The sequence below is a fragment of the Leiobunum rupestre genome, chromosome 10, assembly GCF_980474605.1.
Source record: "Leiobunum rupestre chromosome 10, qqLeiRupe1.1.hap1, whole genome shotgun sequence".
Lineage (NCBI taxonomy): Eukaryota > Metazoa > Arthropoda > Arachnida > Opiliones > Sclerosomatidae > Leiobunum > Leiobunum rupestre.
In genome coordinates, this window is record NC_143393.1 from 19,640,378 (window position 1) to 19,712,466 (window position 72,089).

General features: G+C 38.4%; 2 protein-coding genes across 6 annotated transcripts; both read left to right on the forward strand.

Moving 5' to 3' along the window:
* The first annotated feature begins 1,698 nt into the window (after positions 1-1,698).
* Positions 1,699-41,555, forward strand: LOC149924969 (Na(+)/H(+) exchanger beta-like). Of its 5 annotated transcripts, none has more exons than XM_090161433.1 (25): positions 1,699-2,068; positions 24,352-24,640; positions 24,995-25,276; positions 28,419-28,464; positions 28,540-28,581; positions 28,688-28,756; positions 30,741-30,822; positions 31,405-31,432; positions 31,512-31,621; positions 31,702-31,777; positions 31,933-32,003; positions 33,587-33,698; positions 33,813-33,894; positions 33,972-34,067; positions 37,222-37,420; positions 38,619-38,747; positions 38,807-38,896; positions 38,967-39,032; positions 39,114-39,214; positions 39,290-39,358; positions 39,659-39,744; positions 39,932-39,958; positions 40,030-40,199; positions 40,265-40,675; positions 40,746-41,555. In XM_090161433.1, exons 2-25 carry the CDS (start codon positions 24,391-24,393, stop codon positions 40,968-40,970), a joined length of 2,919 nt encoding a protein of 972 aa, XP_090017559.1. In that variant the 5' UTR covers positions 1,699-2,068; positions 24,352-24,390; the 3' UTR covers positions 40,971-41,555. The 5 variants fall into 5 exon arrangements, with proteins under 5 accessions (XP_090017559.1, XP_090017557.1, XP_090017558.1 ...); XM_090161431.1 differs by lacking the exon at positions 1,699-2,068 and adding an exon at positions 5,121-5,136; XM_090161434.1 differs by lacking the exon at positions 1,699-2,068 and adding an exon at positions 5,539-5,555.
* A 2,768-nt stretch (positions 41,556-44,323) lies between these two features.
* Nmt (N-myristoyl transferase) lies at positions 44,324-48,080 on the forward strand. The gene is made up of 13 exons (XM_090161436.1): positions 44,324-44,535; positions 44,738-44,822; positions 44,892-45,006; positions 45,075-45,199; positions 45,260-45,351; positions 45,415-45,531; positions 45,598-45,768; positions 45,828-45,936; positions 46,011-46,082; positions 46,147-46,245; positions 46,312-46,476; positions 46,956-47,093; positions 47,161-48,080. The coding sequence occupies exons 1-13, from the start codon at positions 44,435-44,437 to the stop codon at positions 47,179-47,181; spliced, it is 1,410 nt and encodes a 469-aa protein (XP_090017562.1). The 5' UTR covers positions 44,324-44,434; the 3' UTR covers positions 47,182-48,080.
* Positions 48,081-72,089: the final 24,009 nt, after the last annotated feature.

Sequence of the window (72,089 nt, forward strand, 5' to 3'; positions counted from 1 at the left end):
TAGTTAAACACCTTACGCTAATGGATTAAAATAGAATCTGTTCCATTCGACCGAACCCAATCCCATTCAACCGAAAAGCCGCACTTTGGCGGATTTAGGATTCGGTCTCATGGGATTGTCCCATTCTACCGAAAAACCCGCACTTCTACGGGTTTAGGATTCGGTTTTATCCGTTTCAGCATCTGTCAGAACAGCATGCAGTGTTACCTAACCTAACCTCACCTCACCTCACCTAACCTAACCTAACCTAACCTAACAGACTTAAAAATATATTAAAACGATTCCATAAAAAATCAAAAGAAGTAGAAAGAAAAACTATTTTTTTGCGGTCGCTCAATAGTTGATTTTATAAAATGTCTTTACGCTTGCCCAACTTGTTGAAATGTTGCCCTGGAATAGTTCAGCCAATGCCTAAGAATGAGTTCATAAACTCTTTAGTGGGAGAGAAAACGGATCCACAGCCGAAGCGGGGAGGCAACATTTCAACAAGATAGCCAAGGTTATTTTATAAAAAGAACTATTGTGAATATTGCGTTGGTCGATTAGAAAAATACAAAACCCGCCTTTGGGCTAATTTCATCAAAAACATTAGCGGAATTCGGTCTAATGGGAATTCGGTCGAATGGGATTCGGTCTAATGGGAATTCGGTCGAATGGGATTCGGCGCAATGGGAAGATACTTTAAAATATAGGTAAAAATCCAGACATTATAAAACTAACTAAAATAAAAGTTTTCTAAAACAAATATAGGGCGAAAATACAGTTTTTACATAAGTAAACATCCCTATGGATTGTAAATTTTACATTTGACACCATCGGGCTGTACCATATTTAGCGCACGAAGATCGTCGAAGCTGCGAAGTTAGGTTTCAACTAGAGCTAAGGGAAACGAATAAATTAACCGCCAAAATTTCAATTAATCATAAAAAATTTGATTAACTGTTTATTTATGAATATTATTCGCGACTATTATACGATTTTATACGCAACCAATACGCTTTCAGCCGGATAATTTTCGGATACGGATATAAAAGAAATTAACGGAAAATTTTCTATCCGAACGCCGAGCCCTAGTTTCAACACCCTTGAAGAATACTTATTCAGAAGCTTCTGGTTACACTCGGAGTTTTAACCGTAAACAATAGCCTGGCAGTTTAATCCGTATCTATAAGCGGGTGATATCTATCAAAACACGTCAAGAAAAAATCCGTCGCGATTATCCAAACAAGCCCAACTATCTCCATTATAATGTCAAATGTCACAGTCTCCCTTACAATAATAAAAGAAAAACGCATTAATGCTAGGAAAGCATCTCTTCTTAGCTCCGTTCAGTTATAATTAGAAGACAAAACGGCGCAATTCTTAAAAGCGACGAGGCCGGTAAAACACTTTAGTTGCCAGAACGCGGTGTAAAAACGAACCATCGTCTAAGCCGGATTTCCATATCTTCTTTCATCCGCGCTATTTATAATGCCAATTGGAATCGGCGGGATCTCGCGACCTTAGATACACCGAAACTCGCCAATATCGTTTAACAACCTTTAAAGTTTCCAGGTACATTCGTCTTCGAGAGTGTGGCCCGTGGTACGGAAACCAACCTGGCCAATTTATTACGGCGGGCAGCTCACGTAGAAGCGACACTATGTCGTTCCCGCCTCCTTCGAGGCACTCAAAACGGGCGGACAAGGTACAGAGAGCAGTCAGTGTGTTCCTCGCGTCGCGCCCGCCGCCGACAAATACATTATCGAGCTCGCTCCGAGTCGCGCGCACGAGCGAGGTAGAGCCAAAAACAGTTTGATTTTAGCTCCGGAGAAATCGTGATCTCCGCGCGCCTCGGGACTCGATCTCTAGCTGCCTTCGGGACTCCTATATTCGAAATCGCGGTCGCCGGCGTGCCGTTTTTTATTCAGCCGTTCTTTGACGGTGTTTCCACCGGATCTAGCGCGAGAAATGTTTTGGATAACTTGTCAAAAGCAACTCTTTTCGACGTTATTTATCGAGCTACTGAGAGACCGCCAAATCTGAGAGTTGTTAAAAAAGAAACACCGAAGAATTTGTTCAAGAAAGCGTAAGTTTGAAGAAAAAAAAACGTTTTCCTTTCGCTTCTTCTAGTCGAGTGACGAGTTTGGTAAGTCGTTTACGGCGACTTACGGTTCCCAATAAGACTGCTAGCAGTACTGGGAACGTTTGTAAGTCGCGTCGTTCTCAAACGGGACGGCTCCCAAAAATAATGTATAAACTCGCTGGTTTTTTTCGGGTCTTCTTTTGTTATTTTATTTATTCCATTCGTTGATTTCTGGTTCTATTTCAGTCTTTTCTCCCGCGCTATTTAGTTAGCGACTCTCGCGGTAGAACCTAGTCAAACGGAACGGAATACGGTGTAGTCTGTTCTACGGAAGAGTCACTATATTTTGGCAAAGTAAACTCTCGGGAAGAAGAAATTTTATTTTCGTTCTCACTCTTAACTTTCTTAGTGAAAAATTTTATAACATATTCGTCAAAATCTTAAACGATCTTAAATTTAGATTAATTGGGTTAAAAATAGCTTATCCGGGATTGAAACAAAATGGAACGATAACGCGTTGAAAACTGTGGAATGCTTTTTTCGCGTCGATTTTGTTGGTCGGAGATAGTTTAAGCTTTGGGGATCTAGTCAGCGTGAAATGTCACTTTTACCGTCGATATTTACGGTATTTTTAATCATCTTTTGTCGTGCATCGAAAGCTATTTTACCGTAAGCTCTTGGTTAAAACGTTTTGAGTTTCCGGCTCGCACCTGTGCGTAGTTGTCAATATTATTAGGTAGCGGCCGGTCGTTGGCCTAACATAGTTATTTTAACCCTTTCCATGGGGAGGGGCAACAGGAGTTGGTCAGGCGAGATTGTTTTCTACATGACTGTTTATTTCCGCAAAAATATGGGTCGATTGTAAGGAGCTGCATTTTCAGAAGAAACGTTACCATTTCCGCCCATTCCCATTGAAAACAAAATCCATTTTCATCGAAATTCCGTTCAAATTATTGTTTTTCATTTCCTTTCCGTTTGACATACTTTTCTCATTACCACCTATTACCGAAAAAATAATTCCCGCCCGTTACCGATATTACCATTCCCGCCCGTTACCGAAATTATCATTCCCGCCCGTTACCGAAATTATCATTCCCGCCCGTTACCGATATTGCCATTTCCGTCCGTTACCGAAATTACCATTTCCGTCCGTTACCGATATTAAAATTTATACCCGTTACCGATATTAAAATTTCCGCTCATTACCGATATTACCAATTCCGCCCATTACCGAAGTTATCATTCCCGTCGATTACTGATATTAACAATTACACCCGTTAGCGATATTGCCATTTCCGCCCGTTACCGATATTAACATTTCCGTCCTTTACCGATATTAACATTTCCGCCCATTACCGATATTAACACATCCGTCCGTTACCGATATTAACATTTCCGTCCGTTACCGATATTACCATTTCCGCCCATTACCGAAATTATCATTCCCGTCGAATACCGATACTAACAATTCCACCCGTTACCGATATTAACATTTCTGTCTTTTACCGATATTAATATTTCCGCCCATTACCGATATTAACATTTCCGCCCATTACCGATATTAACATTTCCGCCCATTACCGATATTAAAATTTCCACCCATTACCGATATTAACATTTCCGCCCATTACCGATATTAACATTTCCGCCCATTACCGATATTAAAATTTCCACCCATTACCGATATTAACATTTCCGCCCATTACCGATATTAACATTTCCGCCCATTACCGATATTAACATTTCCACCCATTACCGATATTAACATTTCCGCCCATTACCGATATTAACATTTCCGTCCGTTACCGATATTAACATTTCCACCCATTACCGATATTAACATTTCCGCCCATTACCGATATTAACATTTCCGCCCATTACCGATATTAACATTTCCGCCCATTACCGATATTAACATTTCCACCCATTACCGATATTAACATTTCCGCCCATTACCGATATTAACATTTCCGCCCATTACCGATATTAACATTTCCGTCCGTTACCGATATTAACATTTCCGCCCATTACCGATATTAACATTTCCGCCCATTACCGATATTAACATTTCCGTCCGTTACCGATATTAACATTTCCGCCCATTACCGATATTAACATTTCCGCCCATTACCGATATTAACATTTCCGCCCATTACCGATATTAACATTTCCACCCGTTACCGATATTAACATTTCTACCCCTTACCGATATTAAAATATCCGCTCATTACCGATATTACCATTTCCGCCCATTATCGAAATTATCATTCCCATCGATTACCGATATTGCCATTTCCACCCGTTACCGAAATTACCATTTCCGCCCGTTGCCATTTCCGTCCATTACCGAAATTACCATTTCGGCCCATTACCGATATTGCCATTTTCGCCCATTACCGATATTAACATTTCCGTCCGTTACCGATATTGCCATTCCCGATTTAAAGCACTGCAACCAGATTTAATTTCCATTTCCTAATTAAAAATTACCTTTTCCATCCATTCCCTCAACCGAAAATAAGGTGAAAATCATATTCCAGCTCATTCCCGCGGTATTTCCACGGTTACCATGGTAAATGTTTCAAATTGGTCCCAATTCAAACGGAGTCGTAATTTTTGGAAATAATTATCTTTTTAGTATGTATTGAAATGGCTTCCACGGAATTGGTATCTGTTAGTTCGACAACCTTTTATTGCCTAATTCAATTTAACCGCAATTAACAGTTTTTTTTAAACTTCCTCTGTTGTAATCTACCTGTTAAAAATAGTGATGCACTAGGTCGTGATTAAGAGATATTTGGCTCGATTTTCCGTTGATTTTAAATGCGTTTCTTTATCTGATATTACATCACCGCGTTACTCAAGCTGCCAACATCAGCCGACAGTTCTGGCTAAGGCCAAACAATGCCTATTCGCGCGGTATGCAAAATTCCAAGGTAACCAGCCTTCTCTAACGCGGAAAGGCGACCCTAGAGATCATACATCAAACCAGATAGGCGATTTAAATTTCCTTTTTATTTTTTCGACGTTTATTTACAATGGAATACGGGTTTGCCAACTATTTATAAATGGTATGTAGTATTTTCTTAGCGTTTATACGTATTCTTTATATATATGTAAGGGTGGTTTTTAAACTGCTTTTAAACGTCAGTGATGGCAAGTTTGCCAACCTTCGACTTTTTAAGACGTCGCATCCAAGTTTCCCATTCAATTAAAAATCCTTGGATTTTTCCACCCCGATCTTTTGGTATCGTAAAAATTGGCTTTCAAGGCTCGAAATTATAGGTTTTTGGTCGTGTTATATTTTTACTTTAGTCGCCTTTTTTCCATCAACCAATCTTTATTTTTGTCATTTTTGTATCTTCGAAGATTTATCAATATTTTCCGCGGTGACAATAGGACTCATCCGTTACAACTTGACATATTTCGAAGACGCGTTGAAAGTGTTATATTGGCTACTGTCGCTTGACTAATCCGATGAAGGGATAAGGTAGGGTAAAGTCTGTTTCCGTTCCACCGCCTGATGATGACGAATTATACTGGCTTATTTACGGCCGATAGTAACCAAATGTTATAGGTTTTCTTTTATTGCTGTTAACAGCTAGCAATTTCTGTAAAAACCATTTTACATACTTTCTTTTTATGATAATGGGAATGATTTCGTGTACGGGGTGGTTTGTTCGGGAGGTCGAGTGGTCAAGGTTATCAGTCAGGGTGGTCTCGAAGGTGATAAAAGAAACTGGTCTCCGCGGGTAGCTTAAGCATTTCGTAATTATATATTACGGAATTTTGCAATTCACGGTTTGTATTTTTGTAGCTCCTTTATTTATATTAGAGAGATTAAGCTAGCGTAAAATAAACGAATAAGGATAACTTGTAGTTAGTTTAGTCTGCGCGCAATGAAGTTACGTCTACACGCCTATGGATTATCCCGACTCGTCTGACATAAGCTTATTCTCTCTTTTAAATTCTTAATCGTAATCAAAGGTTTTTATAAAATAAAAATATTTTTCAATTTAACGGACCACACCGGCGTTTCTCAAATTTGGCCCGAATTTGGCACGTGATAGCAGATACGACCAATCATATTCTGGTAACTAGTGAGTGAAACAGGTCAAATTGAAACGCCAGTGTGGCCTTTTAAAGTTCATAAATCAATTTAATGTACTAAATATATTTGAAAACAGCGGTTAGAAATGGGTCTAAACGAGTAACAATCTAATTTTACTTTAATTAAATTTAATTTTAATGCAATTTTACTTAATTACTGGCGACACCGGGGGGGGGGGGGGGTAGGGAGGCCAGTCTAAAGGGGCCCCCAAATCCTATGAAAGAGAGCCTAAAATAAATTGAAAGTCAGCTAAAAATTCTACAAACACCGAAATTTAAATATCGTGGATTAAACAACATATTTTGCTAGCCTTTGTTGAAAATTGTAGCCCTAATTATCATTAATTTAAACTAAATACAGAAAATTATGAATTAACTTAATACTAACAAATACTAAATAATTACTACGTCAGTTACAAATTATGGTTTACAAATTAAGTTTAAATTAATGATTCAAATTCAAATTCAAAAAGAAGTTTATTAAAAAGGACTTTAAATTTATACATTAGAGGGCCAAGTCATCAGGCGACTTATAGCCCTCTGTGATACATCATATAGTTTAAAATATTTAATTGATTATATAATTAGGGCTACAATTTTCAACATCCTAATTATCATTAATTTAAACTTAATTTGTAAACCATAATTTGTAACTGACGTACTAATTATTTAGTATTTGTTAGTATTAAGTTAATTCATAATTTGGGCTACAATTTTCAACAGCCTTAGACAAATGTAAAGGGCCGTAAAATTCTTCTAAGGGCCCCACAAAAAGATAAAAAATAGCTACCCCACGTACTTGGCTTACCTTACCATAACCCTCTGGGTTTATTTAAGCAATGGATTACTTAAATTACTAAAATTGAAAGTTGACCATACGCAATTTTTTTAGCTAGGTAATTTGAACTCGCGTGAATTTTCGCGATATCGTATGGGTAGTTTCTGATCTCATTTGGCTTAGCTTAATTCTACAATATCTCTATCCTTTATAAATAGATGCACAGTGAATAGATTGAAAAGGGAGTGGACCTGTGGGATCGAACCGTGCGGCTCCTCGGCCTCCGAAGTTCGGAACGCAGAGAATCACTTCCTAGTTCTAGGAGTAGTATACACAACACCCCTGCTACTCCTAGCTCTTATACATCCTTCCAGGAAACTGCGTTAAATTTACTCTAAAATTCTACAACAGTGTCACCGGATGATCGGATGCAAATTTGAATTTTAAGTGAGAGCGCTTGCAACCGTACAATCTTAAAATTCAGCGTGTTTAATATTTAAGCCGAGGCTTACGTTCCCTTCTATCGTACGACGGCTATCTGGAATCGTTAAAAATCAAAGCGTAGCTTTATCTCTAAGCGGAGTTTACCGTCTTGGCAACGTTCGTACGCGGTATCAGATGGCCTCGACTCGCGGAGACAATTTCCGACGTTGAAAGACTCGGCGCCTCAAAGTCTGATGACGCGGCTTCCTCTCTTTTTAGCGATACCTGAAGAGGTTTTAGCGAAAACACGGTTTGGTGCTCATTCCCGACGGTGCCTACGCGTTTCCGGGTGCTCCTGACGTCAGAGGTTAATGAAAATAACCCGTCTAACAAAGAATTGTTGTTCCTATAGTCGACGGTACACGCGTTGAGTTGGCATAGTGCTGCTATTGAGGGTGAGCGTTGTTGATGTGCCACAAGATCTAATTGAGACTCGTTACAGTCTATCAGGAACGATGTCGAGAATGTGACGAAATGTCCTCAGTTGTCAATTCGATGGGGTATATATATTTATATTTATATATACATCCTCAGATCAGAAGTCAGGAAGAGGGCTAACATTTTTTACAGAGTTACTAAATTGATATCGAATTGAGGACATTTATGACCATTTTGTTGAGTATTTTATTTTATTTTAATAAATACGTTTCGAAATTTCGCTTAATTTTCAGTTTTGCAAACAGAGTTTGGTTTGCGAAGAGTAAATTTATCCCTTGTCTCCAAATATCATTACTTGCGTCAATGGCGTATTTAAGGGGGTTTTGAAGATTCAACCTCCTCTCCCCCCCCCCGAAAAAGATCGAGGTTAAGTCTCAAGGGGGGGGGGGAGCAAAACTGATTGGTTTACAGGTCTAAAAACGGGATTTTACGTTACCTTAAGGGGGGATGCAAAAACTTATTGGTTTAAAGGTCTAAAAAGGGGATGTTCCATTACCTCAAGGGGGGTGCAAAAACTAATTGGTTTAAAGGTCTAAAAAGGGGATGTTCCATTACCTCAAGGGGGGTGCAAAAACTAATTGGTTTAAAGGTCTAAAAAGGGGATGTTCCATTACCTCAAGGGGGTGCCAACACTAATTGGTTTAAAGGTCTAAAAAGGGGATGTTCCATTACCTCAAAGGGGGTGCCAACACTAATTGGTTTAAAGGTCTAAAAAGGGGATGTTCCATTACCTCAAGGGGCTGCCAACACTAATTGGTTTATAGCTCTAAAAAGGGGATGTTACATTACCTCAAGGGGGTGCCAAAACTAATTGGTTTATAGGTCTAAAAGGGGATGCACAAGGTTAACCGCACCCGAAATAAAATTATGGATACACATTTCTTTATCGAAGAATGACTTATTAAATTAACGTTAAACAAGTTAAATTATTTATCAAAATAACTTTTCGGCATAATTTAATTTTTATTCAAGAACAAACTTGAATACACTTATTAAATTAAACAACTTTCTTTGCCCTTTTTAAAGAAATAGACCTAACATAATTGGGTTGAAGAGCTTGAAGCTTTGTATCGTGAGCTTAATAAGAATACAGAAACCAGCCACCACGGCGGCTGTGTACTCCCAATTAGCTTTCACCAAAAGTCTCTCCTTATAAACTTAACTTTCGACAGTCCGTTGTCGCCTGTGTCCTTAATATTCGGCTATTGGGGCCAGCTCCATTCGCTACAATGGCTGCTAGTGGCCTCCTATTCTTTTTACTTATATCCTAAACTCTTTATCCAAAAGTAGTCCGTTCATATCCTTAGTTTTAGCTACGATAAACGATTTTTTCTGCCATTTCTTTTATAAGGAGAAGGAAGCGATAGGTTGAATCCGTTAAAAGCGGCTGTCAGGATCTGAAAGCGCTCGTTCTCGTCTTCCTGTTCGCTATAGTCGTGTTCAAGCTCGAATGAAAGTACTAGTAGTATCGAGTTATCCGGAGCTTAAATATAAGCTAACTTTCACTTCGACTATACGTTAGACTCTCTCTATTCACGCTGATTTGAACTTTCGCGATGCAGCGCGGCCTTCACGTGAGCTCCATCAACTTCCTAGAGCTATACGTCGCGCCAATTACTAGGAGGAATAGCGGGTAAGCACTCGAAACGAAGTTGCAACCACCCTGTAAATATAGTCCGTTCAGCATTAGCTCTTTTTCATAACGTATCGTTGAACCGGGAACACTAATTGCGAGTGACAACTTAGGAACTCATTATCAAAGTATAACGATAAACGCGATGTCTGCTAAATATTGAACATTCACACATACTTATAACATAAAATTGCATTGTGAACTCCGAACGTAAAATTGCATTGTGAACTTACGGAACCCGTAATAATAATGTACTAGGATTTAGTTAAATTAAGAATATATTTGTTTATATTTGGGATAATCCATCCGAGGGCATGATGGTCGTACATTAACTCGTCACGGGAAGGGGGGAAGGAAAAACGTCACCGCCGGAAGACTCAGTTTTAGGGAACCAATCAGATACCGGGTTGATTTGATTGGGAGCAACGCTATGAAATGCCTCAACGTTTAATCAATCTCCATAAGCATAAATAAATATATTAGTAATTAAAGGGGAACGGTCAAGCTTTAACCAGTTAGATAGCCCTATAGCCCGTTAAAAACTAAAATTTATGGCGAAAACCGCATGAAATAATATTTTAATAAAATAAAGAAATTTCAGGAAATTGAAAAGCGCGCGTCCGCTGCGATACCTGGGGGGCAATTCTGTAAAAAATTGAATGGGAATTCGATCTCAATACCCTATACCATGTCGAGATCGACTTCAACAATTTGCATTGATTTATGCTTATTCGAAATCTTTACCGAATACCATTCGTCGAGATCTCGAAGTTCGAAATCTAGTTTTCGATCGAAAATTGGATTTCGAATATTTACAGAATAGGCCCCCTGGAGAGATAGAAAAACAACATAAAAGCGCGCGCTGCTGAAGACGCGGAAAATTTGTTTTGCACGCGCGGCGATTTTAAAAGTTAGGATAGTTCGCAAATCGCTCACTAAGGTGCTGCTGGCGCTGGCGATACACCTTAAGATGGCGCCGAAAATTCAAACCAATACTTGGCGTTATTTTGCGTTTCAACTTTTTAGGCCAAAAACTATTTTTTCAAGACAAAATAAGGTACGTGTAAGTATATTGAACGTCTTGTTGATCTTTTGATATGCAAATAAGGCGATATTTGGAAAAGCTTGGCCGTTCCCCTTTAAATCTACGAAACTTCAATATCGAGCTAGTATTGTAAAGCCCGCATTTGCATCCGCAAATGTAGGCTTTGTCCCTAACAGCTTTTCCCTTTACTTCTGATAGTTCTCTCGTTGTTTTGGGCCAACGCTGCTATGGGAGGTAGAGATGACTCATTCTCGCTCGCGTCGTCCACCTTCGGAATTCTCCGAAAGTGGCGACCTCTGACCCGAAGGGTTAAGAGCGGGGTAAAGTTACCGGTGACGCTTACTATTGCACCACAGTGAGTCCGCAAATATTTCTTGGCGGGCGTTCTTCTCCAGCCAATTAGGTTGGAGACCGGTAGCGTCATCCGAGGGGCCCGCTATATAAGGGACGTCGGGACACTGGACTCACCCTCTTGGGTTACGGAGTGCGACCTAACCAGCCAAATCTTGTATATTCTCTCTTCTAGAGCAATTGACTTAACTGCCTTGCCTTGTAAACTTTGGTTAAATTGGTAATTATAAATATATTATAATTAATAAAGAGTATTTTACAATTTGATTATCGTACATGGTTTAAACATAAGCCGACAATTTCCAGGCTTCACAGTATGTATCGTATAGATTGATAAAGATTTAATGTGACATTTAAAAGCTGACGCGAAAATATACTACACTTTGATCTTAGCCAAATGATGTAGAAGGCTATTATCAATTTTCAATAAAATTGCTCTATACGAAGTCACATACTTTGTACAAAACAAAATATTTAGAAGCATCAAACTAAGCATAATGTATTATTTAATTTTTTCAAAAAGTACATAACATAATTCCACCACAGTGGAGCAAGGTATATGGTGGGGTGGCTGAGTGGTTAGCACTTTCGCCTCATCGCAAGAGGAGCTGGGTTCGTTCCCAGCTTGTGGCACTGGGTAAAAACTCGGAACTACTCCTTCCGAGTTGAGTTTTCAAGTTATCTCCCCACTGGTTTAAGGGGTTTCCCCTTCCATAAAAACTTGTAGTGGTTAACGGTAATAGTTAGTGTAGGGTGCTGCTGTTTAGCGTGGCACGAAGGGCTTGCCACCACCTTCCTACGCATTGTAACCCGGCCTCCTGTTTAAAGGCATTATAAGTCGCTAGTTGACTTCAATTGACTTGGGCCTAAGGTGGTGTCTTGGATATTAGCCTAGCCTAGCCTAAATCGAGGAGATAAATTGATGATTTCCAAAATTTATTGTGATTAGTTTTTCGTTTTTTCGTAATTGTGATATGATTTTTAATGATTTTTCACAATTATTATTGGATTTCTAATGATCTTCCACTGTTATTTGACTTGCAGCGATTTCCTATGTTAATTTCGTGAGATTCCGTGAGATTTGTACACTTGGAGTCTTTAGTGCAGAAATAGACCATTAGGTTTGATGGCCTGCCAAATCTAATTCCTGACTGTTTTATTAAATAATAATAATAATAATAATAATAATAATAATCAGCTAGGCTAATACCCAAGGCACCAAGTCATCAAGCGACTTTTAGGCTTTAAAAGTGCAACAATCTTTTGGTTGCCTTAGTGAGAATTATCTCGAGCGACCAACTTACTAGGCATTGTTGACATTTTAAAATAAATAAACGATTTTAACTAAGGTAATAAGAACTTAAATTTAAAGACAGGATTTCTAATTTAAGGATTAAACATTAATTTTAATATCAAAACAGAACTTCACTAATAAAATGGTAAATGACAAAATAAACAAATCCTAGAACCCTAACCAATTAATACTTTTAAACTAGCTAACTTATAATCTAACCCCCAGGAATATTCCTTTCGTTAATTTACTTTAAATGGCCAATATTGATTTAGTTAATTTTAATTTAATGGGTTAACCCTTGATCGCGTCGCTAATACAAACTAGATAATTACGTTTAATAATTCCTTATGGAATGCTTACTACTACAGAGCTCCTTATGGAGATGTATAAAATTTAAATTAACAATATGTTAATTAACGTAACCTCCTAACTGAGTGGTATCACTCGTTGAGGTACTAATTGTAGCGCGCTTAAATTGCTATGCGGGTTACCGCCACAATAAAGTTCTACTCATCGTTTTAGTTCGGTGGCTCCAGCCTCAGAGTTTGCGGAGTCCACTGTTGTTCAAGACCTCGTTGATGGCTTGGTTTCGATGCGGCGACGGCTTACGCTGAAGATGGTGCACATTTCTCGCTTTAACGTCGCGAACTCGACTTGACAAATTATTTGTAAAAAGTACCGCACACGGACATTGTTGATTAGATGGCTTTACGGGCCGAGGACTTCAGAGTCGAACTCTTTACTCGTTGAGCGGTGATCTCGTTCTCCTTCCTCATCAGTTCTTTTTTTAGTCGCCCTCCAAAGTTCGGAATAGTGGCCGACTGAATATTGACGCCAGTGACGTCAAACGATATTTCGTTGGAAACGGAAATATTTCCACTCTCAACAATATATTCACAAAGCGGGGTAAACCCCTTCTAAAAACCCTAACCGCGACAATACCGCGGTGCTAAGATGTTTAACCATGACAGGAAATCGCCTAGGTTGGAAGCTCGGAGGATATTGATGGGACCCCCCATGGTCCTTGCCCCAAACCTCTCTCTCTTCGAAAATAGGCTTAATATATATTTACAAATGTTAAATTTAAATGCATTTATTATTATTATTGTAATTAATTGGATAGACCATAAAAGGTCGTTACACTCCCCCGCGACAAGTTCCGAAAGACCCGAGAGGAAGCTAAAACTAAATACTTGAGATTAATGAGAGATAAAAAAAAAATTTACTATTTACAGATTTATTTACAATGTAGGCATATTAATTTTGATTAAAAGAAGATGCTGTACGCGAACGTAACACCATCGGATGTTCACTATGGTTAACCGGTTCTGGAGCCTTTGGCTTTGCCTTCTCCGTAACTTGGCTATGGACATCATGTTCTCGACTATGGAACAACTTAAGTTGGTCAATGGAAAACGTGCCCTTTAAGACTTGATCAGAATTGCATTCTTTGAGCCTATAGGTAACCTTAGAGAGTTTCTCAGCAATTATATAAGGACCATCCCACTTCTTAGCTAGTTTAGCCGAAATTCTATTGGCTGCGGACGACTGAATATGTGTTTTCTTTAAAACTAGTTGGCCTACTTCAAATTCAATATCCTGACGTTTTTGGTTATAGTAATGTGCCTGTTTGTCTTGCGCAGCTTTTAAATTTGCTTGGGCTATGCCAAGTCTTGATTGGAAGCGCTTGACTAAGTCCTGAGCGTCTTCCTTCGTAAGCTTAACGTCTATATTGTTAAGAGCATCTGGGCCTGGACATGGCTCTCCGGGTTCCCTAAGTTCCCTCCCTAGAGTTAGCAACGCGGGAGAACAACCTGTCGAATCGTGTAGACCCGAACGCATGGCCATCGCGAATTTTTGCAAATGGACATCCCACACATCGTGAAATTCCTCTACGAAACACGCTATCATGAATGATAGGTTCCAATTAATCCGTTCTGCCTGATTAGGCTGCGGATGGTAAAAAGACGTAAACTTTTGTTTAACCCCCATAGCCGCTAGGGTAGCATTCATGACATTGGAAACAAACTGAACCCCGTTATCGCTGGTTACAGATTTTGGGAGACCATATCTAGTAAAAACCTCTTCCACCAGTTTCTCAACAATTAGCTTAGTGGTAGGGTGCCTGAGGGGAAATACCTCGACCCACTTGGTCATGTAGTCGACTATGACTAAAATATAAGTGTGGCCTTTGCGGCTTCTAGGAAAGGGTCCCTTTAAATCGATGCCTATGACGTCCCAAGGGGAAACTATCTTACTGGATTGCATTAATCCTAATGGTTTGGTATTTGGATTTTTATGGGCTTGACACACCTTGCAGGAACTTACATAACGGAGGACGTCTCGAGTTACACCCTCCCAAGTATAAGCCTTACGCACTCGAGCGAGAGTTTTACCCCCACCCTGGTGACCGCTGCTTGGAATATCGTGAACCGCTGCTAAGACCGTATTAGTTAAAGACGGGGGAACTAAAATTCGAAAATCAGAACCGGAACTATGTCTGGCTTCTATGAGCTTATGCACTATGGCATCCTGAATTTCACACAAGGGAGCGACCCTCTTTACCCACCGACTAGAAACACGATCACTCGGTAACGAACCAGATTCTAAAAAACTTTTAATTAATTTAATTTTGGGGTCATTAGACTGATGGGCGATTATGACCTCCCTATCTAACTCAATAAGTCCATCGCTAGCTCTTGGCGTATCGAGGCTTTCAGCTAAAGTCACACACCCATCAGAATCTGCCAGCAGAGACTGATTAGCGCTTGGAATGCGGGACAACGCGTCAGCTACGACATTACTTTTGCCTTTGATGTACTTGATTGGGAAATTAAAAGCTTGAAGTTTTTCAATCCACCTCGCAAATTTACCAGTGGGATCTTTAGTTCTTAACAGCCATTGCAGGGACGAATGATCTGTCCAAACGTCGTATTCCGCTCCTTCTACATAAGGGCGAAATTTTTCTAAGGCCCAAACTATACCTAAACATTCGCGCTCTGTGGCGGAATAATTTTGCTCAGCTGGGTTAAGCGACCTACTAGCGTAGTGAATAACGTGCATCGGGCCTGACTCATTGTCTTTATTTTTCTGCATAAGAACGCAGCCAAGGCCAATTGCCGAGGCGTCGCACTGAATGACGTAAGGGAAGCTAGGGTCTGGCGCGCTCATTATCGGTGCCGAGACCAGAGCGCTCTTTAATTTGTCGAACGCCGCTTGCTGGTCGGGTCCCCATCTAAATTTGGCATCCTTCTTTAAAAGCGAATTTAAGGGATGAGCTATGTCGGAGAAAGATTTTACGAAACGGCGGTAGTAACCGGCCATACCTAGAAAACGACGCAATTGACGAACGGTTTTTGGCGCGGGATAACTAGAAATGCAGGTTATTTTCGACGGATCGACGGCGATACCGTCTCGCGTAATTAAATGACCTAGAATAATAACTTCTTCCTGACAAAATTTAGTTTTCGAAGCCTTAACCGTGAGGCCTGCTTCGGATAACGTCTGCAATACGTTTTCTAAAGTCGCCATATGTTCGTCAAATGTGTCGGATATAATTATCAGGTCATCTAGGTAAGCTAAAACCCCTGCATCTTTTAAATGGTTAAATAGCAAATTCATCATTCGCTGGAATGTACCGGGGGCGTTGGTTAAGCCAAACATTAGGACGGTAGGGTGAAATAAACCCCGATGCGTAACGAACGCGGCTTTGTCGCGACTACTTGGATCCAACGGCACCTGCCAGTAGCCGGCGCGAAGGTCCATAATAGTAATATATTTGGGCTTGTTAATTCTATCAAAAATGTCGTCAATTCGGGCCATGGGAAACTTATCCTTACGCGTATGCTTATTTACTTTCCTATAGTCGATACATAGGCGTTTACCACCGTCCTTTTTCGAAACTAATATAGTAGGTGAACTCCAAGGACTGTTACACGGTTCTATAAGCCCTAATTCTAACATTTCGTCGATAAGTTTATCCATGTCGGCCTGCTTCGCGGGTGAGTAGCGGTAAGGCGGTTGCGCGATAGGGGCGGTATCTCCCGTATCGATATGATGGGTTGCGGAATTGGTTTTACCCGGTACCAACGAAAACACGTGTTCGAATGGTTTAATTACTTCGCGAAGCCTAGACTTAAGTGTCGGATCGAGGTTGGCAGAGCCTAAAGCCGCATCCAACCCCTCCCTATCTACGTCATAAATTAAACAAGCTGTGGGACCATTATTTAGAATTTCGTCAAAAGTATATCGTACTCGCGGATTTTCTCCCCAAAACCAAGTATTATCCGCGAAATCTACGCAAATTTTAAATAAACAAACGAAATCTACGCCCAAAATACAGGGATGCGGTAAATCGGGCATAAAAAAGGAATCGTGAGTGACAGTTTTTCCCGGAAGCGTAAAAGGAACGGAGACTCCCCCCTGAGTGCCTTTTAAGGAGCTATCGGCTATTGTTAAGTTTTTATCAATATTTTTAAAGTTACAGCCCTCAGATAATAAGCGCTCTTTGAAATTGGGGTTAAAAAGTGTATAGGACGAACCTGGATCTAATAATGCTAAACATTCGAAATTACCAATTTTAATTTTAATGAATTTTAAATTTAAATTATTTCTATCCCCTGACTGCGCGACGGAAACTGTACCACTCTCCCCTATTGCGTCTACTATGGACGGCTTTACTTCTTTGCGGGAGGCCTCGGAACCCCCCCTATCCCGTTTCCCGAAGATTTTTGGGAATTTTGAGGATGCTTCGTAGGTGCTAAGCTACATCTATCTTGGAAATGGCCTGTTTTGTTGCACAACTTGCAAACAAGTTTAGGGCATTCTGGACGCTTATGTCCCGCTTCGTTACAATGGTGGCAAACGATAGGCGTACCATCACCATTGCTTTTCACCGGTAGAATTTGGGTTCTGTTGGAGTTATTCGAATTATTAACTCTAGAATTATTTAAATGGGAATTAGAAGTAGTAGGCCTATTATGGGACGAAAACCCATTACGCCCATTAGTGTAGGAATTAGTATTAGCGTGACTAGCGTTCCTACTACCTTTTAAAGCTATTTCAGTACGGGTAGCGTCTGACACTAAATCTCGAAGAGTCACATACGTGTTACGGGCCAAATAGGGTTTTAAATTAGGAAGCAAATTATTGTAAATTATGCTTAATTGAGTGTGAACCTCGAGAGGCCTAAGTAACCCAGAAAATAAGTCTTGCATTTTCTCTACGTACGAACTTACTGACTGCCCTGGATTTTGTCGATAATTCATAATCTGTTCTAGGGACATGTTATCATTGTTTTGAGAAGAAAACTCGTCCATTAAATAATGCTCAAATTGTAACCAGGTGGTAATATTTGTCTGTTTAAGCCACCACTCGAGAGCGGGACCAGTAAACATAGCGGGGGGCCAGTGGGCGAGAAACACGTCTTCGGGCATTCCCCGGCTAAGCAGTAACTGCTTGGCCTTGATTAAAAAATCTTTGGGTCCCCCCTCGGAAAATCGTCCCGAATAGGTAGGGAGTGCCATTGTAGGCAGCCAATTTTTATTGACAGGTGGCGCCACGTGCGTAGCTTGTCCCAACCCTAGAGCCCCGGTTTGGACATTAGTTCCTAAACCCAACATGTGATTAGCGGACGAGCCGGGAAAATTAAAAATTGGCGTAAAAGGCTGAGACTGCGCGGACAGTTGCGAACTTATAGAAGTTACAGGGGTGGTTTGCGGTAACGCGGAATTCATTATCGGGATACCAGATAATTGGGCTGTTGTAAACAATCCCGTTGGTTGAGAAACCGGCGGAGTGGCCGTAACGCTAGTGAAGGGGATTTGATTTGAGCTACCCCCCGCGGCTTGGGCTTCACGCAATATTTTTACTTCGGATCTCAATTGTCTAAGCTCCGAGAATAACGTAGCTATATCTTGTCTCGTAAGTAATGGGGCATCCTCGTCGCTATCCCCCTCTACGTTCTCGGAACCCCTTGCACTATCCTGATTCTTAGGCATTGTTCTATTCTGTAAACGAATTAATCTAGATTGATTCTGATAGTCTTTTAGGCACGTCTCGCAAGACTGAAATTTACCCAAATCGGGCGCGCAATTAGGGTGTACGCCGTTCATACGACATAAAACAAAATAAGTAAAAAGGAAACCAAACGCTCCAAAAACAGAAAGAAAAAAAAAAAATCTTTTAGAAGTTTAAAATTATAACCTATCGTGAAATATGAATGATTCTATAGGCAGGTGTGCGAAGAGAAAAAAAAAAATATCTTCAAAGCTAATACAATAGACCCCTTGACGGAATGCGAGAGAGAGAGAGGAACGAGCTTTTTGGACACGCACCCCCCCTGGACCGGACGGACCCCCAGTAATGCAACAATCTTTTGGTTGCCTTAGTGAGAATTATCTCGAGCGACCAACTTACTAGGCATTGTTGACATTTTAAAATAAATAAACGATTTTAACTAAGGTAATAAGAAATTAAATTTAAAGACAGGATTTCTAATTTAAGGATTAAACATTAATTTTAATATCAAAACAGAACTTCACTAATAAAATGGTAAATGACAAAATAAACAAATCCTAGAACCCTAACCAATTAATACTTTTAAACTAGCTAACTTATAATCTAACCCCCAGGAATATTCCTTTCGTTAATTTACTTTAAATGGCCAATATTGATTTAGTTAATTTTAATTTAATGGGTTAACCCTTGATCGCGTCGCTAATACAAACTAGATAATTACGTTTAATAATTCCTTATGGAATGCTTACTACTACAGAGCTCCTTATGGAGATGTATAAAATTTAAATTAACAATATGTTAATTAACGTAACCTCCTAACTGAGTGGTATCACTCGTTGAGGTACTAATTGTAGCGCGCTTAAATTGCTATGCGGGTTACCGCCACAATAAAGTTCTACTCATCGTTTTAGTTCGGTGGCTCCAGCCTCAGAGTTTGCGGAGTCCACTGTTGTTCAAGACCTCGTTGATGGCTTGGTTTCGATGCGGCGACGGCTTACGCTGAAGATGGTGCACATTTCTCGCTTTAACGTCGCGAACTCGACTTGACAAATTATTTGTAAAAAGTACCGCACACGGACATTGTTGATTAGATGGCTTTACGGGCCGAGGACTTCAGAGTCGAACTCTTTACTCGTTGAGCGGTGATCTCGTTCTCCTTCCTCATCAGTTCTTTTTTTAGTCGCCCTCCAAAGTTCGGAATAGTGGCCGACTGAATATTGACGCCAGTGACGTCAAACGATATTTCGTTGGAAACGGAAATATTTCCACTCTCAACAATATATTCACAAAGCGGGGTAAACCCCTTCTAAAAACCCTAACCGCGACAATACCGCGGTGCTAAGATGTTTAACCATGACAGGAAATCGCCTAGGTTGGAAGCTCGGAGGATATTGATGGGACCCCCCATGGTCCTTGCCCCAAACCTCTCTCTCTTCGAAAATAGGCTTAATATATATTTACAAATGTTAAATTTAAATGCATTTATTATTATTATTGTAATTAATTGGATAGACCATAAAAGGTCGTTACAAAAGTCGCTTATGCCTAAGGTAGTGTCTATCTGATTATCAATATTGATGTATTGCTAAAATTTCCACAATTTTTGGAGAAAACTAGGGTTAGTAACCGCGTCAGGAAACAACGCACAAAGTCACAAACACACAAAAAAGCACTTGCTCTTTCGCTAAATAAAGAAAAATTCTTTCTTTTGTAAAAAAAAAAAAACCTGAAAATTGTAATTTCGAACTAATATCGGCTTGAAATATTAACGAAATTGAAATTTTAATTCATTAATTCAGTCAGCTTATATTTCATAGTTACGTCCTCAACGTCAAAACTATGTCGCCTGGTTTTTTTCCAAGTTTTATCTCGAATTTGATCCATTAGGGAAAGTAGGTTAGCTCCAAAATGACAAGACAAATCGGATATTGGAAACCATGCAACTTCCATTCTTATAGCTCTCATATTTCTCTGCTATATTTTATTTAGAACGTTAAATCTAACGTAGGAGTGGTTGGGATGTTTCATTATTTATAGCTCTTCTCCGTATAGTATCCGTAAACAATGTCTTACAACATTATCCGGAATTCTTACTCGTATTTTTGAGGTAATACGTGGCTTCGACTTCAACGCGTTGTCTCGTACTTTATACATTTTACGATCACAGTTTTTTCTTCTTCCGAGTGCGTTTATACTTTGGTCTTTATGTTCTTACTTTTTTCTATCGGACACGCTATGGACTGTACGGTCATTTGTTTTAACGTTCCCCCGCCCCTTATTTAAGGGCACTCGAACGTAGAGGTGGTCATCGTCGAGCTGGTAATCGTCTTAAAGGGTCAAGGTTGAAATGTATAATTAAATAGTCCAATTATCTTTTATGGTTGGTTGATTTATATATTTATTTGGCGTCGCCTTCGTGGGAAGTTCATTGAATTAATCATTTTAAAAGTCGCTTGGTGGTGCCTTGGGTGTTAGCCTATCTGATTATTATTATTATTATTATTATTAAAATAGGACAACTTTAATATCAGACAGAAATAACATTTTCCAAGTATTTTTATGTCCTTAATAATTGACGGGACTTATTTTGCTGCAAGTAACTGTTCATTGTGTTGCAAACAAGATATCACAGACAGTGTGTCAGAATTTATAGCCCGGTGTACCTAGATATCACAGACAATAGAGTACGTACCATCCCCTTGATGTCTTAAGTATATCAGGTGTATTTTCAATTTTGAACACTTATAAAGTGCTCTTTTTCGAACACACTGTCCATGAAAATCCATTTTTCAATCAACTTGTCCTTTAACATAATTAGCATTAACAACCTTTACAACAAAGGAAAAATAATTACCACGCTTTCTCAATCACTCTTATCATTAAGAGTAATTTTTCTAGTGCCCTCTCCTTTAAAATACCTTCCATTCCGTGTTTCCGTGCACTATATAAGAAAAACTTCGAAGTTTTCAGAAACTCTGGCCAAACATAGGCTATGGTACAATTAATGCACTAAATATACTCGCTTCTTTAATAATAATAATAATAAATTTATTAGTTTCGTAACGGGTTTACAAATATGTATAACACCAGAGGGCCAAGTCGGTTAGTCGACTTTTAGCCGGTTTATATAAAAAAAGAACAATACAATGTATAGACAGCCAAAAATAACTTATATAGTAATTAAAACGCAAAATTAAATTAAATAGTTTAAGAACAAACAAATATTACATATTATTGAGAAGGATCGAAAACTGCCGTGCTAATTTTTTAAATTTGTGTAGACCAATATTATCAGGTGGGTTAAGTTGATTAAATATACGCGGACCATTACCAAATATTGATTTAAGTTTTAGAGTAGTACGTTCGTAGGCAACTTCAACAATATAAACACTTCGAGAAAAATATTTTGAGATTTTACTTATGATGGGCGTACAGAAAACCAAATGACAATAAACAAAAGTATAGTACAATTGCCTGAGAACTGTTTTTTTTTTAATGTGTCGGTTTCCATATACTATATTGAGGAACCTCTAAGCCCTAACACCAAAGGATTACATTAATTCAGAGATTAATTCACTATTTCAAATGATATGTTAATAATAAAACGTGAGGGTTCGTATTGAAAAGTGGTTTGGAGAAATATCGTACGTGCAATTGCATTTACTTTAAAATATGTCTAAACACGCCAACTCTCTTTCGTGATAAGTGTATTTCGTCCAAACTCGTGCTTTCTAATATCCGTTTTATATTTAAGCGTGAAGTGAACTAGCCCTACAGTTATTTTTATAATATAAATATGATAAACATTACCAAGAATGTATTCAAGGAAATGCGGAAAATGTTCGCTTCGTGATGCCCTCAAGAAAAACCACACCCCTTAGCCTTTCCGCGTGCATTCTTTCCCGCTTTATGCTGGTAAGGGGGAAGACAGTCCAGTACGATCGCGGGCTCTGTCTGACTCTCTCTCCTTGTAGGCGGAAAGTATTTCGCGGGAATCACGAAAACAGACTATAGCTAGGAGCAACAAACACAAGGAGAACGCAGCTAGCCTTTAAACACGCTAACGCAGTGTTGTGTACAAATTTCCTTGGACGAGCCTTTACGCTGCACGTTTTACGGAAAGGGGGAAGACAATTTCCGAATTTTCCCCTTCCAACGGCAGCAGGCGCTAAAGCGTCTAACCAATGAAAACTGTACGCGAGAAAATGCACGACTTTTGACGGGTTGCGTTCTCCTTGTGTAGGGTGCTGTGTTTGTTGCTCCTAGCTCTATAGTTGCTGTTTCATATTCCCTGTTTATACATTATTGACACTAGCAATTCATCTCGAATTGAGATTTCACCTCCCTCCAAGAAACGCGGAATATGGTCGGCAGTAGATTTATTGACATGGAAGTCTCTTTGCTACAGTTTATATATATTCAGTAGCTGATTCCCGTTTCTGGTGTATAAAAAAACTCCTAAATCACGGACTTATCAGCTGCCTTTTTTGCGTGCTGACACGGGGGTCAAATTATCTATTAGTTTTTTCAGAAGAAGTGAATTCTATTTCTGTCAACGAGTTGATTTGCGGGCTGGCTTGATAAATAGCTCGATAAAATGCAAAGGTACCCGTGATATTCGACATGTGGAACATAAATATGTTAATCCCATTTTAAACTCTTCGTCTATTAAAATTTGTGAAATAGCTTTGTGGCGTTTTGTAACATAGCAACACTAGACCGCGATCAACAATGGAAATTTTGTTGATGTTACCAACAGTTAATCTAGGTCGACACATATTTCATTAGTCTGGAAGAGTTAGTCTAATACTGGAGTGCAACGAGGAAATTATTTTCGCTTAGAGTAATGAAAAATAATAATAATATTAATTTATACTTGTGTACTGAACGTGGGCGCCTTTGGAGAAAAAAAAACTCGTTCAGTTTGATTGATTAGCTCGCTCGCGTGCTTGTAGTCTTTAGCACGGATCACTTCGTGTCAGTTCAGTTCGTGCAATGGTAAATTGAAGGGTGAAGTCTGTTTGGAGCTGAGTTGGACGTTGATCTGAAAGACCGCAATCCAATATACGTCTGTGAGAATCTATTTAGGTGAACATAGAATATGTGGCGGCAACTATAACTATTGTTTTCATGATTTCCTGATATTCGCCTACACGTAAGGAGAGCCTGTGATCTTAGTGGAGTAAATTCCAACCCTTACCGACAGAAAGAAGGAAACATTAAGCGGGGAAAGGCGGAAGGGCGTGGTTTGTTTTCCGGGAATCACGAGCCGAACAGGTTGCTGCCGACATATTCTCTGTTCACACGAATATATTCTTGACGCGTTGTATGTTTTCTCTGCCGTTTGCGTTTTAAATATAGCATAAATAAAGCTGGCTAACCCTGAATTTCACGTGTCCTTTATTCACGGTTTCCAAGTTTTTGATTGAGAATGACGTTTTTTTTTAGAATATTTCCGTGGAGACTTGCCCGATGGCGGTGTAATTTCTTAAAAGTCGCGAATTTGAAGAAAGGTCTGTTCTTTGACAAAGTATGTCTCCGCGAACTGGTCAAGAAACGATAGAATTGACGTTTTCGGGACAAGGTCAGACTTTAGTTGGCGCGAAGCCCATATTTTATTCCGCGTTGAGGTTGAGAGACTTCGGATGGATTGTATTTTGGCAGAGTTCAAGGCTATGAAAGCGTCTTGTTCGTAACTAATAGGCGCTATTTGTCGATCTGTCGGGAACAAAGTTGCCAGTCCATCCAAGATTAAAGACCCAATGTACAGATTTATCTCGAGGCTCGCTCTTTTTTGGGTCAAGGTCAAATTAGATGAAACATCGTACTTCTTTAGTGATAAAAGCTGATTTTTTATATCCAAACAAGTAGGGGGGGGGGGGTCGTTGTGGTTAGCGCTTTCAGCTCACAGCAAAAGGGGTCTGTGTTCGAGCCCAGCTTGTTTCCTCTTTCAACATAAACTTGCGGAGGTTTGAAAGCAATCGTCAGTGCAGGGTCACAGCCCAGTTTTAAAAAACCACCTGCCTGTTGCAATTACAAATTTACAAACATTATTATCACTGCTATAGCCATATGGTTACTTTCTAACGCGAGTGCTCCATTAATGGTTTATAGAAGATATTTTTCTTCCGATCAGCGCTCGAGCCCGCACGCAGCAGGGACTGTAAATGGGCCGATGCCGACCTCACCATCACGTCTCCTTGCGTGGTGCAGTCACTCTCTAACTTCGCGACTGGTCAGTCGAACTGTCCTACTAACGTTCCTTTTGTGCGGACACTTGAACACAGTCCACGGACTTCCCTCTCGAGGACTTCAACAGTTGCCATCACCATCTTCCTCCTCCCCAACCACCTCGCCGTCTTCATTCGAGTCAAATGAACAAACCACCCTCAACGTATTGTCTTCCAATCAACCATCGAACAAAGGTAACAAGTGACTTCATCCGTCATTCATTCCGAAGATAACGGGAACGCCACCCTGTCTTTCCCACGTATTTATTTCATAGGGTTCCCGCCCTGCCTACCGCCCAAACCCCGTTTTTATTGTTAAGCCTGTATTGTCTCAGTATACGAACTTAAGTAGACGGCGCGTTTTACATTCAAATATCTCGGATAGAGCCTTCGTAATGTAATAAAAGGGTGTGGTAGGCATTTTTCGAATTAGCTAATCTTTTGTAGACCCTATAAATAGCCTCCCTTTTTCAATATTATTCAACGAATTAGTTCTTGGCTAGGCAGGTGCGCGTAATCTAAAGTTTTTTTATTATACTTTTTGGATAGATGAGCCGGTCTACGAATACGAGGTTAAGGACACGACCAAACACCTGTCCAAGCGCGAAGTCACTGATTCGGAGCGAACGCTCACCCCGGCTGGCTCCGGAACCACCACGACGACGGTTGACCCCACTTACGGCATGTGGTCAACGGAGAACGTTACCAACCATACCGAGCCCAAGAAGCGCAAAGGTCACGGGGTGCACGTGGCCGAGTGGCGATGGGAGCACGTCAAAACACCCTTCATATACACAGCCTTCGTTATAACGGCTGGCCTCTGTAAAATAGGTAATTTTTGTTAACTATCGTCACGATATAGTTAACATACACCACGAATGTATTCATTTCAACCATGAATATCGAACTATATCATTACCTTTTCTACCATCTGGGGCTAAGAGGGACGGTGCCTTTCCGCGTTTTACGTCATCACATGAGCCAGTCAGGAGACAGAACGTTTCCGGGATTGCACGATTTAACCGGTGAAGAAAATGACTAGTGATTCTTAGAAAAATACCTCTACTACTATTAAATCAATTGATAATCATAAATAAAGGAATTTGTTATTCATATTCTTAGCTATTTTCGTTCAATCAAAAAGATGTGTATTAAAATTTTAGAAACAAAATTTAACGCTAAGCCTTGGCACTGAAATCTAGTCAAGTTTCAAAACGTTGCCCTTCAATACAATTTTTGAGCGGCGGCGCGTGACCGACGTCATGATAGCTAAGCCCCTCCCATCCTAGCGACTGAGGTCAGACTACCTAATGCAGTTCGATATTCTTGGTTGAAATGAATACATTCATACATACACGTATGACCAGAAGTTAAAAATGTCTTACGAGAAAAGTATTAAATTTGAAGTAGCAGTACTTTTATCAAATTTTCACCTTAAATGTAATTTACCATGGATTGGAATTTCATTATTTATAAGTATTAAATTTCCTATATTGCTATTAGAGAGATTAAGCAGGAACGTCGGGGGTATCATAGACGTTCGTGAAATTAAATTCTTTAAAATCGGTTAAGTGTGCTTTCACTTTGACTGCCAAAGAAAACATTTACAGTTACAATAAAATTTTATAAATATTTTCTAAACCCGGGTACATGACAAAAATAGTAAACTGCTTAGCCAATACTAAAACGCGCCTTGTGAAGCATTGACTAAAGACAGGAATCCATACCTCTACTTGGAATGCTTATCGCGTCAGATTTTCATCTCGATGTGGCTGACGGTTTTTTGACGTCACTAACAACAACTTGAGAGGGGATTTTGTCTCTCGTAGGCGGGGCCAAAGCCGTCAGAGTGAGGTTACCATACGCGATACGGCAGGATGGGATAGGTACATTTGTTCGAATTCCAATAGTCCGAACCGCCGAAATAACAAATGTTTCAATTGTTCGAATTGGACAACTTGTTTGTTTCATTCGTCCGAATCGGTAGCATAACTTGTCCGAATTCTGAATTAGTATTTCTTATTGCTGTTTTTTTTTTTGTTCGTATTTTTTTAGTGCAAGAATAAAAAATAAAAAACTTTAGGTTAGGTTAGGTTAGGTTAGGTTAGGTTAGGTTAGGTTCACGTTAATGTTACTATTTTCTTATTTTAACAATATTTAAAAAAAAAACAACCAATTCCTAATGTTCGAAGAAACGGACAAACGATTATTCGAACAAATGAAATTCACCAGTAAAGTTAACATAAATTGAAGGACTAAATCACCAACAAAAGTTGTGATAAATTTTTCGGGCAAATGAAATACGTTTTCGGACATACGATCCTGTTTTCCGGCATTCGGACAAATGATCATTCGGACATTTGTACCACCGTTCGGACGAATGAAATTCGAACAAATGTACCCAAATCGGCAGGATAAGCATTACTTTAAATGTGTCTCCGATTTCGCCTATAATATGCAAGGCTTAGGAGCATTTCAATTTAAACTATTATTTACGATTGCTAAAACGCACGTTGCTAGAAAATTAATAGTCTCGCATAATTATACCTCGAATTGTTGAGCAGGAAAATTGTAATATTCATTATACTTATTTAAACGCTATACGACTACGCGTCAGAAATATGGCGTCGTTATAAAAGGTCCTGACTACGAAGTATAAGCACGAAAAGAAAACCGTGGAGTATGATCACGTGACTCTCGACGTTGTCGTTCAAACGTCTAGAGCACTCTGCTTAACTTCTCTAGTATTATTTTATTCAAAAGTGTACCTTTTCAAGCTAGTGCTGATTTTAAACTGAGGTAAAAAATGTGTAAAATAGTGATTTTCTTAACTTAAACTATTACATCGATAAAATGTTTACATTGTACATCTCGTATGAGGTATATTACAAACTTCTGGTGTGACCAAGAATTCATTCTACCTGGTACTAGGAATATGGGAAAGTAGAGGTTCTAAACCCCACCCTCGGATGCGTACTGTGTAGCGGAAGTTCGTTGGCTCAGGGGCGATTTTACGCCTAGGCACCTAGATACCTGAATTTATTCTTGGTATGACATTAACATAAGTAACATAATGCACATAAGTATGACACTATTGTTTTAATGCTAATTTTCTTACCGAATCTTTTTCGACACTCAACCATCTCCGACTTGGACTCGCAACCGAACGGAGTAGTGTATTATCGTCCATTGTAGTTGCATATTTCGCCTCGTGCATACTTAGATAGGGGGCTCTGCGCTGAATTAAACCTTAAAATACCTGCGCTATAACTATAAAAATCAGTTCGGTGATAATTTTTGCACATTGTCATACTAATTGAAATTATGTTACTTACGCATTAAGGGTACTAAATATAGACTGTATTTTCACCTACAAAGGATTAAAAGCAACGCAGTTATTTTTATATTAAATTTATAACAAATCTTACGAGGAGACTACCCGAGGTGATAATCACCGATTTGGTTGAAACTAGGTGGGTATGTAGACCTTATGGTAACATGAAATTTCACCAAGGGAAAAGTTGCAATGGGCATTAGTTTTGCCATGGCAACCGAAAATGTGTTTGACAACACAGTCTGTATATTGTCCCATTGAAAATAACAATTGATAAATTTTTACATATTTTGATCAAATTGACCAAAATTCATCAAAATATCATAAAATTCATTTCATTTGTCAATTTTGATCTATTTTTTTTTGGTTTTGAAATATGAAATTTTTTTAAAATTTTTCACAGAAGTGCTCAGATTCCCATGTTATTTTCAATGAGAAAATATACATACTGTGTTGTCAAAAACATTTTCGGTTGCCATGGCAAAACGAATGCCCATTGCAATTTTTCCCTTGGTGAAATTTCATGTTACCATAAGGTCTACATACCCACCTAGTTTCAACCAAATCGGTGATTATCACCTCGGGTAGTCTCCTCGTTAGTTGTGACTTTGATAGTAATCCGTCTTTGTTGATTCGTAGGTTATCACCACGCCGATTTCCTCTCCTCCATCGTTCCAGAGTCATGGTACTTAACGTCTTAATTTCACGTCGCCTTTATTGAAACCTTAATTAATATTGATTAGGTTTGTTTGACGCGTAGCCTTCTAATTATCTTGGGGACCGCAGTTGGAAGCATTCTTTAGTGAGTAATATTGTAATTTTTAGACACCCCTGGATTATTTTGTCATTGTCGTACAACGTAGCCTTGACTCTGTAATTAACCCAAACTTGGGTAATTGTTGTTGCAGTGTGACCGGCTCCGAGGACATACTTCCACAGTTTGACTCCCGAACTTTCTTCCTCTTCCTACTTCCCCCGTAAGTCATTTCCGCTTTTTCTTTATACACAAATTACACGTTCTTTCTTTGGAAGGTCAATTATTTTTCATTACGTTGCTGACAGAAAATAAAAATTATTTTAGCCTACTGATGTCTGTAGATGTGATTCACACGCGGAATTAATATAATAAATTATTTTTTATTCGCCTCGCAAACGAATAAGTACATTAAAAACGCTGAAATTTATATTATATTGTGGATATACATATGAAAAAAGAAGATAAAACTATTAAAAATATATACAGACCGAAATATAGTATTTTTATAAGATGGTCCTTTTAATTTCGAGACACCGCGGTGTTCGGGCTAAAGTTAAGCTACAATGGTTTGGTCTACTTAGGCTATTTCAACTGGGCCCCTGTACAAAATGTTAAACACGCCATACTCCGGTGTTCGGAGCAAAGTTAAGTTACAGTATTTGGGCTGATAATGCTATTTCAAAGGGGCGCCTGTAGAAGGGTTCCACGTGCAATATCGGCTGGAGAAGTAAACCATTTCACGCCATGTTTCACGCAGATTAGAAATATCTTTATAAGGTGTATCAGAGGAGTACCGAAGGGGTCGGATTCGTGGTAGGAGAAGCCTTGATTTTACCAACTCTATCCTAATTTTTTCTTTAGTTTTTTTCAAACTTTTCTTAAATAGATAAGGTTTCTGAAAAAAGGTCGTGGAATTGTTCATTTTACCAGCTGAACAACATTTTTGGAAGCCCCAATTACTCCCCCAAAAGGGACGTCCCTGAGGTATACAGAAAATAAAAAGTTAGAAGTGTTTAACAGATTAAATTTAATAGTTGCAATTACGGCTCCGCTGGCTGTCGAAAAAAATATACAACTTTACAGAACTCGCAAAGATAACAAAAGGTTTTTCGGTTTTCACAAGAAAGGTTTTTAAAATTTAAAGATAAATATAAACTTCTGATTTAAATAACGCTTGAATCGTTTCTCATATCTTCGCTAAAAGAACATTCGACTTTACTTTTTTTAAATTCATAGAAATCCACGAAGACGAAAATCACAGAACTCCATGCCAAAGATATAAAACAAGAACGGAAGGACGCGTACAGATTTGCAATTTTCATAAAAAAACTCCCGTCAGGAAATTGTTAAGAAGGAAAAAAATTGCTTTTATCGCACTTTGCCCTTCTTTATATACGTTTAAGAACAAGGCTGCGGTGAGAGCGAAGTGTGTACTTCGGTGGTAGAAGACGCGAAATCTAATGGGTCACCGTACCTTTTCCCTTTTAGAAAAGTTTAGCCGAGGCCTATCTAGTAGTTCAGTCGAAAGCCAACGCTTAAGCCTCGGCTCTCGCCCGAACGGGAGCCGCTATCTCTCTAGCGGCGTACGGAAGAAGCGACGATGGGTTGAGCCGGGTGGGCCAATCTGTAGGATGGTTTTTGCGGAGGAGAGGGAGAGATTTCTCCGGAGAAAAGATGAGTTTATCGATCACCGAGGAGTCTCGGCGTCGCTTGGGGACGCAAAAATGCCAGGGATAAATCTGTCCCGCCCTATAGAGTACTAGGCTGTCTAACCACCTGTCGCGTCTTCGTCGCCGAAAGGTCCCGCGTTCCTATAATAACTTTTCCCTCGCTTTTATTCTTCGTGTAATGAACAATTACCAGCGAGCCGGAATGAACAGAAAATTTACTATTTATTAATGACATTTAGCGCAAAGATGCTATTAGGGATTGCGTAAGTAGATAACTAGGTCTTTATGGGGAAATGTTTTTCCGAGAGCTGTTCGTGATGTATGAAAACTTAGCAGGGCGCTGTCAGAAACTACGTGACAGAGCGAAGCTGGACGCGAAATGGCGACGAAGTCCACTATATGGTCTGTGTAGCGCGTAGCTCTCACATCAATTTGGCGTGCGAAGAATATCAAATGGCATATTTATGGAACGAGATTATAGATGGTAACAGTCTTTGCTACTGCTGTTAATGATCGGCTGTTTTTGTCTCCTAGAATCGTCTTGGAGTCGGCTTATTCGTTACACGACAGGGCTTTTTTTGGAAATTTGGGAACGATCCTGCTCTATGCCGTCGTGGTAAGTATCTACAGATTTTGTCGCTAGCCTAATGAGGTTCATTGAAAAATTCGGTTCGAATTTCGGGTACCAAAACACGTTATTCCGTAGCCTCACCCTTAAAATTCAAACGATTCTGCGACCCTTAAAGGCCGACTACACAGATCTTCGGTTTACTCTGTATTTCACTGGAAGTAGGCTTACTGCAATACAGGTGTGACATGCAGTCAGCCTACTTCCAGTGAAAGACCGAAGATTTATGTAGTAGGGAATATGAACTTCCATATTCAGAAGCTAGAGGTGATTGGCGCTAGTTAGCAGCGGGTATTTCGATTCAGTTGATAGCAGTACTCGATACTCCCTTTAAAATCGCGTAGTTTAGTCACGCTAAATAAATTTTCATCCCTTTAAAATACCTTCTAATTAACAACTACATAATTTGGCACCTTTTTCATACGCAAATGAGTGTCATTCTTTGAATGTTTTCTTTACAATTATTACACGTCCTTGAAACTTTTTTATTTCTTGGTTTAAAAATATTTATTTAATTACGTAATTTAAATGTTAATAATAAGTGATTTTAATGAAACATTTCCATTACAGGGCACGTTGTTAAATTGCTTCACAATCGGTAAATATAAGATCCGCTAACGTTTGAAATTTTCTCCAATTAAAATCGGATTTCCGACTAAGTGGTTCTTGGTTCGCAGGTCCATCTCTGTACGGCCTGTCCGAATTAGGCGCTTTGGGACCCTTGACGTTAGGAGCTTTAGAATGCTTGATATTCAGCGCGCTGATCTCCGCCGTCGACCCAGTTGCGGTAAGAGAACTTCGAAAATATATTAAAGTTCCTGAAAATGAAAAGTCTGTCATTTTTTCGGTCTTGGCGGAAATTTATAGGTTTTGGCCATATTCCAAGAAGTTGGAGTGCACAAGGCGCTTTATTTTCTTGTCTTCGGCGAATCCCTACTAAATGGTACGAAAAACGTCATCAACAATATTATTCGTCTTTTATTCCCCAGTTTCGTCTCAGGGTTTTTTCGTTTCTTTAAAAAAATATTTTATGATCAATGTTGGTCGGAAGTTACGTTCAATATATTTTTTGAGTTAATGGTTTTTTTATTCTATCAGACGCCGTTACCGTTGTCCTCTACACGATGATGGTGGCCCTAGCGGCGGAAAATACCATCACAGCCGGACAGGTTGTTATTACATTATTTTATTACCAGAAGTTTATAATACAACTCTTAAGTGTGAAGTAACCATAGAGAACATTAAAAATGCAAATGTACCTTTGCAGGCTTGATTTTTACAGCAACATGGCTAAAAATTGATCTAGTCTATTATTTCGCTTTAAGGTGTAAAAATTATTGATAAAATTATTGATAAAATTATTGATGAAATACTATTAGAAAATCAATATATGACGGTCTTCAGCCCGGAATATTTTTCTTACCAAACGTTGTTTGAAAACGGAAGCTTGCGAATGTACATGTTTCAAGCGAATAACATTAGCAAAATAGGTAGATGAATACTTAAGATGTTATTTATCACTCGGATAAATATGGACTTGGCAGCATGACGTCACGCCGTACCTTTGGCCATGGCCGCCATTCTGGTATACTTTTTCTCCCCAGGATAAAAACTATTGAAAAAAAACTGTGACGTAGCACTGCCAAGTCCCTATTTAGACTTATCATTAGATGGCCTATTTTCGCCTGTAGAAGTGTTTAACCGGCAGAACGCCGGTGTTCAGGGTGAAGCTACTTTACACAGCTTGGTCTCGTAACGCATTTTCATAAATTTATCATTATTATTGGCGTAAGTAGGTCAGATAGATATATTCCGTTTTTTTTAAATGTTTACTGAAGCCATTTCTAGGATGACCAAAATAATAATTGGAGGACTATGTCGTTACGGGTTCTTTGTGTCATAGTGCAGATAATTTATTTTTAAGTTGCTTATTTTTATCGCTAGAGGCGCTTATCATTCTACGTCACTCCAAAGATATTCATCTAGGAGCAACAAACACAAGGAGAACGCAGCTAGCCTTTAAACACGCTAAGGCAGTGTTGTGTACAAATTTCATTGGACGAACCTTTACGCTGCACGTTTTACGGAAAGGGGGAAGACAATTTCATAATTTTCCCCTTCCGACGGCAGCGGGCGCTAAAGCGTCTAACCAATGAAAAATGTACGCAAGAAAATGCATGACTTTTGACGGGTTGCGTTCTCCTTGTGTGGGGTGCTGTGTTTGTTGCTCCTAGCTAACACAACGGAAAGTACTGAATCAAAATCTAAATAGCAGGCATGGTTTGTTTTGTAGCAGTGCCACGGTGTCCGATATTGGAAAGATTTGAACCCTAATATCTTTAGCTCCTCATCTAAAATTTTTAATTGGCCGATTTAAAAATTACGTTTTTTGCACGCGACAATACCTTTGGATTATGAGGTATAGCAGGCTTATTTACCTGCTTTTATACCTTAACATGGCGGAGTATTTTCACGCGAAATATGAATTTTAAGATCCACCAATTAAGTTCTCAGTATTTGGGTGAAAATCTTTCGCAATTCTCTCAGTAGGAGCGCTGGCGGGGGATTCAAATTGAAAAATGGGGATTTTGCATATGACACACTTATAGAATATAATTATAGACTAATGTTATTTTCAACGGCACGCCTGTTAGAGTAGCTTTTGTCGTTATTTGAGGCAATATATAAATAAAATTGTTTGTATCATTATACGAAAGGATGTCATACAACAGCATGATTTCTCTTTGATTAGTTGGGTTTGGGCGTGGTGTCTTTCTTCTGTGTCAGTCTGGGAGGCTTGGCGATTGGAGTCTTCTTGGGGGCGGTGACGGCTCTCGTCACCAAAAATACTCACAGTGTGAGAGGTATTGTCTTTTTGAACCAACTCCTCCGTTCGTCGCAACTCGGATTCGAAGTTGCGGCTTACCTGGAATATTTTTTCATTGACCTTGCACTCTTTATGGTTTTTTTTGTTGAAGTGGTGGAACCATTGGCGATGTTGGGCGTGGCCTATTTAGCTTATCTTCTGGCTGAAATGGTCCATTTTTCGGGAATCATCAGGTTTGGGATGTTCTTGCTAATCTTTTATTAATGGTACGCATCCGTTGAATTAGGTTAATTGAATTTCTATCAAACAGCATCATTGGGTGCGGACTGGTTCAAGCTCAGTACGCTTTGGGAAACATTTCCCAAAAATCGTACACTACTGTAAAATACTTCAGTAAAATGTTAAGGTATTTCATCTCTTTTATTCAAGACTTATACTTTTTTCAGAAGAGGTATAAAATAAACCGGGCTTAGGTCTCGGTTTAGTCAGACATAATTAACTTTTTATGTTTAAATATGTACAAAGTTTAAAGGGCCACACTGGTGTTTGAAATAGTCTAGGTGAAAATCGAGTAGCCCTTCCTCTTAATAAACCTTTTGTAAATCATAAATCCTTCTTAGATCCTAAAACCTTCGTAGGCCCTAAAACCGTCGTAGACCCTAAAACCGTCGTAGACCCTAAAACCGTCGTAGACCCTAAAACCGTCGTAGACCCTAAAACCGTCGTAGACCCTAAAACCGTCGTAGACCCTAAAACCTTCGTAGGCCCTAAAACCGTTGTAGGTTCTAAAACCTTCGTAGGCCCCTAAAACCTTCGTAGACTATAAAACGTTCGTAGACTATAAAACCTTCGTAGACTATAAAACGTTCGTAGACTATAAAACCTTCGTAGACTATAAAACGTTCGTAGACTATAAAACCTTCGTGGACTATAAAACCTTCGTAGACTATAAAACCTTCGTAGACTATAAAAACTTCGTAGACTATAAAAACTTCGTAGACTATAAAACCTTAGTAGACTATAAAACCTTCGTAGACTATAAAACCTTCGTAGACTATAAAACCTTCGTAGACTATAACACCTTCGTAGACTATAACACCTTCGTAGACTATAAAACCTTCGTAGACTATAACACCTTCGTAGACTATAAAACGTTCGTAGGCCCTAAAACCGTTGTAGTCCCTAAAACCTTCGTAAACCCTAAAACCGTCGTAGGCCCTAAAACCGTCGTAGACCCTAAAACCTTCATAGGCCCTAAAACCGTCGTAAGCTCTAAAACCTTCGTAGACTATAAAACCTTCGTAGACTATAAAACCTTCGTAGACTACAAAACTTTCGTAGACTATAAAACTTTCGTAGACTATAAAACCTTCGTAGACTATAAAACCTTCGTAGACTATAACACCTTCGTAGACTATAAAACCTTCGTAGACTATAACACCTTCGTAGACTATAAAACGTTCGTAGACTATAACACCTTCGTAGACTATAAAACGTTCGTAGACTATAAAACGTTCGTAGACTATAAAACGTTCGTAGACTATAAAACGTTCGTAGACTATAAAACGTTCGTAGACCCTAAAACCGTCGTAGGCCCTAAAACCGTCGTAGACTATAAAACGTTCGTAGACCCTAAAACCGTCGTAGACCCTAAAACCGTCGTAGGCCCTAAAACCGTCGTAGACCCTAAAACCTTCATAGGCCCTAAAACCGTCGTAAGCTCTAAAACCGTCGTAAGCTCTAAAACCTTCGTAGACTATGAAACCTTCGTAGGCTATAAAACCTTCGTAGGCTATAAAACCATCGTAGGCTATAAAACCATCGTAGGCTATAAAACCTTCGTAGGCTATGAAACCTTCGTAGACTATAAAACCTTCGTAGACTATAACACCTTCGTAGACTATAAAACCTTCGTAGACTATAACACCTTCGTAGACTATAACACCTTCGTAGACTATAACACCTTCGTAGACTATAACACCTTCGTAGACTATAAAACATTCGTAGACTATAAAACGTTCGTAGACCCTAAAACCGTCGTAGGCCCTAAAACCGTTGTAGACCCTAAAACCTTCGTAAACCCTAAAACCGTCGTAAGCTCTAAAACCTTCGTAGACTATAAAACCTTCGTAGACTATAAAATCTTCGTAGACTATGAAACCATCGTAGGCTATGAAACCATGGTAGGCTATAACACCTTCGTAGACTATAACACCTTCGTAGACTATAAAACCTTCGTAGACTATAACACCTTCGTAGACTATAAAACGTTCGTAGGCCCTAAAACCGTTGTAGTCCCTAAAACCTTCGTAAACCCTAAAACCGTCGTAGGCCCTAAAACCGTCGTAGACCCTAAAACCTTCATAGGCCCTAAAACCGTCGTAAGCTCTAAAACCTTCGTAGACTATAAAACCTTCGTAGACTATAAAACCTTCGTAGACTACAAAACTTTCGTAGACTATAAAACTTTCGTAGACTATAAAACCTTCGTAGACTATAAAACCTTCGTAGACTATAACACCTTCGTAGACTATAAAACCTTCGTAGACTATAACACCTTCGTAGACTATAAAACGTTCGTAGACTATAACACCTTCGTAGACTATAAAACGTTCGTAGACTATAAAACGTTCGTAGACTATAAAACGTTCGTAGACTATAAAACGTTCGTAGACTATAAAACGTTCGTAGACCCTAAAACCGTCGTAGGCCCTAAAACCGTCGTAGACTATAAAACGTTCGTAGACCCTAAAACCGTCGTAGACCCTAAAACCGTCGTAGGCCCTAAAACCGTCGTAGACCCTAAAACCTTCATAGGCCCTAAAACCGTCGTAAGCTCTAAAACCGTCGTAAGCTCTAAAACCTTCGTAGACTATGAAACCTTCGTAGGCTATAAAACCTTCGTAGGCTATAAAACCATCGTAGGCTATAAAACCATCGTAGGCTATAAAACCTTCGTAGGCTATGAAACCTTCGTAGACTATAAAACCTTCGTAGACTATAACACCTTCGTAGACTATAAAACCTTCGTAGACTATAACACCTTCGTAGACTATAACACCTTCGTAGACTATAACACCTTCGTAGACTATAACACCTTCGTAGACTATAAAACATTCGTAGACTATAAAACGTTCGTAGACCCTAAAACCGTCGTAGGCCCTAAAACCGTTGTAGACCCTAAAACCTTCGTAAACCCTAAAACCGTCGTAAGCTCTAAAACCTTCGTAGACTATAAAACCTTCGTAGACTATAAAATCTTCGTAGACTATGAAACCATCGTAGGCTATGAAACCATGGTAGGCTATGAAACCTTCGTAGACTATAAAACGTTCGTAGGTTATGAAACCTTCGTAGGCTATGAAACCTTCGTAGGCTATAAAACGTTCGTAGGTTATGAAACCTTCGTAGGCTATGAAACCTTCGTAGGCTATGAAACCTTCGTAGGCTATAAAACCTTCGTAGGCTATAAAACATTCTTAAGTTTTCTAGATCTTGTCTGAAAAGAGTATAATTAGGCTATAGTAGTTAAAATAAAAGTAATAGCAAACAAATTGCAGCGCCGTTTGCGACACCGTTATATTCCTATTCCTGGGTATGGTTCTCGTCAACGACCAGCACGTGTGGAATACAGCCTTCGTCCTCTGGTCAACCTTACTGTGCCTTATCTTTCGATTCATCGGTGTCCTACTTCTAACCTACCTGGCCAACAGTTTCGATAGAATACGAAGGATTAACTTAGAAGAACAATTTATTATGGTAATTATCGCCTTTTTTTTGGCAATTTTTCAAGCGTTCGACATTTTAATTTCGAAGCTACTCTTTTTGGCTCCGAGCCAAAGTTTCCGGTTTTCAATTACAGACAAATTAACACGCTTTTCGATGGCGCAACCCGATTCTTATTTGAATAATTACCGCGTTAAATACGTGGTAATTGTTCAAATGACATTCCTTTTAGCCTACGATTTTTGAAAAATAATTAAGACTTATTATTATGTGTAATGTTTAGCTAGTTATGTATTAATACCTAATTCAAACTTTATCGGAAACTACAACGAACGGTTTTTATTTTTGAGTGATTGTGGTTGTCTAGACTAGGTTTTAAGTTTATTGATCCGTTGAGACTAGCTCTTATAAACCATTATTGAACGGGGTAATATTTCGATTGTAGAGTCCCAGAAACACTGCTATCGCCACAGCCTGTACTTATGTTCGACCGTTACCTACGTGATTATAAAAGCCGGTGCACGCTTACCAACCACGAGGATACATTTTATTTATTCGCTTCTTATTAACGAAAGATGGTTTTCAGATCTGGGGGCCTATTCTGTAAATATTCGAAATCCAATTTTCGATCGAAAACTAGATTTCGAACTTCGAGATCTCGACGAATGGTATTCGGTAAAGATTTCGAATAAGCATAAATCAATGTAAATTGTCGAAGTCGATCTCGACATGGTATAGGGTATCGAGATCGAATTCCCATTCGATTTCTTACAGAATCGCCCCCCTGGACCTAATAAGGGGTTTTTAAAATGGAGGGTTTCACCTTTTCCATTGAGACGAAACAACAATTTATATTAAAACCTTTCTCTTTCTTATATTCTGGGAATTAAACTTTTGAAAGAAGCTAAAAAAGTTCATTACATCCTTAATTTGTTAAAACGCAACAGCTCGTACTTGGCAACGCCGTACTTTTTGTGGGCCTAGGCAACGAGCGCACCTGTTGGCCGAAATTGTCGAACTAAAATGCCAGAAATAAAGAATACGCGCAAGGGCTTAATAATATCGTAGGCAACGATTCTACGCGGAACTAGTTGTCAAATAAATAGTTGTTCAGTGTTACGTGGAATTGTGAATTGTGATTCGGGCAGCGCTAAGAATCTAGGTTGAAATCTATATACCTTCGTGACAATGGCCTTCTTATGATTGTAACACGCGGGTCGATTTTGTCTAGGGCTATGGCGGATTGCGCGGCGCTGTGGCCTTTTCACTGGTCATTATGCTGGACAAAGACACGGTTCCTCATAAAGATATGTTCGTCACGACCACTCTGTTTGTAGTACTGTTTACAGTCTTCATTCAGGTAGGAGAAGCTGGGGTGTCATTCTAGACGAAAACTAACCCACTGTCTTTGTAAATTAGGGTGGCACTATCAAACCTTTGGTTAATTTGCTGAAGATTCGTCTTCAAACTGGAGAGAAGCATTGTCTCTTCGTCGAAATTAATACAAAGGTTAGTTTCGTGTACTTTCCTCTTTCGTTGGCCGTTCTAGATCATAACCAAAAACTCCTTCTTTCCTCAGGTAGTCGATAGTGTCATGGCGGGTATCGAAGAAATAACCGGTAGCCACGGAGGAAATTACTGGACGGTAAGTATGACGAGTCACGCGATACAAAAAGTAGTAACCCATACGATAAAACGCGTCTTTTTTCGCGTCGTCTTTTCCTAGCACGTTCTGTATCACTACGACCAAAAATACTTGAAGAAATGGTTGCAACGTGGAGTGCCAGAGAATAATCTGACCAGGGTTTACACGAAATTAGTGCTGGCGTAAGTGACCACCGATAATAACGCAACTGTACTTTGTAGTCTAGCGTTTTCATATGGTGTGATGTTTTACAATAGCGATCATTTTGCTCATTTGTATGGACCCGCTACGGTTATCGAAGAAAATCAACCTTTAAAGTTAATCGAGTACGATTTAAATGTTTTTAATGGCTCTACCAGGAAATTATACACTTATATATTGGGAATGTCTAAGGATACATTGGAATGGGGCTATAGAAATTAGCGGGGCTTAAACTACGTTGAATGTAAGACGTTGAGCGTATTTTTCAAATCATCGGCTGACCGTCACGCGTCGTCACGAGTGAAAAACTCGTCTGTAAACCACGCCCGTTTCTATAAGAATCATAAGGGTCACCATAGACATTCCTAGTGTATACGTTTATAGATTCCTGGTTAATTAATGTCCGAATTTCATCATCATCAAAGCGAGTCTGAAGAGATGAACGAAGAAGATGTCCTGAGCATCACTTGTCCTCCCAAAAATGACTTAAAATTGAGCGTTGATAAGACAGGTAATTTGTTGTATCTTCCGTCGCGTGTGCGTGTCTTATTTATCCCTGTTCATGCCTCAGCATTTCACTTAAGTTCACTAACACAAATTACACGAATACCCCTTCTAACCCGATTGGGTAGCGCTGATTTCTGTTATTAACCCAACTAACCGTACTTGGGAATTTTCCAATTTTCTTTCACGCATAGCCAAGCACGTTCGCTTTGAAAACGGAGGTAAACTAGTTTCGCGTCATAACGCATTTGCCAATTATAAACACGTTTCACTTTTTCAACCGATGGTATAGAAAACCGGAAGAATTCCGTGCAAGAATCGCCTCCGCCAATGCCCAGAAGAAGGAATACCATAGTTTCCCCCATCGCTTCGTTGCGTCGCCGTACCACCAATTCAGCGCCGCAAGAAGATGACCCCAGTAAACTCCTCCACAAAGCCTTACAGGAAAATCCCTATAATAAAGTAAGAAAGGTGACCTTGGCGTTTGTCCGGGCGAAATTAAGGGAGTTCGCTTTGGCCATTACTAGCTCCATTTCAAATACAATCCCAACTTGGTGGAAGACGACCACCAGGAATTGCTCACTCATCTTAGAGCGCGTCGCCTTCGAGCCAGAAGGTTGACCTTAGCGGCCATGAGTAGTCTCGGAAGTAGTAACTCCAGTTCCATAGAGGACCTAAGAATGAACACCGGAAGTCAGTCCTTGAACTTACCCGGTGATGGCAAGGCTTCCGCGCTACCCATGTCCCCCATCATTTCGGCGACGAGTCCAATCAACGATCAGACCATCAACTACTTGCTGGAAAGGGCCAATAGGAGGCGCTCCATCATGAGTGGCAAGTCTACGGGATCCAAAATGGAGCGCGCCAACACCATAGCGTCCGGGGGCTCGTTGATGTCCTCCCTGAGGTCCAAAAGAGGCGAAGAGTCGAGATTAAAGGTATACTTCGACATATCACGATGGCGAAGGCTAAGCCCATTAATTTCTACTTGAAATTTATCGCAAATAGCTCAACGATAAACGGGTCAATTCCAGCGATAGTAAAGTCACTTTTGGTAGCCTGGACAGCGTAGATACGGAAAGCGAAGAGAAGTCCACGTCTCCAATTAAACGGCAAGCGACGAAGCGGCCAGTCAAAGACCCCAGACTGAAAAAGAGTTTAACTTTCGACGTGTCTTCGATGGACAATGACGATATCAGTGATATCGACGAAACGGGAGAATCGAAATTTTAATAACGGACAACAGTAGGTAAAGGTCTTTGTCACCTACACGGAAAATTGTGTCAAAAAGTATGTTGGTGTGTGAAAAAAAACTATTACGTTTGGGAAGGGACAGTCTACGATTGTATATTTTTAATAACATTTTTTGGTGGTTTGGATCGAAGGGATTATTTTGAAATGCGGGTTTAAAGGTTTCTATAGATTGTTGAAAAATATATTAGGTATTATACAATTTTAGCGGAAGTAAATGAAAACTATTTACTTCTGAAATTAGAAAAAAGATGGTCACTGATTATATTTCACAGCCGGAGGATTATAGCTCCCATTGTAGGAAAGCTCTAGGAAGTAGTGAATTGTTTTGTTTTTTTTTTATAATTTAGACTATCCTTTTTAGTTTTTCGTTATCGAATTGAATGTTCAACGTTCCCCTATATCCTTTCTTCCCATTGAATCATTTATTTTTTCATATAATATTGATATGAAACGACCCAAATGCGACGCGAAATATGTTAAATATCATAAAGGACTGAGAAAATACACCGGTTTTCCCAGTTTTTGTTGTATTTTAACATGATTAAAAGCTGTTGTTATTAGAAACCACCATTGTTGTTTTCTCATACCAAGAATGTATTGATTTATACTAGTTTTCCCCACAGCAAAAGAGGGGAGGGGAGGAAAAACGTCACGGGAATGCGCTTCAATCGCGTCGCAAGTCTTCGGATTCAAGGAACAGCAAGTATGTATTCCACTGGAAATCTTGACAACAAGTATGTATTTAATTGGAGTCTTGACAACTAGTATTTATTCCATTGGTAGTCTTGACAAAAAGTATGTATTTAATTGGAGGCTTGATAACTAGTATTTATTCCATTGGTAGTCTTGACAACAAATATTTATTACATTGGTAGTCTTGCCAACTAGTATTTATTCCATTGGTAGTCTCGACAAGAAATATTTATTCGATTGGAGTCTGGAGAACAAGTATTTATTCCACTGGAAGTCTTGACAACAAGTATGTATTCAATTGGAGTTTTGTCAACTAGTATTAATACCATTGGAAGTCTTGACAACAAGTATGTATTCCACAAGTATTTATTCCATTGGTAGTCTTGACAACTAGTATTTATTCCATTGGTAGTCTTGACAACAAGTATGTATTTAATTGGAGTCTTGACAACAAGTATTTATTTCATTGGTAGTCTTGACAACAAGTATTTATTTCATTGGTAGTCTTGACAACAAATATTTATTCCATTGGTAGTCTTGACAACAAATATTTATTCCATTGGTAGTCTTGACAACTAGTATTGAATTATTGATTCCATTGAAAGTCTCGACAACAAGTATTTATTTCAATGGTAGTCTGGACAATCAATATTTTTTCGATTGGAGTCTTGACAACAAGTATTTATTCCATTGGTAGTCTCGACAAGAAATATTTATTCGATTGGAGTCTGGAGAACAAGTATTTATTCCATTGGAGTCTCGACAGCAAATATTTATTCCATTGGAGTCTGAACAACAAGTATTTAATCCATTATAGTCTCGATAGCAAGTATTTATTCCATACGAATTCCTGGCAACAAGTATGTATTCCATACGAATTCCTGGCAACTAGGAGCAACAAACACAACACCCCACACAAGGAGAACGCAACCCGTCAAAATTCGTGGATTTTCTTGCGTACCTTTTTCATTGGCTAGACGCTTTAGCGCCTGCTGCCGTCGGAAGGGGAAATTCAGAAATTGTCTTCTCCCCCGCCCGTAAAACGTTCAGCGTAAAGGCTCGTGACGCTCGTCCAATGAAATTCGTACACAAACCTTCGTTAGCGTGTTTAAAGGCTAGCTGCGTTCTCCTTGTGTTTGTTGCTCCTAGCTGGCAATAAGTATTTATCTATAGGAATTCTTGACCACAAATATTTATACATTTGGTAGACGGTAGTCATGGCGATGCTTGTTTTTAAAACGAAAAACCAAGTAGTGAGAGCGCATGGTGATAAATTGTTCGAAATTGGTATACAGCTCTGAAAATTGATATACACGTGCCTTGAACTATACTCTCGACTACCTAAATTTTATTTAAAAAAAAACCGACTGGAAAAACTTTTAAACGCTCTTGTTGCCGAGGACGCGCGCATCGTAGTTTGTTTGTATTTTTAAAATGAATTGTTCTACGTTGAACCGCATCTCCGCAACTTTAGGAATAAAAAATGGTAAATCGCGTGTAGCTCGCGTGGTAAAGGTGGTAAAGTTATGAATTTTTTTATGGTAATACGTGTCACAACGCTACTTAAAACCTGATATGGAACCACATCGAGGTATTTTTTTACTTGACGTTTTTTACCATTTTTCATTTTTCTCCATAGGGAAAAATGGTAAATCGCGTGTATCTCGGGTGGTAAAGGTGGAAAAGTTATGAAATTTTTTATGGTGATACGTGTCACAGTACTACTTAAAACCTGATATGGAACCTCATCGATATATTTTTTATACTTGACGTTTTTAATGATTTTTCGTTTTTCTCCATAGGGAAAAATTGCATATCAGGTTTTAAGTAGTACTATGACACGTTTCACCATAAAAAATTTCATAACTTTTCCACCTTTACCACCCGCGATACACGCGATTTACCATATTTTCCCTATGGAGAAAAATGAAAAATGGTAAAAAACGTCAAGTAAAAAAAATACCTCGATGTGGTTCCATATCAGGTTTTAAGTAGCGCTATGACACGTATTACCATAAAAAAAAATCATAACTTTACCACCTTTACCACGCGAGCTACACGCGATTTATCATTTTTTATTCCTAAAGTTGCGGAGATGCGGTGTAACGTAGAACAATTCATTTTAAAAACACACAAACTAAGATGCGCGCGTCCTCGGCAACAAGGGCGTTTTTTGCTTATAAAAGTTTTTCCAGTCGGTTTTTTTGAAAAATAAAATTTAGATAGTCGAGAGTATTATAGTTCAAGGCACGTGTATATCAATTTTCAGAGCTGTATACCAATTTCGAACAATTCGGGTATATTTTATAACCACGCGCTCTCACTAAAGCGTCGTCTACTTAAAGGCATACACCGACCATGGAGCTTCTATTTGCTCCATGCACCGACCATCGACAAATAACTTATTTATTTGTCGATGCACTAACGTTTGAATTTAACCAGTTGAACGCGCTTGTTGAAATTCGAACGGCTACCTTAGCTATAAAAGGTCAAAGTCCCCGCCATAATAAACTGAAATTTGAAATATTTTAAATATATTCGAATAGATCGTGCTCACTGGACGTCAGCTAATTTTGGTTTGAAGGGAATATAACCACCCTAGGCCCAAGCTAGCTAGCGAATTTTAATACCTTTAATTCAGTTAAATCAAATTTTGGCTCTCATCGTGGATGGCGAAATTTGAATTTAGTTCCAAATTGGCTTCCGTGACCCCTGGCGGAATTTCACTGAACTAACAGCCAAAGCCGTACATGATGGCCGACCAAGTGCCAGATACAAATGGTGAGAAAGAAAAAGTTAATTCAAATGAAAGGAACGAAGAGAGGAAAAAGAGCCATGAACATAAAAAGAGGTAATTAAAACCCGTTTTAGCTCGATTTGAATAATTTGGATCAAGTTCGTATTATCATTCCCTCGCGATCGATTAAATCTTAAGCCTATGTGTACATGCTTACTTTTTGTGTTTGGCCGATTATATCATGTGCATCCTTCCATGACGCTCCCATCTCTCCTTAACATTTTGTATTGCATTGCACTAACGTACAATCTTTCAGTTCCGATAAAAAGAAAAAAGCAAACAAACAACAAGAGGAAGAAACTTCAGAATCTGTTCTTGAACAACGAATCAGTGAAATTAAAGTAATGCTGCTTTAAAATCTTCCAATTTTAGCTTATTTAATGGTAACAAGCTATGTATTTTCTAAATAGAAAGCTATGGAAGTTGCAAATTTAAACTCTATGCACCATGGCCCAGCTAAAACCCGAGATGAAGCTTTAAGAAAACATTTTGAATTTTGGGACACTCAACCAGTTCCTAAATTAGGTAAGAATCAGAGGGTTAATCTTTCAGTGTTCAAAATTCATAAATAATTTGCATTTACGTTAATGTAGATGAGGATGTAACTGCAAATGAGGCCATTGAAGGTGATAAACCATTTGAAGAATTACGTAAAGAGCCATACTCTTTACCATCTGATTTTCATTGGGAAACCTTAGATCTAAACGAACCTTTAGTTGTATGACAGCTTTAGTTATGATTTGAGTCTGTTTTAACGTACTTATACGTATTTCCGCAGTTGAAAGAGCTTTACATTCTTTTAAATGAAAATTATGTCGAAGATGATGATAATATGTTTAGATTTGATTATTCTCCTGAATTTTTGAAATGGTAAGTTGGAAAATAAACTAGCTAAACCAATTAAAATATATATAAAAACTTACGTTTTATTAGGGCTTTACAACCTCCTGGTTGGAAAAAACAGTGGCATTGCGGTGTTCGTGTGGTAAAGAGTGGTAAACTGGTTGGTTTTATCAGCGCTGTACCTGCAAATATTAGAATATACTCCAAGTAATTTTACTAAAGACTGGTTTAACAATATATAATAAATATTAACAACCTTAATTATCTTTCCAGAGTGCAAAAAATGGTAGAAATTAATTTTTTATGTGTTCACAAAAAGCTACGGTCAAAACGCGTTGCACCCGTTTTAATCAGGGAAATTACGAGAAGAGTTAATTTAGAAGGCATATTCCAGGCTGTTTATACTGCGGGGGTTGTTTTGCCTAAACCAGTCGGAACTTGTCGGTTAGTTTGAAACAACATAAATTTCTTTCGGATTATTAAAAAACTTATTATTTCACCAGATATTGGCATCGATCTCTAAACCCACGCAAACTTATTGAAGTAAAATTTTCTCACCTGAGTCGCAATATGACAATGCAAAGGACATTAAAGCTTTTTAAACTTCCTGAGGTAAATAATAAACTCTAAATGTTGCTTATAAGCTGATGACATTTTATTTTATCGTTCAATTTTAATATCCAAAGGCTACCAAAGTAGAGGGTTTCCGACCTTTGACCCTTGTTGATATACCGGAAGCGCATAATCTCCTTAAAAAGGTAAAATAATGGCATTTAAATTGGTTTTCAAATTTTTATTAACGTTGGATTTATTTATACTTAGTATTTAGATAAATTTGACTTAGTGCCCATTTTCTCGGAGGAAGAATTTGCCCATTGGTTTATGCCAAAGCAGAACGTGATAGATAGTTTCGTTGTTGTGGTAATTTTTTAACCTAAGATTGCTTATTATGCTTTCTTAATTCAACTTTATTTTAAATTTATCTAGAAAAAGGGAAAAGTTACTGATTTCGTTAGTTTTTACACTTTGCCATCGACTGTAATGCACCACCCATCTTACAAGTCTCTAAAAGCAGCGTACGCCTTCTACACAGTCAACAATGCAACGCCCTTAGTAGACTTAATTCAAGATGCTCTTATCGTTGCAAAATTGGTGTGTTAAATACTAGGGTTGTGCGAGTCCTGTTTTTAGGTTTCGAGTCAAGTCCCGAGTTTTGGAAAATTGGACTTGCGAGTCTTAAAGTTCAATTTTTCAAATACTCATTCGAGCTTTCAAGACCATAAGAAATGGACTCTATTGAGTCCTAAAACTGAATTTTATTATCTCTTTTTATCTGGGATTTATCGCTACTGAATAAAAATTATTTGCGGAATATTTAGAAGCATAGCAAAAAAATATTCGACGGAAAATAATAGATTTGCTGTGAATTTTTCATTTATTTATAAACTCAGTTCACTCGAGAAATTTTAAAGCCTTAGCAAACCACCCGAGTACCCGATCGAGTCCTAGAAAAACTATTTTTGAGTCTTGAGTCTGTGTACCCAAACTCGAGACCTAGTACTCTCACAGCCCTATTAAATACTATCCGCTTAATAGCAAAATTTTGGCAACTCAATTTTTGATTATGTTAGGATGGCTACGACGTTTTCAATGCCTTAGACTTGATGGATAATAAAGAATTCTTAGAAAAGTTAAAGTTTGGTATCGGAGATGGAAACTTGCAGTACTACTTCTACAATTGGAGGTGTCCACCAATGCCTGCGGAAAAGGTAAAATCATTTTATAGCTTTAATTTTCCGTCTCATTATTAATTCGTAAGTTTAATTTATTTTTCAGATTGGTTTAGTCTTACAATAGGAATTACCTTAATTAAAATTTATTCACCTTGAACTGTTTAATATAAAATTTCATAGAAATTTCGGGGACTCAACTTAAAGGTTTATTTCAAATTTGATGATAGTATTTTTTTAGAGCGAGTTAATACACAAATTGCTAAATAGGTTACAGGCAAACCAGTCACAGTGAATTGGTCTTGCTATCGAGGGCATAGTTTTGAGTATGTTTCCTAGTGTAAACTAATAATAAAAAAAATTCCATATTTCCAGAGAATTAATTTTGAGCCTTAGCTTGGCAAAAAAGAAATGGAATGAATTGCCTCTATAACGGTATCTGAAATTTTTCAGTCTTTATTGCCCGCACGTGTCAATTACCGTTAATGCGTGTGTATATATCATGGATTTAAGTCCCTGATAAAAACCCTTGTATAATAATAAAACCCATTAAAAGTATAAAATTAGGTTTTTTACGAAGCATTTTTAATCGTATATTTAAATTGAGGTCTATGGTAATTATTCCATCCACATAATGCAAAATATTTTTGCTGCCTGAAAAGAAAAAACTGTTTAGTTTTCATCCGCTTTTTAAAAAAATAACAATTTATTGGAGTTTGTTAGCCAGTATTTAATAGCTTCCCGAGTCATTTCTATTTCAGTAAATTATTTAACATTGTTTAAATTTAATAATTTTATAATTTCATTTATAAATATATAATGGAATATTTATATCAGAATTATTTAGATTTTTTTTAAATTAAAACAAAAGTAGTTTGAAAATAAGACTCTTAAGAACTTTGTCAAATAATTTATTGCACCTTTCACGAGAGTTACCTTAAATAACAAAAAAATAAATGATGCCAATGTTTTGGCCAATAAATGAATAAATATTACCATTCCTGTAAAAATAATGTTTCATATAAACATTTGAATTTATTTCGTTTTTTCCATTATTTCCATATTAATTTGTTTACCAGTTTGACACAGATGGCGCTGTAGTTGTAGACGAAATTAACCAAGGATATGGCATATTTTGGTAGTCCGTTCATGCATAGACAGCAGCGTTGCCAGACGTACGATAATTTAATCAAAATTTTTAGGGCGTACTATAATTTTCATGGCGTACGATATCGTACCATTATTTCGATAATTCTGCCTCAACGTACTATAATGTACGATAATCTTTAGATTTTTTTAAAAACCTACGAACGATTTATATTTTATTATTAATTTATATAACTTTTCTACTTAAAAATGAATGATATACATTTTCTGTACGCGTAGTCCAGAGTGTGAGTTTATTACCGCATTTTTTAAAACATTTTTAAACATATTAAGTTCAGTTAATAATGATAATAGACATTTTGTTTATTTCCCTGAAATAAAACTCCTGTAGTGCTTTAAAAAATCATCTAAATTCAACGCATTTATGTATGAATTAAAATTTATCGCCAAAAAGAAATGTACGATAATTTTTTGGCCTAGATACGATAATTTCAGATTTTCGATCTGGCAACGCTGATAGACAGTAGGATATCTATAGTATATCTACTGTCTATGGTTCATAGATGGCTAATTGCTGTTCCACAAACAAGTCTTTAAAATGAATTTTTCGGTAGTATTTTCTTTTGCTTTTCTAGCTGTTCGCATATGAATTCACTATCTTTGTCGCAAAAATACTGCCCAGACTTTTTGCAGTCCATTTTAATTTTATTCAAAATTCGTCGTAATTTCTTCCGTTGGTCAATGGTCTTTTGTGTTTGAGTTTTTAACTTCTTTACCAGCTCATCACGTTGTAAGTACTGGAGCCTTTTTTCCCCTTGTCTTGATGGAATGGTCTTTTTCTGGCGTCCTAGACTATTAACTAATAATCTACGATACCTGGTGCAAAAGTCACATAAGTCTTTAGTTTCCAAGTTAATTTTGTTTTGTTTCTTTTGATGGCTTAGAATTATTTCGCAAAATGTAGAATGTAGAGCATCATCATATAAATTTACGTAACCTTCAGTTTTTTCCTTCATTCGAAAATGATTGACCAGCTCATCTTGGTTAATTCCAGTACAGAGTGGAAGTTGATCAACAGCAATTAGTATTTGAAAAAGTATGTCTTCATTTATAACATCCGGGAAAGACTTCAATAGTAGATGGTTCGGATTTATAATTTTTCCATTGATTTTTAATGTACCTCGCAATTCATTGTCTTTAAATCTGAAGGATTTTGTTATTAAACCTTTCTCAAGATTTTGTTTCGTTAGAGCAATTTCTCCTTCCATAACAATTAATGTCCAATTATTAGGAATAGGTTTACAAGCGAGGGTTTGAACATTTGCTTGTGTACTAAAACCAGTCCTTGAAGTTACACTGTTTACGTTACCGTTTGAAACTATAGTTGCTGTATTTTGCACAAGGAGAGTTTCAGTAGCACTTGTAGTAGTATTAATCAAATTTTTTTCAGTATTATTTGTTAGTTCTTGAGAGGTGTATATTTCAACTTTAGATAGACAAACCACTTCATCAGATTCTTCAATTTTAACCGACATTGAAGTATGCGGCAAAATTTCTGATATTTCTACTACTGGCTCGGAATCATTATCCTGGAGACTAAATGACTGCGATGAAGACCATGACTGGTTCTATTTTAAAAATGGAAATAATGCATATATTAAAATAATGTCAAATAGCTAATGTTACAAAAACATTTAAACATACCATAAGATTTTTTGTTTCTGTAGTTTCTTCAAAAGGTATTGGATTTGGGTTTTCGACAGTAGGCCCTTTACCCCCTACAAAATGTTCTTCGCATATATAGTATGACTTTTTGGCCAGTTTTTCCATTTTTAAACGATCGTCAAATCTACCACACGCCGAAATCCATTGTTTACACTTTTCAACCTCTTTTCGAGGACGTGGAAAAGGTATGAAATTAATGTCTGTAGTCCGAGGCTTATTAGAATACGTAGTATTTTCGCACAGAGAATACATGCACTGCTTACTCTTAGGCATTTTAGTAATCTACGATATGTTACTCGCAAATTCTAATATAACTGCCACTAAAAATAACGATTAAGTTTAAATAAGTAGTTAAAATTAGATTATCTTTGCTTGAGCTAAAGCAGTGGCTGATCGAAGCGCGGGAAGATCCAATTTATACAGTGGAAGGCTAGTCGGTCCTCTTAAATTTAGAGGCTGCGTTCAACAACTCTAAAAAAGCTCAGCGCTGAGCTCAACGGTCAGCGGTTTTTTGCTGAACGGGCTTTTTGACTTCCGGTTTTGACGTCACGTTGATGATCGGAGACTCAGCGGAAACATCGGCTGAGCGAGATGGTTTTTCCGTTGCTCATCGGTGTTGTGACGTCTTTCGACAAAGTTAAAGGAGGGGTAGCAGACGATATTTTGTTCGTTAAGTCAGCGAACTATAAATCGTACAGATTTTTATGACGTGGCGTTGATTAAAAGAACTCAACGATAACTCAACGATTTTTCTCCGTTGATAGTTGTTGAACGCAGCCAGAATCCATGGTCTGCTGTCCTTGCGATTTTTACGTTAATAAAATGTAATAATAATAGCTGTTTATTACGTGCAAACCAACAGTACAAATGAATGACCTACAAGGGCTCACCCGTTATTAGTTGAGTTTAAGTACTAAAACTACATTGTCGATAATTAATAGCGTTTTCCATTTGACTGCTCTCGAGCGCTCTAGATCGGTCTGATCAAAGATAATTTAAACTCGTACCTTCGGCTATGTTCAATGAAGCTTAACGGTCTTACGTTTGCGTTAACTCCGTTGAGACTATTGCTGAACGCTTTTTTACGATTGTTGTAATTTTTTTTTAAATATCGTCTGCTGAGTCGTACGTAGCTAGCAAGAAGAAACCTGCTCTTTCAATCGTTGAGTTTGTTGAGCTAACGTTGCCAACGTGACGTTAAAACCGGAAATTACAAAAACCGTTCAGTGAAAAAAAGTTGTCAACGTTGAGACCGTTGAGCTTCACTGAACGTAGCCCTAGATTCGAATACTGAGAGCTTTCCAATTGACGGTTTTGTTACGAAGTGTTTACCCTCTTCCGGCACGTGACCTCCGAAAAATCGGGCTCCATCGGTTGCGGTAAGGCGCAAACCATGGAGCGAATTCTTTCTGAGTTCCGGCGGGAAGTGGGTAAACGCTATCGGCAACGCGCGAGAGAGTGATTTCAAATGTAGGGTACGAGTTTAAATTATCTTTGATCTGATCAACATTTTATGTTCCATTTGCGTGCTCGGATCTGCTACGATCAAGTTTCGCTTGTTCGATTTCCCGCTCTCGGGTGCTCCGAGATCGCCCAAAACCGATCCGCTGATTTCGACAGATCAACGGATCGAGATCGAAGAAAATTTTCGCGTGTTCTTTTTATATTTTTAGGCAAAATGGCAGACCAAGACGCGAAAATTAAAATTACTAGCAGACGAAAAACAACAAAGCGCGGGATTATTTTAATGGAATGTTCCATTTGCGGTCTTACTCTAGTCGATTGGGGTGAGATCTATGACGTCAGAGACAGATTCAGAGCGAATCTTGAGAAATCAAATGGAAAACGCTATATGACATCAGAGACAGATTCGGAGCAAATCTCGATCAATCAAATAAAAGCAATAGGCGCTTAAATAAATCCTCCTTCCAGGAAAATCGCCAAGAATTAATATTTCCGAGAGTCAGGACCCGCAATGTATGGTTTATAAAGTGCTTGTGGTAATCTAGGAGCAACAAACACAACACCCCACACAAGGAGAACGCAACCCGTCAAAAGTCGTGGATTTTCTTGTGTACATTTTTCATTGGTTAGACACTTTAGCGCCTGCTGCTGTCGGAAGGGGAAAATTCGGAAATTGTCTTCCCCCCGCCCGTAAAACGTTCAGCGTAAAGGCTCGTGACGCTGGTCCAATGAAATTCGTACACAACCCTTCGTTAACGTGTTTAAAGGCTAGCTGTGTTCTCCGTGTGTTTGTTGCTCAAGACTAGGTTAGGGCGTTTGGTGTAAAAGTAAGTTTTAAATCGATATATTTCGAATATTAACAAAAAGGAAATATAAACATAATTTAAGTTATACAACAATAAAAGGAAGAAAACGAAAAAAAAGGAAAAATGTGAATAAGTAGTAAAAATAGAAAAAATAAAAATAAATAAAAGACAACATGTAAATTTTTAAAGAGTATTGGTTAAAACAATATTTTTTTAAATATTGGCGTGTAACTGCAAGCTGTATATTATATTGTATTTTTTGACACCATTATAGAAAATTTAATTAATTTTTTTTCGGTATTGCACTTTTCCACTTCCAGATAATAAAAATTTCTAGTTTTCCTTGTTTGGTTTTTCAAGGTAAATAAGCTCTTATTCTCATATGTAAAATTTTTATATATAAACAATAAATTTGAATAATTAACAATTTGGTATATATTTAAAATTGAGGACTTGTGGTATAGTGGTAACGTTGGTGTTAGCCAAGGTACATTATACATATATCCAAAAGTAGCATACTACTTTTGATATATCTTACAAGGAGACCTCCCGAAGTGTAACCCACCGATTTCGTTCAAAATCGGGGGATTGGTAGACCTTCATGTATCATGTAAAATCCTAAAGGGAATTTATTCAATGGGCAACCGTTTTGCCATGGCAACGAAAAATGTTAAATAAGGGTAGAGAATGGTGTAGTATAATTCGAATAGTGTACGCCTAGGGAAAATAGTTTTACATCGTATAGCATGATCTTGCCAGTACACTGCACAAGTGATTAATTTGTGCGTTCCAACTAAGTTTATCATCGAAATATAGACCAAGATATTTATTAAAAAATACTCTTGTTATGTTAGTTCCACCTATATTGATTTTACATACAGCATCCTGTATTTTTTTCCTGGTAACCCGAATACAATATATTGTGTTTTTGATACGTTAATTTTTAGCCCGCTATTTTTTAACCAAGTGTTTATTGAATTTAGGTATTCATTTGCTTTTTTAATTAGGTCCTCTAAGTTTTTATTTTCTAGTAGTAGGATCGTATCATCCGCATATAAATAAAGTAAATTTTTTGGTATAGATTGGACAAGGTCGTTAATATAAATGTTAAATAATAAGGGAGATAGGATAGATCCTTGTGGAATACGGATTTTAATTCTTCTCAAGTTAGACATTTTATTTTTTATTTTGGTAATGCATGGTCTATTAGATAAATATCTTTTTATCCGGGTAAGGGCCACTCCTCTTATTCCTAGTAGTCTGTCACGCGGTACGCTATCGAATGCTTTTTCTAGATCCACGAAGATTCCGACACAAAATTTACTCTTGTCTAAAGCGTTTAATATGATTTTGTACACAGTGGCGATAGCCAATTCGGTACTGCGCTTAGCCCTAAATCCATATTGGAATTCTGATAAAATTTAGTTTTTTTCACAGAAGGTATTCAGTCTTATATGATAACACTTGTCAAATAAGTTTTGCGAAACAAGATAACACAGAAATAGGTCTGTAATTATTACAGTTAGATGGTTCACCCTTTTTAAATATTGGTGTCACTATTGCAGTTTTTAATTTATCTGGATATTTTCCCGTAGAGAACGGTAGATTAATTAGGAATACTAGTGGTGTAAGCACCAAATTAATGTAATGTGTTTTACAGGCTTTGCACGCAGACCGTCAATGCCTGGGCTTGACAAGGTTGGTAGAGAGTTGAATAAATTTAAAATTTCACCTTCGGTGGTTTCGAATAGTGCACACGTATTTTCTTGTAATGGGACATCTATTGGAGAGTGAAGTTTTTGACTAGAGTCTATTATTTCCGTAAATTTTTTAATTAAGTCTTCTGGGTTCAACGTATCCGGAATATTGTTATTATTATTCTTATTTTTATTCGTAATTTAATTTATAATTTTCCATCCATCTTTGGATGATTTAGCTGTGATAAAGAGGAAACGCCGCCTCTGTTTTGAGCACTTTTCGGCCGGGTGCTTCTTTGGAAGACTACCTCTTCCATTTGAACTAAATTTTTGTTTTGGTGTAACTATTTGTCAATAAATCCCTCTATTTTATTGGTTAGATATTTATTTCAAGCATTTCTGATTTTATTGTTACATAAGTTACGATGTGTAGAATATTTAATCGCGTTTTCATGGGTCGGGTGTCGTTTGTATATTTTATAAAGTCTTTTATATTTGATTATGGCCTTAAGTTCTGGCCGGATATCCACGATTGTGAGGAGAGTATTTTTACCGGGAAGCAATTTTGGTACGCTTTACATATATGACCCTCGAACTCTTCATAGGCCCTTGGATAATTTGTCTATAAAATATTTGTAAATGTTTTGAGTAGAGATACGAATCGGTAATTTACCATGGTAATTTACGCGGTAAATTACCCTGGTAACAGTAATTTACAATTTTCTCAGGTAAATTACGAAAATGGTAAATTACCACGGTAATTTACCATCGTATTCGTGTTTCACTGTTTCTCAATTTTCTTTGATCTTTCGGGCTAAAATGTACCAAAAATACGTCGCACAAGATTACAAAACTCAAAACCTAACGTTATTCGCGTTTTAGTGTATTTTGGCATCGTTTAATAATGTAATTTCACTCCAGCAAACACTAGATCATAGGCGTAACTTGTAAATAGCGGTAGTCCACGCGTTAAAAACCCCTGAAAAAAATCACTGGACTCCTAAAAAATGTCTTTAGAAGGGGGTAAAGAGTCCACGGGACTCCCTGAAATTATATCGTTAGCTATGTAAAAAGAGGAAAAATTTGGAGAATTAAATAAAAAGTAGAATTATTTTTCTCTTTGAGATATCTGTATAGTGTATACTGACCGCCACTATTTCAGCTCTCCGAATATTAGTCGGACTCCCCATGGAGCTAGAGCTCCCCTGTGTCCCTGACCCCTATCTGTGAGGCCTATAGAAATTGACAATGACCAATGAAAAATTTGGAAAACTTGGGCCTACCACGGAAAAACCTCTTTTAACTTAAACAGGTGTGGCCCGTGCCATTGAATACCAAAATTTAGTTTTATTAAAATTAATAAAGGTAGAAAAAAATTTAAGTCCGATGGATTTGAAATGAAGACTTTAATAGTTAAATTAGTTGTGAAAATATTTACGAGCATTTTAATTTACCCGATCACGAATATATATAAAAATATGTAAACTTTGATGTTGAGAATATATAATGAAATAATGCTGTCGTTCGATTTCTGACTGCCATTACAATAAAAACTTTATAGGCTTAGCCTGGTTAGGTGACATTTATTTTCGAATATAAAATGGAGAAATAAAGAGAGATTAAAGAACATATAAATTTAAACGAGGGGGGCGAAAAAACGGGGAAGGGTCCTGGACTCGTCGAAAAAATGGATCGGCGGAGGGGTCCTGGACTCGTCGAAAAAATGGATCGGCGGAGGGGTCCTGGACTCGTCGAAAAAATGGACCGGCGGAGGGGTCCGGGTCCAGTGGACTCTCTTAAAAATATACACTATTTACAAGTCTGGGCGTAAGCCGCGTAACGCACTAACTCGAAGAGCTAGGCACCGCTGCGCCACCTAGATTCGTTTTGGTTGCGAATTTCCAAGGAGTCGAATGTCGTGTTAGAATAGTTTGATACGTTTAATAAGAAGAATACTTATGTCTAGCCCTGTTTACGCCGGTTCAATTAACTATCGATGAATCTGACGAGGATGAAAACGATAGTTAGTACCCTGCGGAATATGATGATACTGATAATTAATCTCAAAAGGAAGATAATTGAACATTTTTGGGCATTTATAACCTCTTGTGGTAATTTATAAAATGTATAATACCCAACAAAAGCGTTTCGTCTTTGTATTCCTTGTTTTAATCGTAAAAAAAAACTTAAAAAAAAATTACGGTAATTTACCGCAACACGGTAAATTACCTGATTTCCTAAATTACGGTAATTTAAGAACTCTAGTTTAATTTCCATTAGTTTATCCCTTTCAGATGGACTTTCATATTCCATAACTATAACAAAGTTGATTAGAAAAGACATTATCAATACAGGTCGAACTACCTCCTTGAACTCGGGTGTGGGAAAATATTAATCGCGTAAGGCCATGACTGGTTAGGTCTAATATAGATAACGCGCACGGGGTGCCGGCGTTAAAATCAAAGTTGAAGTCTCCCAAGAAAGCTTTTTAACATTACTATTTCCCATATAGGATAATATTTCTTCACATTTTTCTATGAAATTATTAAATATGGCAGAGTGTGGTCTATAAATTACTACTGTAATTTCATCAGTCGAGGTAATTTTTATACAATGGTTCTCTATATCCTCATTGAAAAAACAACATTGATTTAAGACGATAAAGTCTAAATTATTTCTGATATAAAAACCAACCCCACCACCCCTCCTATTACCAATCCCAGAGAAGACATAATTGGGTATATGTAAAACATATCCATAAACCAGGTCTCGGTTAACGCGTCTTTGTACCTTTAAAACTGCCTCTACTTGCCGTGAGATGGCGCGCTCTTAAAAAAGCCGTATCACATTCGAGACAGTGTGTCAGAATTTATAGCCCGGTGTACCTAGTAACAAAGACCATACCACCGGAGGCCTATCATCATAGTGCCCTACGTCAGCGTCCCCCTAGCCCGGCCAGGTGACAAATCCAGCATGGGTAGCAGAACCCTACTACTGATGGTCGCACCTTTGACGCGAGCCACTCAACCCAGCAGAAGGTGCAGCAATGGGTGGACCAATCCCCACTTCGCACACAGCAGTGGGAATAAGAGTGGATGCTGTAACAACTCCAGCCGACACCCTACCTACGTAGGTAAAGAGTCAAACCGTTTGGAGAGAGCTCCTAAAGGGGAACGACGAGCACACAGCAGCCCAAGTAACCCGGCACAGCTGGCACCGGAGATCCCGGTGTGGCTCTAAAAGGCCGGGAAACAGGACCGCCGTGCCCTCATACGCAGGCCCACGGCCCCACAGCAGGCTACCCAATGTGCCGAATCGGCCAGTTTGCACGGACCCTCTCCGTTAGCCTGAGCCGAAGCTCAGTATCCAGCCCAAACCTGACCGAAGTCTTAGGTGGAGATAGGACCATTTGATCAGAGCTAACATCTCCCAGGGCGTAACCGCCCTTATGGGTTACACCAGTTATTGCACACTCCGACCCATTTAGGGCCTCACATTCGAGACATAAAAAAACTGAAATTACTACAAGAAAGACGTGTATCTCTTGGGGTAAGAGGTCTGTGGTACAACTAATCCACCTAAAGCAACTGCTGGCTCTATCATTGCCATCTGTATTATAATAAGGCCCTTGTTATTAGAGATGCCTAATTGCCCATGAATCTATCAGATTCTTCGAAAAAACGACTTTACTGGAGAGCGTGGTGCCATCTATTAATAGCAAAGGAAGATAAAATTCAAAATAGCCAAATGATAACGTCGTCAGAAAACCATTGTAGAGTGGACATTAACTTAATTATATATCCCATGTAAAAATATTGTTTAAAATTACTGTTATTTATGTTATTGACCATTTTACAAACGGTACAAGGGGTACCCGCCTTTTGGGTCAAAATTTAGCTTAAGCATCTTGTTTTGATTTAGACGCCAGAGACATCTGTTGAAAAAAGAGCTACTTCACGCCAAGCCGACACTTACTTTAACACAGTACAACTAATATACTTAGCACAATACAACTTATCAATTTATGCTGATAATATTTAAGGCGCAACTATAGCATATACTTTCGCCCCAATCAACTAGAGTAAAACCGAAAATGGAACATTAATTTGAATTTTCGCGTCTTGGTCTGCCATTTTGCCAATACATCTAAAAGGAACACGCAAAAATTTGCTCAGATTTCGATCCGTTGATCTGGCTTTTCTTCCGTGAAACATGAGGCGAACAGAGTGCTACTTTCATTTTCTCAGTTAATTTTAATTCATTTTTGATACCACTCGTCGACTGTAATAGCATAAATCTTCAGATTCACCCACCAGGTTCCAAACGGCAAAACTACAAATTGGATCCGATGGACCACATTACAAGTGTCGTGTTTCGGCATTTGGTTAATTTTAACGGCAAATGCGTCTTAAAAATTTGTCGTCAACGCTTCTTCTAAAGAACTATTTTACTATGAAATTCAACGTTTTATCAAGAGGCGTGAATTTTAATATTTAAAGGGATCCATCACTCACAACAGGGGAAGGCATAGGGGTCACAAAAAACTGGTTTTGAAGCACACTGCAAGTCTGGATTTTATGTTACCCCTATGGCTCCCCCTGTTGTGAGTGATGGATCCGTCTAACATCTGTGATTTGAGGTCTCAAGTCACTGAAAGTTGTCTGCAAAAATTATCGATCGTTGTAAATAGTAAGCTTAAAATGTGCGGAAGGTTTCTTTAGCGCCAGCCAATAGGCGAAACTATAAAGTCCAGGGGGGGGGCTGAAAAATTGTAGTCACGTGACTTTGTGGAGAACTGCAGCGCCATCTATCATTAGAAATACGAACTATTATTCATTTTATTTTGCTAATGGCGGTTTAAATTTTGATCGATTATCTATTTATTATTATTATTTAAAACACTTAGTAATAGAAAAGTGGAAGTTAATTAGCTGTCTGCAGTATTTGGAAGGAATAATTTTTTTCTTTGCACGGCCAACTATAAAAATGAGTTACCGAATCGAAGTTGACTGTGAAATGGTAGTCACGTGATTTTGTTTTCCCATTTTAACAAGTTGGTTAAGACCAAATTTACTTTATAATTAAGAGGTTGAACTTAAAACGATGGCTGGCGATTGTTTCAGTTCAAAGGTTAAAGATGAACTTGAATACTTATAGAAGCGAAGCCGAAGAGATGCAAGATGAAATACGGTAAAAAAAACCAAGTAGTTACAGTTACATGTTCCCTCGTGATGACCAACTGACCATGCTTTGACCCCAAGGCACGTTTTAACAAAGAAAGAGCTGATGGCAGGCCCGTAGCCACGGTGGGGCATTCGGGGGCAATGCCCCCTCAAAAATAAATGTTGCCCCCTCAAATTAAATTTTTATTTGCCCCCACCTGCCCCCTCAATTTAATCCATTCCCCCTCAAAGAATATTCTCTGCCCCTTCATCTTTATTAGTTTTTTAAAGTTCTATTCGTTGAAATTTTCATTTTGGACCACTTGTCTTTGTCTAAGGTTTAGATCGTTATTTATAGCTAACTATTTCTTAATAAAATACAGGTTGTAGAATGGTCTGTTTAAGAAAGCAAGGATTTTTACCTCTCCTAGGAGGGGTTATACAACCACCGTGTCTGTCTGTGGGTCTGTCTGTCTGGCCTGCGAACGCGTTCGCATTTTCGGTGCAAAGTGTAATCACTGCGTACGCAGTTTCTCGAGATCTCTGCGTTCGCAGTTTCTCGAAGGGTTGGCAAAACCACCGTATGACGGTGAGCGTTAACGGATTCATTTGCGGTTTGGTTTGGATGTTGTTTTTTCGCTCACCGTCGTGACGGTTTGGTGTATTACGTTTTTGTAATGTTTATGCGTAGGTTGTGAGTGTTGAATTTGTTGTGTTTGTGTTCTGATGGTTGTGCATGTTGAGTCTGTTGTGTTTATATCCAACTTCTTCTTAATGACTTTGGGACGGACCGAGTGCTGAGTGTAATGCTACCTCTCAACGTCCAATGGCAAGGTTTCCACCAGTTGTACACGGTATTCGTCTTAGTATCAATTTGCGATCGCATCGGGCGGGATTTGAACCCGAGACCTCCTGCTTGACAGGCGGACGTTCTACCACAGAACCACCGATACTTGTTACGCCTTATTGAAAATTAGACCTTCAGCTTTACCGGAAGCGTATTTAATAGAGTACGAAATTTTGGTTTAATTGAAATAGAATTGAAATTGAAATTATTGCATCGAAGAAATTCTAATTTAGCGTTTCTCTATTGATTAAAAACAAATGCGCCACCCAGGTTTCGAACCCAGACCATTCGGCGCTCTACCACAGAACCACCGATAGCTGCTTAGGTTCACTGAAATTAAGACACGCATCGTAAGCATAATAGGTAATAAAGTCTTTTTTTATTAATGAATTTATGAAGGCCTAATCTGGTTTTTTTACGAATGAAATTTTAAAGGTTAAATCTTGTTTTAGCGCAGTCAGCCGAGATAAGAGGGTTAAAGGGTAGACACTGTGGGTGGTCCACTTTGTTAGTTTTTTGTTATTTATTTACGGGTATTATTAACGACCTATATATAGTTGTGTTAATTCAAAGACGATAATTTAACGTTTATTGCTTTAAGAGCTGGCGGTTAGTCAAGTGGCTCTCTGTGCTTTGTTGATGGTAAGGTTTTTGCTTCTTGTAAATATATTTGGTGTGGATATTTGGATATCTACGATTTCTAACGCAGTCAATGATTTCCTGGGTGTGCGAGTCATTATATGATATTGGAAATTGGACGGCATTGGTCTTTTTCATGCGGTATGTGTCACAACGTCAACTGGAAGTCTACGAGTGTTGAAATAAAATGAGCGTTAAAGATGCGGCAAGTATTTCGTAAGCGAGAAAAATACAATTACCATCTGTAGATATTTCTTTCATTAAAATTTGCTTAGTATTATATTCAACTGATAAACATGTACTGTAAAAAGGGTTAAATTCAATTGTGCATTGTTTTAGTAAGTCTAACTCGCTGTTGTAACTACTTAATTTATAATATTCTGAATAAATTAAACTCGATTGTTTCGTCTCAATTATTTAAATTAAAATTAAAATTTTATACCGGGCAGGGTTTGAACCGAGAATACGTTTTTCGTAAATAACTCTGAATTGCGGAGATATCTTTGGGGTTCGTGTCGAGAAATTAATACCACTAGGGACCATTCTTCCGAGGAGAGGTATATTTTGGCTTGCCAACTTGGTTTTGTTGAACACCAAATATATTTCAAGGCGCCACTTATGTTAATTTTCGAAATTAGGTAACGAAAAAAATGTGCCCCCTCACAAAAAGCTACTGCCCCCTTAACGAAATTTTTCTGGCTACGGGCCTGGCTGATGGGAAAAACAAAGAATACCAAGTTAAATTTTAACAGATGTGGGAAAGAACGTTCTGCAGAAAAATAATGGTTTACGTATGAGTGTTTGTGTGACCATATCCCAGAACTAGTAATATTATAATTTATATTTAAAATTAAATACTTTCAACAAACATTAAGCGTCAGAACAGTTAAGAATGGAATATCGTACTTAGAAACTGACCAATTCCAAATTTTGAATTGTAACCTCTGACCTAAAATACTGACAAAATCAAAATAAATATCTAATAATAATAAAATAATAATATCTAATATTTGAGGTCCCGAGCAATGCAATGTTGAGTCAATGAGAAAATCGCAACCCATCCGAATGAAACATTGAACGTAGTTAGAAGTTATTAAGTACTAACATAAGTCTATAATTTAATTCCATAAGTTTGTCACTTTGGATATTTTTTTACTGAGAGCTAGTAACGGAGTGACGTCATCACAAGAAGAAAATCTCCCCCTAGCGAGGCGCTGTCAAAGGATACGTGTGACGCGTTAGCAAGTGGACGCAAAACGGCGATAAAGCCCATAATGCTTGTGAATAGTTCTCAGTGAAGAATAGGAAGTGTCACACTTATGAAAAAATATTATACACTTATAATTTTGATATTTTGCTCATTTCAAATCCAGCCACTCATAATGTCAGTGAAATTATTAGATTTAGCTATAGGATAAATTCCTATTCAAAGTCATTCTAGTCTATACTTTTGTTATTGTTAACATGGTTAGCTACTAGTATATTTTTTGGGATAAAATGGTTAAATTGTTGCTATTTTTTTAAGTGAAAATCAAAGATTTATTTAACTAAATAAAGATTTTGTTTTTAAATGCATAAAGTTAGTAAATAAAATAGCATATATAGTTCCATAAAATCCTATAATTTTGAAAAAATAATCCTACAAAGTCCTATATTTTCTTTGTAGCCGATTGTAACTCGTTACCGTTAACCGTCACGGCAAGACAGCGTCTATCAGTAAGCTCCTCAACTTAAGATGCAATCAAATCAGCTTGCTATCTCATTGGTTCTTTAAAAATGACGTTTTCCGAAACGGTTGAAGCGCACGACGGTGACGTTCCCCCCCCCCTTCTGGGTAAGGGGAAAACTTGATCATGATGCCCCCCGTATAGGCTCCGATACTGGTGACCAAAATTTAAAATACACAAGAAGCCTATTGTATCAACATAGTCATTATCCCTAAGTAGAATCTACTTATTATTTTGCGTTTACCTCGTCCATTGATTGGGAATATTAATCTAGAGATCCAATCAAATCTGCTCCCCGCGAAACAAGTTTTTGAAAATAACGAATGTGCCGTCTCCTCTAAAATGACGTGAAAACGTTATCATATGACCTGTGGCGCCATCCATTATTTTTGAAAAAAAAAATATTTTTGCCGGAAAACGTGTCTTATTTGAACGAACCATTGAGAGATAGACGGCGCCACCGGTAGAATGATAAAGTTCTTATTTTTTAAAAACTTGTTTCGCGAAATACTGAAATCCGACGTTTTGATTGGACCTCTAGATTAATATTCCCAACTCAATGACCTCGTCTATGTGACACCAACCCAAACTATTTATATTTGCATTTTATGATAATATAACTCTGTTTTGCGTCTCCTCCATGATAACACGAAGCAATTTCGAATTTACGACGCCCAGATTTAGACGTTTTTCTCAAATTTGACAATAGCAGACGCTAGATCATAGGCGCTATAGAGATATTTCGCGTCGTCTGCTTTCCCTAGCTTTGGCAGTGTAATGGTCGCCATTTTGAGCGGGTTTCTCAATACGAAAAAGCATTGGTGACGTAGACCCCTATACAAGTGAAATATCTCTATACCTCGGAATAGCGTGTCGCCGTAGCGCCACCTAGACTCGTTTCGGTCGCGAATTCAAGTACAATGACTTTTAAAGAAACTGTGAGCTCTATCATTGCCACCTGTATTATGATAAGGCCCTGGTTATTATAGATGGCAATTAATATATTCGATTCTTTGAAAAAAAGCGACTTTAGTGGAGAGCGTGGTGCCATCTATTTATGGCAAAGGAAGCTAAAATTCTACATTTTCAAATGATGACGTCGTCAGAGAACCACTGTAGAGGATTATATTTAGATAACTGATACTCTATTTAGTCACAGTGGGCTTTAACCTAAATGATATATCCCATGATCAAATTTTGTTTCAAATTGCTGTAATTTATGTTGTTGGCCAATTTACAAACGATCCAATCAACGCGAGGGGTATTTTTACGTCCCACCTTTTTGGTCAAAATGTAGCTTAACTATCTTGTTTCGATTACCACGCTAGCGACATCTGTTGAGAAAAAGAGCTACTTCACGTCGAGCTGACACTTAATTTTGCTTTAATAGGCTTCGTGCGTAGTTTCAATTTTGGTCACAAGAATCGCCGCCTACCGACCGAGTTTTAAATTGAATATATGAAAACTGTCTGCTCTTTCAAAATTATCACGGCACAACAGCTGAAAGTCGTCTGCTATTTCTTCACATATTTAGTTGACGGATATTAAAGCAGATGGCGCTATATTTCCTGAGCTCGAAGCCTATACTGACAATGTGAGAATAGGAAAATCACGGGTAATTTTAGTTCAATGTGGTCAATTTCCGGCGTAGTTTCGTAGAGAAGCTGGAACGGTAACGTTCAATTTTGACAAGATGGCGCCGTTGTTGTCGGTTAAATTATTAATCACATCTTTGCATCTTGTTTTGATTTCCACGCTAGCGACATCTGTGGGAAAAAAGAGCTACTTCACTTGCTTTCAGCGCCGCAGCATTACCTACCTTTCCCTTTTATCGAAAGTCACTATAAAAGTATTTTCACTGAACCCTCAATCTTGAAACTTGGCCTTCATTGAAACCGATTTAGAATTTTGCACGAAATGTTCGCGAAGCGTAGTCGAATGACCCCCAGTTGTCCCAACAAACAGTCGGTTAATAAACCAGGCTAATGTGTCGAGTTTGATCAATCTAGATCTAGCCGCGAATTTGAACGACCGTGACCTCGGCGCCGCGTTTCGACTCGATTCCCCGGGATTCGCCCTCGCCGGCCCGATATTGTCCTCCAAACGCCTTCTGGGTTATGTCCAAGGAAACGCAGTCGCCCCAGTACTCCGCTGACACACAATGCGAGAAACGTCAAGAACGTTGGGAAGATAAATCCATTACACCCCCCCCCCCTCGTTCCATTGAAGGAGTTAAATGCACCTTCGTTTTCTAACCTTGAAGTAGACGGAACTATTTTTAAATTAAATACATTCACCCGTTTATGTGGATAGTCCTTAACGCGTAGCCAAGCGTGGACGGGTTTGAGTTAAAATTGCTTCTCGGATCGTGTCACGTCAAACACCTAAGTTTACAAATAAGTTATTTCCTCAGGCGTGAACGGAGACTGTAATTTTAATAGTAGCTAGCTTATCTTTGGACATAGTTAATCCCCCTATTAAACGTATGTAAAATTATTTTATTTTTAATAAACTAAAATCTACTGATTTATTATATTATAATTTTTATCAATAATTTTATAACATTCTTAATTCCATGGTATAGAAATATTGAAAAATTATGAGTATGAAATATTGATAAATATTGAGTATGAAATATTTAAAAATTATGAGTATGAAATATTTAAAAATTATGAGTATGAAATATTTAAAAATTATGAGTATGAAATATTTAAAAATTATGAGTATGAAATATTTAAAAATTATGAGTATGAAATATTTAAAAATTATGAGTATGAAATATTTAAAAATTATGAGTATGAAATATTTAAAAATTATGAGTATGAAATATTTAAAAATTATGAGTCGGAAATATTTAAAATTTATGAGTCTGAAATATTTAAAAATTATGAGTCTTCTGTTAAAGACTCAATTTTTAAAATTTAATGTTTATTTGTATTTATTATTTTTGTTTTTAGTAGAAGCAAAACAGTAAATATAGAGGTTCATTACGTAACCTCCAACTATTATAGCTCTCTTTATCTTACGCGGTAATGGGTTGTAACGGAGGATTTGATTCGCGGCATCGGCGTGATGATCCGTGTCGAGCGCCCCCTGGCCCCCGCCGCCGCTTTATTTACAAGGATATTAATGGTCCCGGCGCGTCCCACCAGACGGCACCGTCGCCTCCGCCTGGCTCTGGTCAAGGACGCCCAATGTAGGTCTCCCTCGTCGACTTCCCCCTCCGACGTCATCTCAACGCTATGCTTTTTGGAGCATTGATTTTTTGGACAAACGAGAGATTTGGGTTAACAATGGTCGGGCAGATCTCCGTGTATACTAGAGTAGAGTGACTGAGTGCGCTACATAGGCAAATTTGGGCCAGTGTCAAGGTTTTTCGTTTAAATCGGGCCAGGGCCGTTGCCCTTCGAAGCTTCTTCGCCCTATCGGCATGGTTTATTTTTAATTCAACCAAGAATGCTTATGGCTGCGATTTGAGAGAACATTAACCCATTCTTTCGAGGTGGTCTCTATCTTTGTCATAACCCTGGCCTTTTATGCTTTTTAAGTCGAGGACAAATAAACACTGTAGACGACGTGAAATATATTCACGGTTTATTTTTTAATAAATGCTTTAATCCGCCTGATCCGATACCACCCTAGGTTGATCAAAATTTATTAGATATGCAACTTATTATAAATACCACTACCGCCATCTCATGACTCGTTGCTGAACCACAATTTAGCAGACGATAGTTTCTAGAATCCAACGGTCGTTGCTAATTAATAGTTTAGTAATATATCTGTAGGATTGGAGCTTCTTTTTGAAATAGGCTCTTAAATAAAACATCTTGAAGAAAATCACCAAGAAGGTTTTTTAGAAAAAACTTATGGTGTCGGCCAAAGGCGTTAGACACTAAAATCGCCAAGAAGTAATTTATCCAAGTTTCTGTTTATATAGTGCTTGTTGAAATAATTGAAATTCTTCACCTATAAACAAATTACAGAATGTCGTGTTTTTGCTAAGTCTTGTAAAAAAAGCTACCTGGTTAAAAGGGAACACTTGTTGCATACCGTACACTCGGAAACATTACTTCTTGGCAGCCAGGAGCAACAAACTCAGCTCCCCACACTAGGATAACGCAAAAGTCGTGCATTTTCTGGTGTACATTTTTCATTGGTTAGGCGCTTTAGCGCCTGCTGCCGTCGGAAGGGGAAAATTCGGAAATTGTCTTCCTCCCGCCCGTAAAACGTGCAGCGTAAAGGCTCGCCTAATGAAATTTGTACACCACACTGCGTTAGCGTGTTTAAAGGCTAGCTGCGTTCTCCTTGTGTTTGTTGCTCCTAGTTGGCAGTTTTATTGAAGCGCCAATTGTCACGGGCTAGTCTCCATGACAGGCATTGAGACTGGATAATTAATTTATGTAACTCGCTAGAAATTTAATATCCTTCGAGATCACCTAATTTCGTATTTCTGCCACCAGGTTTAGCGGAAGCTTTGGTAACTGGCGCTAGTTACGTTAAAATGCGGCTAAGTTAATGTAGTTAATTCCTTACGTTTATAATTTTATTTTAAAACTGCATCATTTATTCAAAATAGTTACTGATAACTATGTCACCTGTGGAATGAAGTAGAATGGGCATCGAACTCCAAAACGACAGCGCCACTAGCGAGAAAAATATACAACCTAAGAACGCGTCCGTCGTAAGCCTCGGTACACGCTCAGTAAGTCACTATGACGATGAGACAAAGATCACTTATTGGTCATTCTTGAAATGACTCTCAGTAAAAATTAACACACTAATTTGAAAGCAAATCGTAAACTAATGTTCATACTTGTAGGATAACTAGAAAGGTGAAACATAGCTTATTTAAACGACTTTGAATGACTGTAGTTAACTAGAAACGACTTTGAATGACGGTTGAATTATGTAATTTTAGACAGTTTATTTTTACAAATTTTATTTTAATAAAAGCAGCGTACATTATACAATTGTCCTAGCCAATGTGATTCCTCTTGATATCATTACGTACCTTTAAATTCTAGGTTTATTAAACGCAAACAAATTAGACCTAGAAATAAAAACACCTCTTTACTTTCCTGGGCGATTACATAAACGGTGCCTTTCGCCTACCGCAACTCCATCTGGAGAAAGATTATCCAAACAGCGATAAATAAAAGCGAAAGTGCTCTCAATGAACGCCTCGATCATATCAAAAATAGCATCACCGCGTAACTTCTTCCTGGTACGAGTCAAGGACAAGGGGGGACGTTTAAATAGCGTCTAGCGGGGAGGGTGTGGATAGGGAAAACAAAGCTGGAAAAAAGTCCGCTCCAAAACGGTCAAGGTAAATGAAATCGAAAGTTTCGTGAAAGTCGACTTTCCCTCGCTGCAGCCTTGGCCGAGTCGACGCGTTTTCTCCTTCGCGGCGTCCTCCTCGCTCCTGCGCCGCGTCGCTTCCGCCCGTCTTCCGCGCTGGCGTTCTTGGCGCGCCGTTCGACCCAGAACGCAGCCCGCCTGATCCCATTTCAACGGCCGCCTGGGCCTCGTCACCTACTTTTCAGCTCTTCACTTCCGCGATACGCTTCCAACGAGGAAGTCGATTCTCGTCTTTAGCCTTGGCTTCGGCATCGAGGCGAGCTGCTAAACGAATCCCCCCTGAAAATTATCAACCACTTAGCCGGGACAACCCGATTAGAATGGCGCAAACTTTATCCTCTTCCCGCCTTCCGCTTCAGTAGCCGATAAACCGACCCAAATCACCCGTGATAAAAGGGTTAGTGGATAAGTAGGCGAACTTTGGCGAGGTCGTATCCAGTACCTGATACGGTTTATTTAGGATGAAGTAAAGGATTCGAGGCTCCGCCCATTTTTGTTATCGCGTCGTGGCTGTAGAATCAGACGTCGGTACATTACCCCAATGACCGAAATCTATTTTATATACACTTTTGGCGTGGTTGTAAGTATGCTCGTCTTAATTTGCGGGTTAACGAACCGTCTTCTGTTGGACTGCCCGGTTAATGACACTCGCTTTTAATGTCACCTATTTTTTTCGAAAATGTTTTATTTTCATTGTGCTGATTTTTATGGGTAACTGGGACGTTTTAAAGTTGGAAAGTTATTTCCCATTTTAGGGAAAGTTAGTTTATCTTTACTTCCACTTTTGAGGAAGTGAAAATTGGAAAGTGAAAAGGCGCTCATTTGAGATGGTAAGGCGTCACAGCGTCGTTTCCAAATTCCGTTAAAGATTTCCGCTTTCCGGACAATCATATTGTTGCATTTTCCCACGCTATTTCCGGAAACTGGTCTTAGGCAAACTATTCAAACGCCGGTGCGCCTTTTAAATTTTAATTAAAGGGCCACACTGGCGTTTGAAAAATTCGGCCCGAATTTAGCACGTGGTGGCACCTAGGAGCAACAGTACTGCCCACACAAGGAGAACGCAACCCGTCAAAAGTCGTGCATTTTCTTGTGTACATTTTTCATTTTAGCGCCTGCTGCCGTCGGAAGGGGAAAATTCGGAAATTGTCTTCTTCCCCGCCCGTAAAACGTTCAGCGTAAAGGCTCGTCCAATGAAATTTGTACACAACACTGTTTAAAGGTTAGCTGCGTTCTCCTTGTGTTTGTTGCTCCTAGGTGGCAGATACGACCAATCCTATTCTGGAAACTAAAGCTTGAAACTGGTCAAATTAAATTATATAGAAAATACCGCGCAATTACTAAAAACTAAGTTTACATTTTTAGTTTCACCATAAGCCTATCATAAGGTCCCCATAAGCAAAGGTCTAGGCCAAATTTTTGACGATCACATACCCGTTATTAAGAGGCAGGTATTCAAAATCTGCACCTCCTAGTGGTTACGTTCTCAACTATGCATTTATGAAATAAATTTCCCGAAAGGCATTATGAATGCGCGCAAGCCGTGCGCGAACGTTTTTAAACTTAGAACCACGCGCGATAAATCTCCGCCGCGAGCCCTTAGCACCGTAGCCAAGGCTTATTAACAATTTTATCGCTTTAAAACTTAAAATTAACATTTATCTTTGCAAAATGATTCATCAAAACCTAAAACTGGATATTAGAAACAAGAGTGGTGTTTTTGAAGGTATTTATTTTTCAAATTTGAGATTTAGACGCGTTTTTGTGGCATTTATCAACCCGAGCGTGGTTGCTCTTCCAAGTAAGATAATATTTTAGATGTAGAAATTTTGAAAAAGAAGATGTCGCTACTGCCCCTATCGTCATACGTTAATTTTCTTCATGCCGTAAACATGGGGTTCTATGCTAAACCTTTACTTATGGGGACCTTATGATAGAGTTATGCATTGAATTGGGAATAATACTGCTAGAATTACAATTACGATTTCGGTTGCCATGGTTACGCGGGACCTGTTCTGATAAGACTGTACGAAATTCATCTTTATAAATAAGCGGTAGCGCCATCTATATTTTGTAAAGATATATGGCTAAAAATAAATAATTATTAGCTAACTCACCGTAACTTGAGTTAAAAAGGATCGTGTTGACAGAATAAAATTATTTTTAAACAACTTCAAAGGTTTGTTTGTACATTTCAATTTCGCATCAGATTCGCGAAAAAATTCAATTGAAATATAGTTGCCACTACTAGAGACAGATGCCGCCACGGTAGAACGATAAAGTTTATAAAGTCTCCTTTATTGAACGAAATTGGTCCCGCGCCAGCCAGATTTAGTTGTACCTCTATTTATTCCCAACTCAATGGAGTTATGGTTTAACATAGCGCCACATAGGGAGCCACGCGATAACTAAAGATAAAAGGCCGGCTCACCAACAGTGGGAGCACGTTCAAAATAAAACTGTTCTAACAAATCAGAAGTACATTTCCTCGCATTTTCGGAGGTACACGAGCCGCTTTGAAGCGCCTCAAGAATTCTGTTCAACTATCACTACAGGAATATTAGTCGGGGCTTAGGCGACAGTACGTGCGAGAAAGTTAGGCTAGGCTTAGTTCATTAAATTTTTTAAGTTTAGAAATGAAATGGATTCCAGTGAATTTGATTAAAAAAACTTCAGCCATACGCGGCTTACTGGTTATTTTTACTTAACACAATGGTTAATTACCATTACTTAAACTTTTAAAGAAGCAAATTTCCAAAATAAAAGGTCTAAAACTTATACCGTGATTAAATTGAACGTTAACGTTCCAGCTTCTCCACGAAACTACGCCGGAAATTGACTTCAGCGACGCCAAGTTTGTTCACATTGAACTAAAATTACCCGTGATTTTCCTATTCTCAGTATAGGGTTCGGGCTCCGGAAATATAGCGCCATCTGCTTTAATTTCCGTCAACTAAATATGTGAAGAAATAGCAGACGACTTTCAGCTGTTGTGTCGTGATAATTTTTAAAGAGCAGACATCTTTCATATATTCAATTTAAAACTCGGTCGGTAGGCGGCGATTCTTGTGATCAAAATTTAAACTACGCACGAAGCCTATTAAAGCAAGTGTCGGCTCGACGTGAAGTAGCTCTTTTTTTCCACAGATGTCGCTATCGTCCCAATCAAAACAAGATAGTTCCGCAATATTTTGACCCAAATGGCGGGTACTTATAGGTACCGCGGGCGTTGATTGCATCGTTTGTAAATTGGCCAACAACATAAATTAAAGAAATTTTAAACAAACTTTTATCATGGGATATATCATTTAGGTTAAAGCCCACTTAATAGAGTATAAGATATCTAAATATAATACTCTACAGTGGCTCTCTGACGATGTTATCACTTGACTATTTTGCCATTAATAGATGGCACCACGCTCTCCACTAAAGTCGCTTTTTTTCGAAGAATCAGATAGATTCATGGCCATCTCTAATAATTGGGGCCTTTTCATAATATAGGTGGCAATGATAGAGCCGACAGTTGCTTTAACCCGTGTTTTTAAAGCCTGAACAGTGAGTTCCCTTCGATTCTTGATCCGTGCGTGGAAATTCCCGGGCTTATCAAGGGGGGTCCCACGTTAACTACGCTGACATTAATTTTGTTGCGTTTACCTGCTCTTGACTACGCGTCACCTGCGGGGATTCCTCATCATTGTAAAGGGTACTCGCTTGTACCTAAAATTGCGTCGCGGCCGGCAGCGCCCCTACCGCGAGAATCTCAAAACCTTTTCCTTCCAAGTACCACGCGCGTAAAAACGTTAGATGACGAGCTAAAAGTATTAGGCCTAAAGCGGCTTTTTCACGCTCGCTAGTAGCGGGTAAAATACTTAAAATACGCTTCCGTTACAAGCTATCGTGAAATTTTAAAGCTAGGCTAAGTAGCTGACAATTTCCAATTTAACGGGTTTTCCAAGCGGAAGCGGAAAATACCTGTTAGAAACAGATCGAAGCGAATAATGAAAATTATTGTGTCCGTTAGGGGGCGCGTGTTTATTATTTCGGTGGAAATCTTTCCAATATCGAACACCGTGGCGCTGCTCTGAAAGAATCACGCGCTACCTAGATTTAGGTGCTGTAGTTTATTTGTCCAATCATAATGCATTTCTCATCCATATATACATTAAACGGCCTTTGGCTCATAGATTATTGAAATAGTATAGATCCACAATTCTACGAGGGACTGATAAGGAAGTGACAGCTTGCTAAGCAGACAACGCGTTTTTTTCTGGATGCGCTACGTTATAACGCCATCTTTCCACCAAAAGCAAAAAAAAATACACGTGACTTCAACACTAGGGCTATCAACATTATTAGGCCTAATCTACCGCGTTCTTTTTTCAAAATACTAATTTTGGTCACCGATAGATGGCACTATTACGCAACGCATCCAGAAAATATTTTCCAAATACTAAATTTGGTCACCGATAGATGGCAATATTATGTAGCGCATCCAGAAAA

Bases quoted from the DNA above. Each gene is read 5' to 3' on its own strand.
- Nmt (XM_090161436.1), top strand. From the start codon at position 44,435: ATGATGGCCGACCAAGTGCCAGATACAAATGGTGAGAAAGAAAAAGTT. The intron at 44,536-44,737 runs GTAATTAAAACC...ACAATCTTTCAG, and splicing joins AGCCATGAACATAAAAAGAG to TTCCGATAAAAAGAAAAAAG. The intron at 45,200-45,259 runs GTATGACAGCTT...GTATTTCCGCAG, and splicing joins ATCTAAACGAACCTTTAGTT to TTGAAAGAGCTTTACATTCT.
- LOC149924969 (XM_090161431.1), top strand. The intron at 39,033-39,113 runs GTAAGTATGACG...GTCTTTTCCTAG, and splicing joins ACGGAGGAAATTACTGGACG to CACGTTCTGTATCACTACGA. The intron at 39,745-39,931 runs GTAATTTGTTGT...TTTCACGCATAG, and splicing joins ATTGAGCGTTGATAAGACAG to CCAAGCACGTTCGCTTTGAA.